This window comes from Humulus lupulus, chromosome 6, assembly GCF_963169125.1.
Source record: "Humulus lupulus chromosome 6, drHumLupu1.1, whole genome shotgun sequence".
NCBI classification, from domain to species: domain Eukaryota; kingdom Viridiplantae; phylum Streptophyta; class Magnoliopsida; order Rosales; family Cannabaceae; genus Humulus; species Humulus lupulus.
In genome coordinates this window covers 4,756,536-4,828,624 of record NC_084798.1, presented here as the reverse complement: position 1 = coordinate 4,828,624, position 72,089 = coordinate 4,756,536, and the positions used below count along the sequence as shown (strand labels likewise).

Sequence of the window (72,089 nt, the reverse complement as noted above, 5' to 3'; positions counted from 1 at the left end):
ATTTCTGTATATTATATATCTCAAAATATGTTAGACACAAACTAATGGTAATAATGGGAAGTGTTTAAAGTATGTTGTTGAGTACATTTTGAATCTGTTCAATGATTTTATTTTGTTTCTGATTATTTTTCGGATCTGTTATTCGATCCTATTGTATGATTACATTTTTTCTTTTGTGCAAGTGTTTGATCTGATGTAGCATTTAGTTCTAGGGATCTTGTCTAATATATGTATTTATTTTTTGAACTTATTTTATTGCAATCAAAGAACAGCTTAAGCTCTATTTTTTCTGTGAATCTTTGAAATCTCATTAGTTGTTTTTTATGCAATCAATTTATATGGACTTTGTATGCTGACCTATTCTTCTTAATCTTTTATTTGTTTAGGATTATTTAAGAGCCCATTTCGCTATTATTTAGGAGCTCTGTTTTGGAGAATGATTTATGATTTATTTTAAAGAGTGTTATTAGTTGGTATGTTGAGTTTAACTGTTAGAAATGTATACTCTTAATTTTCGGTGATAAATAAAGTGTCTAGAATAGCTTAAAACTTGTGGGACACACTTAAAATAAATAAGTTTAAATTTTTTTTAAAACTTCTATAGTGTTTGTTAAAAATAATTTTTAATAATTAAGTTGAAATACTTCTTTTGTGTGTGTCATGCTATAAATAAAAATTTAAGAAAATAGTGGATAACCACAGTAGCAACTTATTCAAGTCGGATTGCTACACATTGTGAGTTGTGTTCAACTTATCCCAGGCAGTCGTGAGAGGTTGCTGGAAATGATGTCCCAACAGAGATCCATAGAGCACTGCCATCACAATCAGAAGGGTTTACTGCAACCACCTCTTACTGTCTTAGAGGGTAAGTTTCTCTTTCTTATTTCCTTTTTTCCCTTGGGAGATTGCTACCATTTTTTAGTTAATAAAAAATTAAGTATAATTTTAATTAGCCTCCTCCTTTGGAAATAAGAAGAATTGGGTCCCAAATTTTTGTTCATGGATATCCACTGCCTGATATTTCTTGGCCTATAAAAATTAATGATCATCACTTTCAGATACAGATACAGATTTTGGTTCATGATCATCACTTTCATTAACCATGTTGAATGCCACATTGCAAGAAAATGTTTCATCAATACTTTCCATCTCATTTTTCCTATTTTTGGTAATGTGTCGTTTATGTAATTTTGGTGTGGTTTTTTTGTCCGACAATTAGTGTCGTTTTATGACACTGTTGTTTGTGCTTTTTGTTTAGAAAATTACATTATATATTCAAAATTTATAATTTAATTTACAGTTTATAATTTTTGTCAGTTACGAAATAAATCCCACACTGCTAACAAAGTTGTCTTCTTTTGGTATGTATCTATGCTTCTTTTTCTCACTTGATATCATTGCTGTCCACCAAGTATATGCTGAAATGTCTGTTAAGTAAGATACTGGGCTCTAACACTTTAATTCAGTTTTATTTTTTATTTTTTTATTTCATGAATGGATTGGTTTGACACATTACAGTAGCGCCTCTTATATTTTTTTGGTTTTCATATCATTGCTGCTTTGGCTACGGCACTTTACACAAATTTCAGCTTTAATATAAGGTAACAGAGTCTGTTAGTTCTTCAGCTGCTCTTGCTGGGGTTCTTTCTTTTTTCTTGTAAGGAATTTTCTGAAATTACAACTTCACTGGTTTGTTTGGTTTGACCATAATGGAATAAGAAAGTATGAGATAAAATATATAGTTCGAGGAAGGAAGGGAGGGAGAAATTTACAACTTTACCGGTTTGGTTTGATCAGCTCAGTAGTCATAGCAATAATGGGGCTTTTCATATCATTACTGGTTTCACTTATTTTCTTTTCACTTGTTATAAGGGAACTATCTGTTAGTTCTTCAACTGCTCTTGTTGGTGTTGTTTCTTTTTCTTGTGTGTAAGTTGCCAAAATTACAACTTTGCTAGTTTGGTTTGAAATATCATTTTTAAGTGGTTATCTCATAATAATTTTTCAAAATCCTAAATAGAGTTTTCATTTTTTTTTTTGCAGATTTCATCTTGTTTTTTGAGGGGGATTTTATCTTAATAAGAGATGATGATAATTAGGAGACAAATGGGTTATCGCATCACTGCACTCTTCCCTGCATATGCGCACAAGTTTAAAGCTTATTCAAGTTCCATTTCTGTTTGTGGGTTTGCTCGCTCTTGTTTAGCCAATCCAAATGAGGTGGCTATATTTTTGGGAAGGAATAATGAATTCCCGCTTGAGATGAAGTCTTTCTCGACTATGACAGGAACAATATTGGTACAGGCTGGAGACCCAGCTAGGATAAGTGTGGAAATAGAGAATGCACTTGATGAGCATAGACTTGAAGATACGTGGGAATTTTATAAACAACATATGCAGATAGATGGGTTCCCTAGAAAGTCTGTTGTGAATAAACTTCTTGCAGCTTTTGCTGAAAGCCTTGATGTTCTGTGGTTAGAGAAGGCCTTTGGGATGGTAGAACGAATTTTTGAGAAAGGAAAACAGAATTTATTACAGAAAGAGACACTAATTTATCTCTCTATTTCTCTAGCGAAAGTCCAATTGTCGGTTCCTGCATCAACTATTTTGAGAAAGTTGGTGGAAATGGAGCAATTTCCTCCCGTTTCTGCTTGGTCTGCAACCTTGGCATATATGTGTCAAACTGGTCCTGGGGCTTATCTTGCAGCTGAGTTGATTCTTGAGATTGGTTATCTTTTTCAAGATAGTAGGATTGATCCACGGAAAAAGAGTAACGCACCTTTGCTGGCTATGAAGCCTAATACTACTGCTTTCAACATTGCTTTGGCCGGGTGCCTCTTGTTTGGAACACATAGGAAAGCAGAGCAGCTCATTGACATGATGCCTCGAGTTGGTGTGAAACTTGACTCTGACTTACTGATAGTCATGGCACATATATACGAGAGAAATGGACGAAGAGAAGAGCTTAGGAAACTCCAACGGTACATAAATGATGCACACAACCTAAGTGATGTTCAATTGCGACAGTTCTATAATTGTTTGCTTACATGCCATTTGAAATTGGGTGATCTTGGTTCTGCATCAAACATGGTTTTAGAAATGCTTCGGAAAGCAAAAGTAGCTAGGTCCTCTTTTGCTGCTGCATCGATAGTAATTGATGCTGTTGGAAATGAAGGCAAATCCTCTTGTGTTCTTGGTTCCAGGTTGACTTCGAGCCATGAAGAATCTAGAGGTTTGGAATATGATAGACCAATTAAAATCTCCCTGGTATCTTATGAGGAGTATTTAAGAGATCAGAACTTTGTGAAACTCGATACTGAAGCAAAGGAGGTGCTGAATACCATGTTAGCTAAGCTGCAAACTCAAGTTGAACTGTTAACATCTGAACGAGGTATCATCCAACCAACTGAGGAAATTTTGGTGAAATTAGTGAAAGCATTTCTAGAAGCAGGAAAGATTAAAGATTTGGCAGAGTTTCTCATCAAGGTAGAGAGAGAAGATTCTCCAGTTTCCAATGATGATTCAATGATAGTTCATGTCATAAGTTCATGCATATCGCTTGGTTGGTTAGACCAAGCACATGACCTTTTAGATGAGATGGTATTGGCTGGTGTCAGCATTGCTTCTTCTGTATATTCTTCTCTCTTAAAAGCATATTGTCAAGCAAACCGAGTAGGAGACGTTGCAGCACTTCTTCGCGATGCTCGTAGGGCAGGAATCCAACTAGATTCTAGCTCTTATCAGGCATTGCTTCAGTACAAGGTGATGCAAGAAGATACACAAGGAGCCCTCCATCTATTCAAAGAGATGAAAGTAGCAGAGATATCGAAAACTGGTCATCAAGAATTCGAGAAGTTGGTCAAGGGATGTGAAGAGGGAAATGAAGCCAAGTTAATGGGAAAACTTTTGCACGAAATCAAGGAAGGGCAAAGAGTGGATTCTGGAGTTCATGATTGGAACAATGTAATCCACTTTTTCTCTAAGAAAAGATTGATGCAAGATGCCGAGAAAGCTCTGAAGAAAATGAGGAGTCTTGGTCATACACCAAATGCTCAGACATTCCATTCCATGGTAACTGCGTATGCAGCTATTGGGGGAAACTATATAGAAGTGACAGAACTATGGGGGGAGATGAAATCTCTTGCTTCTGCAACCCCAATGAAGTTTGATCAGGAACTCTTGGATTCTGTGCTTTACACATTTGTGAGGGGTGGGTTTTTCAGCCGAGCAAATGAAGTGGTGGAGATGATGGAGAGAGGTAAAATGTTTGTGGACAAGTACAAATACCGGACTCTTTTCTTGAAGTACCACAAAACACTTTACAGGGGCAAAACTCCCAAATTCCAAACTGAAGGCCAACACAGAAAGAGGGAGGAAGCATTAATTTTTAAGAGGTGGGTGGGATTGAATTGATAATATTTTGGCACCCTACTCTTATAAGCTCTTGTCCAATGCGACTTCATGCAATAGAAAGATGTTTTGGTCCGTCCAGAAAATGGCTGTAAAGATTGATTACTTCTTGGAAGATATTAAATGAAATGACCAAATTGGACTCGTTTATACTCTTACCCTATGACTAAGCTTTTGGCTGAAGTTGAGCAAGAGGAATGGCTGCTCTCTAGAAGACTGTTACATGTCTCCACCAGAATTTCAGAAAAATGAACCTCTTTTTGGATCTCACCTTGGCCAATTCCAGAGCCTTCCGTGGCCTAAGAATTTAGAACATTGTTTTGTTTTTTGGTTTTTTCCCCTCAAATTTCTTGTTTTCTAATTTAATTTCTTTGTTACAAAGAAAAATCATGTAAAGCAAGCCTTCAAATAATTTATACAAGCAATAAACATGGGCTTTAAAAGCTATTTTGATTGAAAATAGTTTTGCAGGATTTTGAATCAGCTGTCTAGTTTTGAGTTGATTTGTATCGAAATCCTCATGGTTTCAAGTTGAAAAATTGGCATATTGGTTTTACAGAATCCAGATTTTGAACTTGTTGTCCAGACTGAATAAGGTTGTAATCTTTAGGCAGTGACCAGGCTCTCGAATTCCTGAGTATATCAATACATATTTTGCTGTTTCTGGTACTTGTCTATGTGATTGAGCTAAATGTGATGTTGGCAATTGGTTAATGAACTTTCTTTTTCCATCACACAAGGCTTCAATTCTTGCACAGAATATTTGGCTAAGAGTAATAAAGGTCACAAGATGAGATGATCATTATGTATCTTACCTTATACTACAACCACATCTTTGTTAATATTATTCTGACACACACTTCTCAATATTAGTATTTTGCCTTATGAATATATTATATAAATTTAATTTTGAGAAATGCTTACTGCTTAACCAACAACAAGTAGTCTTGTTTTTTTAGTTTAAAACTCATAAAGTAGCTTGGTTGATACAAAAAGGAATGAACCCAAAACAACCATGTTAGGTTTTCACATAGCTGACCAAACATTATTGTTAGCATTTCATATATAGAATGCCATGGCCTGAGGACTTGGCACCATATCATGAAAAGTCTTATTCCTAGCATTCAATGGATAGAAGATGTCGTTCCTCAAATAATCCACAGGGGCTTTAATCAGCCACAAATAAGCTCTCTTGACAGAATAACAGTCATGAAAAACTTAAATGAGGCCCCTGTTGCATCGTAATAATCACAGATACTATGCAAATCATCAAAATATTTATGAGTCATCAGGAGGCTCCAGTATTCACAACTTTTACCATCTTTGGTTTTGAAATGAAACTCACATCCAACATTCACAATTTGCAGCAATGAAAACTCGACATCTATTGAAGATCCAAATAGCTATAATAACCACATGTATCCTTAGCTATAATTACTATTTAATGTGCCAAGGAATTCTCTACTTTTCATTTTAAATTTGATTCCTGTTTAATGCTCTGTTTTTTTTTATAGGGTTTATACATTTTTAGATTATGTGTTTTACTTTATTATTTGTTTGGACTCTGTGTTTTTGACAAATTATTTTTTGAATCTTGTGTTTTGTAAAATTGTTCAAATAGTCCCCTAAATCTGATTTTGTTGAACAAAAAATTTAATATAACAACACAATTCTTAGGTAGAATGATTGTATTTTTATTTAGAGTTGTTAGTTTGATGAATTATTTGTCATTTTAGTTAAAAAAAACTTTGGTCAAAATTGGCTTTAGGGTTTTATTTGAACTATATTTTAGAAAACACAGGGTCCAAAACATAATTTGTCAAAACACAGAATCCAAACAGGTAATGAGACAAAACACATGGTCTAAAAATGTATTAACCCTTTTTTAAATGAAACTGTTAGTTTTTTTTTTTTTTTGCAATGCTCAATAATTAGTAAGTATTAATTATCTAGTATTTTGTTATTATCTATGATTTGTGCTAGAATATGTTTTGTTTAATTAAGATATATCCCTCCCTCATCATATATGGTGTTTAATTAACAAGCTATTAATATATCAAGAAATTTCTCAAGACTTTCTACTTTAAATATTGATTAATGTACACAAAGAATGTGGTAATTTAATCGTACGAAGATAAAACAAAAACACAAAATGTGTTGAGAGATTATTTTAAAAGTTATTAATTTGACTTTTTCTCCACACGTGTCTTCCACGTTTAGACTATATGCACGAAGACTTGATTGGTTGACTTAGAAAACTGGTGAACTAATTAATAATTGATTGAAATATGTTAGTGCGTGGAAAGTGGTATAGTAGAATAGGGTTGATGGTGAGAAGCATGAGCTTTTATCTCAAAATTAATTGTTGAATGCATCCACATATTTTCTATGTGAGATATTTTTCTCTAACATAATATTATCATTTATATCATATATTTTAAATCTCATATTATTCTTTACTTGATTATAATTAATTACTGATTCTCATATAATTATATTCTTTAAGTAAGTATTGTTCCAAAAATTGTTTCTCTTACCATCATTATCATATTCTTTACTTAATTATAATAAGATCTTATGTTTGAAATACACTTATTTGAAATACAAAATACAAATACAGGCAAAGCTATTTTATGAATTATCAAATAAAGAATTTGAACATATAAAGAAGACATCAAACCAAACCAAAGTATCAAAATAACACGCAATATGAATAGGGTTAAAAAAAGAAGTAAAATGTACGTTTTGTTTATAGAATTTTTTAAAAGTCATGAGAACAGTTTCTTTTGTATATTTAACTTAGTTGATTCTTCAGCGTTAAAATTACACTAATAATGAAAAATGAAAAAGTAGAATTGATGCTTTCAAATTAATACATGTTTTTTCTACCATCGTGACTTTTTTTATTTTCACACATCATTTTCATATAAAAAAAATTAAAATTGTTAAGAAAAATACATTAGGATATATTTGGTTCATGGTTAAGAAAATAAAAATTAATTTTTGTCAAATATATATATATAATTTAACCTGAAGAGTATTTTTTTCAACAAATTGTTTATTCATTCTATTCAATTATCAACCAAACATAGAAATACTTATTTAGCTATTGATTTCATAACTCCAATAAAACAACATATATAATCACTTTATTATTTCTATTCTATTTCATTTTCATTACTCCAAAAAATTATGAAATTGATAAACTACATCTTGTCACATCATAAAGTAGATATAGAACCAATCAACGCGTTATGACTAATATTTTTAACTTTACAATTAAGAAATTTCCTATTAATATTCTTTAACACAAATTGAAATGGGTAGCTAGTGACCAAAAGAAAGAAAAAAAAAGTCCTAATAAACTAATAAACAAAATTCTAGCTATATTATAATAATAGCGACAAACCAGTAATAATTAGTAAAAATTTAATAATCATTATTACATCACTTCTATATAAAAAGTGTAGATAATAGAAATTCTTGATTTTAACGGTTTGTTTTGTTAATTTTAATAGAATATTCTAAAAATATTTAATAGAATATACATTTAAAATTGATTAAAAATAAATATTATTAATTATATTAATACAAATTTAATTATTATAATATAAATTCAAATTCAAATGATAAAAATATTATTATAATAATAATATATAATACAAGACTATATTTATTAATTATATTAATATAAATTTAAATATTATTATAATAATATATAATACATAATTTTAATTTTTATTACAAAAATTATCATTTATAATTAAAAAAAGGTATTATTATATATATATATATATTTTAAAAGAATATAAATAATATTTTGGTTTAATTTTTCATTTAATATGTTTATATCATTCTTGTATATATAGTATTATTTATTTATTTGAAATTTATATAATAATGATACTAATTTAATAAAAAATTAATAAATTCTATAAATAAAAATAAGCAAATGTGATACATTTGCTTGTATCTAGTATATATAATAAAGATAAATGTAATTTTGTATTCTCCTCTATTTTTTATCTCCATATTATTATTATTTTTATTAAATAAATCCCTCAAAAATATTTACAATTTCTTTTGACAACTTTCAAAAATAAAATTTAGTACATAATTCCCCATTAATAAATAATTTAGTTTTTAATTTTTTTCCACCTTTATAATTAATTATTTTCAAATAACTTAGAGTATTTTTGACACTATATACCAATTACAAAAATACTTTACAGCAACTAAATGGAAAATTTATTTTATTTTTCGATAAAAAGTATCTTATTAGAATTAAAACAATTAGTAAATTCACAATATTATTATTTTTTTACTTGTAAAAAATTAAAGTATATAAACAAAAAAAATGATAATCTAATTAATATATAAGTGCAATATTAGATTTTTCTAATGTATATTTAAAAATATATATGAATTATCAAATAAATAATTTGAACATATGAAAAAGACATAAGTACCAAATAACACGTCATGCGTTTAAAAAAAATATATACTTTGTAGAATCTTTTAAAAGTCACGAGAGAATCTTTTAAAAGTCACGAGAAAAGTCTCTTTTGCACACTTGACTTAGTTGACTCACCAACGTTAATATTACGCTAATAATGAATAATGAAAGAATAAATTTAACGTCTTTAAATTAATAGCTGTTTTGGCTCTCATCAAGACTTTTCTATTTTCACATATCGTTGTCGTGTAAATAAAACTTAGAAAAAAGACAAAAAAATGAAAACACACATCATATTATGTTTGGTTCATTGTATATGTTATACCCAGATTTCGAGCCATGTTAAATGTGATCTCGAAAGCTGGATTCGCAGCAAATGAACTCGTAAAGTCTGAAGTATGTTCCAAAGACAAGATATCGAGCCTGCAAGGCTGAGACGACTTCGAATATGGTGGCCTCGAAATCTACACGATCTTGAAGGGTAGCTCCCGAGACACATCTATCCTCAGGGATGACCTCGGATCAGGGGTTCCGAGCCTGACGCGCATACGATCTCGAAAGCCATGTGACCTCGGGAGATGTCACTAGCTCGGACATTGATGAGAGACCTGGGAGAATAAGGCCTTGGAGATATATGACAATAACCTTGAACATCTACAAGTGTTGCCCATAAAAGACGTGGACTACATTTATTACTGTAAATCCCCTAAAATCATGGGATATTATTTGATTAGTTATACGCCCCCTGGTCTTCAGGGGACGTTTCCTTTGATATCAGATTACAGGCATTTAAAGCCATTTAATTTATTTGCACAAAAAGAGTAACTACCCAAAATATGTGGGATAGTATTCTGCATCCTTCTCTATAAATAGAGAGATTATGCACCATTGTAAATGACCGAATTTCTGAATCTTGGGAGAAATCTCTAAAGAATTCATGCTTGAAGAATTTTCAGAGATCATCTTGAGTTTAATAACAAAGACTCGTGGACTAGGCAGATTTAACTGCTGAACCACGTAAAAAATCGTGTTTTGTATTATCATATTTTGATTGGCCATTACTAGTTATTGTTTACGTGCTCTTCTTTCACTGTTGACGAAAAACGGCGTCAACAGTATAATGGATAATATTAGAATAATTGATTTAAGAAAAAAAACTGTCATTCCTATATGTTTTGTTCAAAATTACAAATGGAATAATCTTTCCAATGGAAAATTCATTGGCAAGTTTTAAGGAATTGATATTCTTTTCTAATTTGGGTGGAATAGCATCACCATTTCAATGCCAATTCAAAAAAGTGTTAATTTTTGTCAAATATATGTAATTTAACTTACTTTTTGTTAACAAATTATTTATTCCATTCCATTCAATTATCAACCAACCAACACGGTATGACTAATTTTTTTAACTTTACAATTAAGAAATTTCCTATAAATATTTTTTAACATAATTAAGTTAATTTAGAAAATTATATAAACAGTATAATAATAAATTAAAAAAAAATTGAAATGGCTAGCTAGTGACCTCAAACATAAAAGAAAAAGCCCTAATAAATTAGTAAACAAAATTCTAGCTATTTTCTAATAATAGCCACAAATTAGCAAAATTTTTGTGGTCACTATTTTCTCTTCTATTGGAGACTATTTTTCTGGAGTGTCAACATCATAATAACCTAACAAAAAATCTTCCAAAAAATAAATAAATAAAAAAACTTGACAAAAAAATTCCAGACCATAATTAAAAATGAAAGGTCACATAAAAATAAAATATATATCTTCAAATTATAATTAATAAAAAAGGAGCTCTTGTCAATGTCATCGTGACTTTTCAAATAAGACATTAAAATTTAGTACAATAATGAAAAGTGATAAATATCATACCAAAGATCAAGTCTTTTTTTTCTTCTAATTTAGAGTTAATGGCTTGACCTTGACTTAAGGTTTTTTTTTTGGATTAAATATGAAGATAATTGAATCTCAGAGTTAATTACTGTAACAAAAAGAGAAAAGTATTATTTATTAAGGACTATCATTACAATATAATAAGGGTTTGTATTCATAATATATAATATTATATTTTAACATAATTATAGTTTTTCCAGTCTTCTATTTATATAGTGAATGGAGTGAGCTTGAGATATTTATTATTTATTAATATATCTACTCCAAATAAATATATTGGTAGCATTATTTATTTATTGAGTTTGTGTGTCATTATTTACAAGTTATTTTATGTTTGTACATTCAAATAGCTATAATTACCACATGTATCCTTAGCTATAATTATTATTTAATGTGCAAGGAATTCTCTACTTTTTATTTTAAATTTGATTCCTGTTTAATGCTCAGTTTTTTTTAAAGGCTTTATACTTTTTTAGACTATGCATTTTACTTTATTACTCTGTTTCGATCTTGTGCTTTGACAAATTATTTTTTGGACCCTGTGTTTTGTAAAATGGTTCAAATAGACCCCTAAATTTGATTTTGATTAACAAAAAATTTAATATAACAACACAGTTCTTAGGCAGAATGACTGTATTTTTGTTCTGAGTTATTAGTTAGATGAATTATTTGTGATTTTAGTTAAAAAAAAAGCTTTGATCAAAATCGGCTTTAGGAATCTATTTGAACTATTTTAGAAAACACAGGGTCCAAAACATAATTTGTCAAAACACAGAGTCCAAACAAGTAATGAGACAAAATACATGGTCTAAAAAGGTATCAACCCTCTTTTAAATGAAACTGTTAGTTTTTTTTTTTTTTTGCAATGCTCAATAATTAGTAAGTATTAATTATCTAGTATTTTGTTATTATCTATGATTTGTGCTGGAATATGTTTTGTTTATTAAGATATATCCCTCCCTCATCATATATTGTGTTTAATTAACAAGCTATTAATATATCAAGAAATTTCTCAAGACTTTCTACTTTAAATATTGATTAATGTACATGAGGAATGTGGTAATTTAATCGTACGAAGATAAAACAAAAACACAAAATGTGTTGAGAGATTATTTTACAAGTTATTAATTTGTCTTTTTCTCCACACGTGTCTTCCACGTTTAAACTATATGCACAAAGACTTGATTGGTTGACTTAAAAAGCTAGTGCACTAATTAATAATTGATTGAAATATGTTAGTGCGTGGAAAGTGGTATAGTAGAATAGGGTTGATGGTGAGAAGCATGGGGTTTTATTTCAAAATTAATTAGTGATGAGTAGAGTAATCATGTTTTTATGTATTGTTGAATGTACCCACACATTTTCTATGTGAGATATTTTTCTCAAACAGAAAATTATCATTTATATCATATATTTTAAATCTCGTATTATTCTTTACTTGATTATAATTAATCACTGATTCTCATATAATTATATTTTTTAAATAAGTATTGTTCCAAAAATTGTTTCACTTACTATCATTATTATATTCTTTACTTAATTATAATAAGATCTTATGTTTGAAATACACTTATTTGAAATACAAAATACAAATACAGGCAAAGCTATTTTATGAATTATCAAATAAAGAATTTGAACATATAAAGAAGATATCAAACCAAACCAAAGTTCCAAATAACACACTATATGAATAGGGTTAAAAAAAAGAAGTAAAATATACGCTTTGTTTAGAGAATTTTTTAAAAGTCATGAGAACAGTCTCTTTTGCATACTTAACTTAGTTGATTATTCAACGTTAAAATTACGCTAATAATGGAAAATGAAAAAGTAGAATTGATATTTTCAAATTAATAGATGTTTTCTCTATCATCGTGACTTTTTTATTTTCACACATTATTTTCATATAAAAAAATTAAAATTGTTAAGAAAAAAAATAGAAAAATACATTAGGATATGTTTGGTTCATGGTTAAGAAAATAAAAATTAATTTTTGTCAAATATATATATATAATTTAACCTGAAGAGTATTTTTTTCAACAAATTGTTTATTCATTCTATTCAATTATCAACCAAACATAGAAATACATATTTAGCTATTGATTTCATAACTCCGATAAAACAACATATATAATCACTTTATTACTTTTATTCTATTTCATTTTCATTACTCCAAAAAATTATGAAATTGATAAACTACATTTTGTCACATCATAAACTAGATATAGAACCAATCAACACGTTAAGACTAATTTTTTTAACTTTACAATTAAGAAATTTCTTATTAATATTCTTTAACACAAATTGAAATGGGTAGCTAGTGACCAAAAGAAAGAAAAAAAAAGTCCTAATAAACTAAAAAACAAAATTCTAGCTATATTATAATAATAGCGACAAACAAGTAATAATTAGCAAAAATTTAATGGCCATTATTACATCACTTCTATATAAAAAGTATAGATAACAGAAATTCTTAGTTTTAACTGTTTGTTTTGTTAATTTTAATAGAATATTCTAAATATTTAATGAAATATACATTTAAAATTAATTAAAAATAAATATTTATTAATTATATTAATACAAATTTAATTATTATAATATAAATTCAAATTCAAATGATATAAAATATTATTATTATAATAATATATAATACAAGACTATATTTATTAATTATATTAATATAAATTTAAATTCAAATATTATAAAATATTATTATGATAATAATAATTAATACTTATATTAATATAAATTTAAATATTATTATAATAATATATAATACATAATTTTAATTTTTATTAAAAAAATTATCATTTATAATTAAAAAAGTTATTATATTATATATATATTTTAAAAGAACATAAATAATATTTTGGTTTAATTTTTCATTTAATATGTTTATATCATTATTTTATATATAATAATTTTATATAATAATGATACAAATTTAATAAAAAATTAATAAATTCTATAAATAAAAATAAGCAAATGATACATTTGCTTGTATCTAGTATATATAATAAAAATAAATGTAATTTTATATTCTCCTCTATTTTTTTATCTCCGTATTATTATTATTTTTATTAAATAAATTCCTTATAAATATTTACAATTTCTTTTGACTACTTTCAAAAATAAAATTTAGTACATAATTCCCCATTAATAAATAATTTAGTTTTTAATTTTGTTCCACCTTCATAATTAATTATTTTCAAATAACTTAAAGTATTTTTGACACTATATACCAATTACAAAAAAATACTTTACAGCAACTAAATGGAAAATTTATTTTATTTTTCGATAAAAGTATCTTATTAGAATTAAAAAAATTAGTAAATTCACAATATTGTTTTTTTTTACTTGTAAAAATTAAAGTATATAAACAAAAAAAATGATAAGTGCAATAGTAGATTTTTCTAATGTATATTTAAAAATATATATGAATTATCAAATAAATAATTTGAACATATGAAAAAGACATCAAACTAAAGTTCCAAATAACACGTTATGGGTTTAAAAAAATATATATACTTTGTTTGTAGAATCTTTTAAAAGTCACGAGAAAAATCTCTTTTGCACACTTGACTTAGTTGACTCACCAACGTTAATATTACGCTAATAATGAATAATGAAAGAATAAAATTAACGCCTTTAAATTAATAGCTGTTTTGACTCTCATCAAGACTTTTCTATTTTCACACATCGTTGTCATGTAAAGAAAACTTAGAAAAAAGACAAAAAAATGAAAACACACATTATATTATGTTTGGTTCATGGTATAATGGATAATATTAGAATAATTGATTTAAGAAAAAAAAACTGTCATTCTTGTATGTTTAGTTGAAAATTACAAATGGAAATAATCTTTCCAATGGAAAATTCATTGACAAGTTTCAAGGAATTGATATTCTTTTCTAATTTGGGTGGAATAACATCACCATTTCAATGCCAATTATAAAAAGTGTTAATTTTTGTCAAATATATGTAATTTAACTTACTTTTGTTAACAAATTATTTATTCCATTCCATTCAATTATCAACCAACCAACACATTAATTATGACTAATTTTTTTAACTTTACAAATAAGAAATTTCCTATAAATATTTTTTAACATAATTAAGTTGATTTAGAAAATTATATAAATAGCATAATAATAAATTAAAAAAATTGAAATGGCTAGCTAGTGACCTCAAACATAAAAGAAAAAGCCCTAATAAATTAGTAAACAAAATTCTAGCTATTTTCTAATAATAGCCACAAATCAGTAATAATTAGCAAAATTTTTGTGGTCACTATTTTCTCTTCTATTGAAGACTGTCTTTTCTGAAGTGTCAACATCATAATAACCTAATAAAAAATCTTCCAAAAAATATAAAAAATAAAAAAACTTGACAAAAAAATTCCAGACCATAATTAAAAATGAAAGGCCATAAAAATAAAATATATATCTTCAAATTATAATTAATAAAAAAGGAGCTCTTGTCAATGTTATCGTGACTTTTCAAATGAGATATTAAAATTTCATAAGTAATAGAAAGTGATACATCAGACCAAAGAATAAGCATTTTTTTTTTCTTTCTAATTTAGATATAATGCAAAGCTATTTTATGAATTATCAAATAAAGAATTTGAACATATAAAGAAGACATCAAACCAAACCAAAGTACCAAATAACACACTATACGAATAGGGTTAAAAAAAAGAAGTAAAATGTACGCTTTGTTTATAGAATTTTTTAAAAGTCATGAGAACAATCTATTTTGCATATTTAATTTAGTTGATTCTTCAGCGTTAAAATTATACTAATAATAAAAAATGAAAAAGTAGAATTGATGTTTTCAAATTAATAAATGTTTTCTCTATCATCGTGACTTTTTTATTTTCACACATCATTTTCATATAAAAAAAATAAAATTGTTAAGAAAAAAAAAGAAAAATACATTAGGAAATGTTTGGTTCATGGTTAAGAAAATAAAAATTAATTTTTGTCAAATATATATATATAATTTAACCTGAAGAGTATTTTTTTCAACAAATATCAACCAAACATAGAAATACTTATTTAGCTATTGATTTCATAACTCCAATAAAACAACATATATAATCACTTTATTATTTTTATTCTATTTCATTTTCATTACTCCAAAAAATTATGAAATTGATAAGCTACATCTTGTCACATCATAAACTAGATATAGAACCAATCAACACGTTCTAACTAATTTTTTTAACTTTACAATTAAGAAATTTCCTATTAATATTCTTTAACACAAATTGAAATGGTTAGCTAGTGACCAAAAGAAAGAAAAAAAAAGTCCTAATAAACTAATAAACAAAATTCTAGCTATATTATAATAATAGCGACAAACCATTAATAATTAGCAAAAATTTAATGGTTATTATTGCATCACTTCTATATAAAAAGTATAGATAATAGAAATTCTTGATTTTAACGGTTTGTTTTGTTAATTTTAATAGAATATTCTAAATATTTAATGGAATATACATTTAAAATTGATTAAAAATAAATATTTATTAATTATATTAATACAAATTTAATTATTATAATATAAATTCAAATTCAAATGATATAAAATATTATCATTATAATAATATATAATACAAGATTATATTAATATAAATTTAAATATTATTATGATAATAATAATTAATAATTATATTAATATAAATTTAAATATTATTATAATAATATATAATACATAATTTTTATTTTTATTAAAAAAATTATCATTTATAATTAAAAAAGTTATTATATTATATATATATTTTAAAAGAACATAAATTATATTGGAAATTTCTTTGGTAGGGCCTTCAAAAAGAGCCCTACCGTAGGGCTTTTTTGTGTTTTTCAACCTTTGAACAGTTTTCGGCACGATTTTTTTTATGATCGTGTATAATGTAGTTATTTAGAGCATCCTGTAAATTTTTAGAAAATTCTGAATAATTTACAGTACCGAAAACTAAGTTCAAATATGTTATTTTCCACGCGCATAAAAAAATTAGTCATGCGTGCAATAATCTGTTTTCGGCATTGTAAATTATTCGGAATTTTCTGAAAATTTGCAGGATGCTCTAAATAACTATAATATACATGGTCATAAAAAAAATCGCGCCGAAAACTATTCACGGGTTGAGAACACAAAAGAGCCCTACGGTAGGGCTCTTTTTGAAGGCCCTACCATATAATTATCCAATAATATTTTGGTTTAATTTTTCATTTAATATGTTTATATCATTCTTTAATATATAGTATTATTTATTTATTTGAAATTTATATAATAATGATACAAATTTAATAAAAAATTAATAAATTCTATAAACAAAAATAAGCAAATGTGATACATTTGCTTGTATCTAATATATATAATAAAGATAAATGTAATTTTGTATTCTCCTCTATTTTTTATCTCCATATTATTATTATTTTTATTAAATAAATCCCTCATAAATATTTACAATTTCTTTTGACAACTTTCAAAAATAAAATTTAGTACATAGTTCCCCATTAATAAATAATTTAGTTAATACTTTTTTTCCACCTTTATAATTAATTATTTTCAAATAACTTAGAGTATTTTTGACACTATATACCAATTAAAAAAATACTTTACAGCAACTAAATGGAAAATTTATTTTATTTTTCGATTAAAAGTATCTTATTAGAATTAAAACAATTAGTAAATTCACAATATTGTTTTTTTTTTACTTGTAAAAATTAAAGTATATAAACAAAAAAAATGATAATCTAATTAATATATAAGTGCAATATTAGATTTTTCTAATGTATATTTAAAAATATATATGAATTATCAAATAAATAATTTGAACATATGAAAAAGACATAAGTACCAAATAATACGTTATGGGTTTAAAAAAAAAATATACTTTGTAGAATCTTTTAAAAGTCACGAGAAAAGTCTCTTTTGCACACTTGACTTAGTTGACTCACCAACGTTAATATTACGCTAATAATGAATAATGAAAGAATAAAATTAACGTCTTTAAATTAATAGCTGTTTTGGCTCTCATCAAGACTTTTCTATTTTCACATATCGTTGTCATGTAAATAAAACTTAGAAAAAAGACAAAAAAATGAAAACACACATCATATTATGTTTGGTTCATGGTATAATGGATAATATTAGAATAATTGATTTAAGCAAAAAAACTGTCATTCCTATATGTTTTGTTCAAAATTACAAATGGAATAATCTTTCCAATGGAAAATTCATTGGCAAGTTTTAAGGAATTGATATTCTTTTCTAATTTGGGTGGAATAACATCATCATTTCAATGCCAATTCAAAAAAGTGTTAATTTTTGTCAAATATATGTAATTTAACTTACTGTTGTTAACAAATTATTTAGTCCATTCCATTCAATTATCAACCAACCAACACGTTATGACTAATTTTTTTAACTTTACAATTAAGAAATTTCCTATAAATATTTTTTAACATAATTAAGTTAATTTAGAAAATTATATAAACAGTATAATAATAAATTTAAAAAAAAATTGAAATGGCTAGCTAGTGACCTCAAACATAAAAGAAAAAGCCCTAATAAATTAGTAAACAAAATTCTAGCTATTTTCTAATAATAGCCACAAATAAGTAATAATTAGCAAAATTTTTGTGGTCACTATTTTCTCTTCTATTGGAGACTATTTTTCTGGAGTGTCAACATCATAATAACCTAACAAAAAATCTTCCAAAAAATAAATAAATAAAAAAACTTGACAAAAAAATTTCAGACCATAATGAGGACATTAAAATTATATGTGGTTGGAATATATATGTGGTTCATATAAAGAGGACATTAAAATTATGAAATTTCCTACAAATATACTTTCAATGGATTGAATGTGCTTTAGCACATGTCACTTTATAAAGTGATATAAAACCAGCCAACTCGTTATGAATAATGAGTTGACTTAAAAAAAAATTTAATTCAACCATAATTATTAATATAAAAGTCTATTTTCTGAATTTGATTGATTCTACACGCTACTCTAGAGTCCATGCTTGGGTGACTTACAAAATGGGGTGTTGAACTAATAAAATTGAATCTCAAATTTAACTCTAGAATTCAGGTCTTGCAAGTCAGGTCCAGAATTCAGCACTTTGCCTAATTTTCCAATTCCAAGTTATTGCAGATACAATCAGTCCATGATATTGAAAAGTCTATTTTGTACACCTAGATTTGTCTAAATGAATCTCATACAATTTCCTAGAAAGTGATACATAAATAGAGTACTGTGTTGCCTATAAGAATATGCAAACCACAAATTTCCTTACAACTTTTTACGCTTTAAATCATAATGATGAAAATAGTGGGGCTTATGCTCTTGATTGGCCTTGCAAATGTGGCGAGTTCAGAGAGTAATCAACCTCAGTGCATACACAAAGAGAAAGAGGCTCTCCTCAGCTTTAAGCAAACTCTAAATGACTCTAACCATGTTCTCTCCTCTTGGACCGATAACAGCACAAGTCAAAACTGTTGTGCTTGGAGTTACATCACTTGTGACAACCAGACCAATCATGTCGTCGCTATTGATCTTTCTTATCAAAGTCTAAACGGAATCGGTGGCCATGGTGAGTTTGGGTCGTCTTTGGCTGAACTGAAGCATTTGAACCACTTGCAGCTCGTTGGCATGAACATTATTCGAATTCCAAAGTTTGTTTTCTCTTTAAAAGAGCTTACATATCTCGATCTTAGCGACAATCCAATCAGTGGACTTATTCCACCACACTTTGGAAATCTCACCAAATTGGAGTTTCTTAGTCTTTCAAGCACTTCTAAAATGACTGTTGATAATCTTGAATGGCTCTCCCAACTCACTTCTTTGAGGACCTTTCACCTATCAAATTGTCTATTTCCCAAGGTAGATACTTCCTCTCTTTCCCATACAAATTATTCCTTCAAATTTCTTGAATCACTTCATCTCATTGGGAATTATATACATCCTACAACAATTACTTGGTTATTAAATTCCAGTTTTCTTCTTAATGATCTTTCCCTGGTATATAACATCATAAATGGTCCTTTTCCAAATTCCTTTAAACACGCAAAATCTCTTGAAAATGTTGATTTGTCAGGGAACCAAATTGAAAGTGAAGTGCCAGAATCCTTAGGCAACCTTACCAAATTAAAATCCTTGGATTTGTCTCATAACAATCTTAGTGGAACATTTCATGATCTTCTAGAAAACTTGGCAGGTTCCACCAAGAATTCTTTGGAGAGATTAGACTTGAGTTTTAACCAACTTGGTGAGTTAAATCTTGAGGACTTTGAAAACACATTCCCATCTTTGATATATTTATATCTTGATAATAATCAGTTGGAGGGTTCTTTCCCTAACCGTTTAAAGATATTTCCTTGTCTTCAAATGTTGAGTTTGGATAACAACAAAATCACAGGGCTATTGCCTGATCTTTCATCAATGCCAAATTTGACATATGTCACTGTATCCAACAATAAGTTGGATGGTACTTCGAGTGAAAGTATTGGCAAGCTTAATTATCTTGAAACTTTAAACATTTCTTCCAACTCTCTTTCTGGGATTATCTCTGAAGTGAACCTACAGTGTCCCAAATTAAAAACTCTAGATTTATCATATAATCCAGCTATGAGATTGAAATTCAACTCCAATTGGATACCTTCATTTCAGCTTACTTTCATTGGAATGAATTCTTGCAAGTTAGGTCCCTATTTTCCTAGTTGGCTCCAAACTCAAACACATGTCTCCTATCTAGACATTTCCAACTCTAATATTTCAGGTCCTGTTCCTTCTTGGTTCACAAATATTACTTCCAACTTGAATTATTTAAATATGTCCATAAATCTACTTAATAGCACCTTGCCAAATATTCCATCAATAGAACACTTTAGAGTGTTGAAAAATTCTCCATATTTACACGATGGCAATAATTCATATGTGAGATCCTCTTCATCAAATTATAGTGGGAAAATAGGTAATTTTATAGTTGACTTAAGTTTCAACAAATTCCAAGGTTCTGTCCCACCTTCTTTGTCATCTACAGCAACTGAATTGTATCTCTCCAATAATAAATTCACCGACTTGCAGTCTTTTCTATGTGAATCAAAAGATGAGTACAGGCGAATAGTAATTATTGATCTTTCTCATAATAAATTATTTGGAAATATTTCAGATTGCTGGGATAGTTTCCACCATTTGTATATTCTAAATTTAGAATACAATAAGTTGTTTGGAGAGATTCCGAGCTCAATTCAAACGAATACCATTGAAACTCTACAATTAGGACACAATAACTTCTCAGGAAGTTTGCCTTCCTCATTGGAAAATTGCACTTCACTTCGAGTTCTAGATTTGCCGAGTAATAGTTTGGAAGGACCAATACCATCATGGATTGGAGAGAAACTAAACAAGTTGGTTTTTCTTAGTTTGAAGTCAAATAAATTTAATGGAAGTATACCATTGAATCTTTGTCATCTTACTCAAATCCAAATATTGGATTTTTCCTTGAATGATTTATCAGGAGCCATTCCTCATTGCATTAAAAATTTCACTGCAAAGGCTCAAGCGGATAAATATTTGAATTCTACCCTTACTTCAGACATCGACTATCGCAGAGGAACTTTTGGGTTGGATGTTGTGTCATACCATGACAATATTTTGTATATGAATTATGCAACACTAACTTGGAAAGGAGTAGAGCACAGATATGATAAGTTGTTGGGATTGCTGAGAATTATTGACTTATCATGTAACAAATTGAATGGAGAGATTCCTGCTGAATTGACTGATCTTTCTCAATTGGTTCAACTGTATCTATCAAGGAATAATTTACGTGGGGGGATTCCAATAAATATTGGAAAATTGACTAAGCTACTAGTGCTTGATTTGTCCCACAACAAAATACATGGCCAAATTCCCATAAGCTTGGCTGAAATAGATTTCTTGAGTTACATGGATTTGTCGGACAATAGGCTGTCAGGAAAAATCCCTACTGGTACTCAGCTACAAAGCTTTGATCCTTCCGTATATGCAATGAATCTTGGGCTGTGTGGGCTTCCTCTGTCAAAGACATGCCAACGAGATGACAATAATGAAGGAGATGATGATGATGAAGAAGATGGTGGAGAGTTATGGATTGACTTGCCATGGTTTTACATGGGAATTGGAGTTGGATTCGCTATTGGATTTTGTGGCGTTTGTGGGAACCTATTGATAAATGCTTCATGGAGAATGTCCTATTATCGGATGATGCATAGATTTGGAGACTTGCTTTATGTGATGATCATTGTAAAGTGGAATTTGTTGAAGAGAAAACTAGCTCGGCACTAACTAGTAAGTTTTAATTCTCTTTGTTTTAATCTATCAATGTGTGTTATTTTGCTAAAATGACACTTGGACAAGACTAGAATGTAATTAATTTGTGTATTATTTTTCACTTGCAGAGAGGACATAATCAACAAGCACACATCTCTCTTTGTGAAGGCAAGTAAGTGATTTTTTTGTTCATATTTCATTGCTTTGGAATGATCATATATAATAAGTAATAGTATTTATGATCAAATTTGATGTGGTCTAGGGTTTTGTTGCAAGGGACAGTAACATCAGAACACCCAATTTGGATGGAATCTACAAAACGACATCTGTCTATCTATCTGATGTTCACCCAGCTGTGTTGGATAACCATATATATATATATATATGTTGTTGTTTACTTTGTCATTACTATTTGTTTGTAGTTGTTATTTGTGAGCCTCTGTTTGTGAGACACCATATTATACTATTGTTTCACTATTTTAGTTTCTGAATATATATATTCAAGTTTATGTGTTTGTTCTATTATTACCAAGTACTCAATCACAATCAACATTTTAATTAAAATAAAATAAAAAAAGAAGAAGAAAGTTGATGTAAAGGAGCATATTCGCAATCGGCTATGTCACATATAATGTAGTATAATCAGATTGCTCACAATGCCAAATTCTGTTTTAATTTTCTTAATTTTTATAGTTGTTTTCTTTTTAGTTTTATTTATATATTTAATTGATTGAAGGTGATGTATTTAATTTCCACAACCGACCAATGAATGCTATATATTTTGTTTTTATTAATATTAGTATTATTTTTACTTTTATTGAAATTAAAAAAATTCAGTTGACTAGTAGACAAAACCAAACATGTATGTTTTTTTTTTTCTACACTTTATTCCATACCTTTTGACTTTTGAATTCATGCATATGTAATTAAAATCTTTTTTTTTCTTTGCTATTAAGATCAAATATACCAAAAAAAAAAATCAAATATACCAAAAAATTATGTTTTTTTTTTATATATACAGCTTTTTCCAAAATTCTTTTTCTCTTCTTCTTTTATGATCTACATCAAGAAGACATTAAATTTAAGAAATTTTCTACAAATTTACATTTTTTGATGTGACGCTAAATTAAAGTAACCAAACAACACGTTAATTAAAGTAGTAGACATTTTCTATTTTCTATACGCTATAAGACTCAATGGGTTGACTTAGAAAGCTCATGTACTAATTCAATCTAGTAATCTCATTACTTTATTTCTTTCTTGGTTATTATTTGATATATTATATTGTCGTCTATACGTAGTAGAATGAACGTAATTGGATTATTTTAATATATTAATTCTGTTAGAACATCGAATATGAGTTTAGAAGTAGAATGTGATGCATGGTAAGAAGTATATGGTTCAATCTCAAAACTAATTGGTGATGAGTGAAGTGACTCATTCTCTTATGTATTATTGAATGTACTCACAAATTTTCCATGTGAGATATTTTCTCTAATATCCCCCCTCAAGATGGTGGCTATTGTTGTTCACCAATCTTGGACGGCTCGATCACAAGTGACTATTTGACTATTTTTAGCTCACTATCCCCGAATCACAAGTGACTCTTTTGGCTCTTTTTGGACCACTATCCCCGAATAACTAGGGACTATTTTGGCTCTTTTTGGAATGTGTTTTGGATTTTGGATCGGATACATATTCGTTAGAGTTTTCTTTAGCTCATGATACCATGTTAGAAGTAGAATGAGGTGCATGGTAAAAAGCATAAGGTTTCATCTCAAAACCAATTGGTGATAAGTAGAGTAACTCATGCCCTTATGTATTGTTTAATGTACTCACACACTTTCTATGTAGAATATTTTTTCTAACAAATTCTCAGTTGAAATAATTGTTTAATATGAGCTTTGTTTTTGGGACCGACAGAGGGATCTGCTGCTGATTCCTCATTGATCGATCAGTAGGAGATTATGAGTAAAGTACTTGGGGAGAGGTATGACTTTCAAAGAGGAGTAGGTTACAGCAAAGGCAAAGGAAAAAAATAAGCTTCGAGCTCCACAAGTCAAAGTCAGTCCCAAGCCCAACCTGCTCATACGCCTTAAGAAGACATGGCTACTATGACGGAGATGATGAAGTCAATGCGTGAAGAGATCCGGATGTTGAGATCTCAACAAGGTCCATCTGGTAATCCTCAGCATACCAGTTCAAAAATTGAGTCGCGGTTTGACAGCCTTCTGCAACAGTATTTACCATCACAACCTGAAGGTGGTATATCTTCTCAAAGTCCACCTCCTTGGTCGATGCCACAACAACAACAAAATTTTCACCCACCTCAATAAAATTCTCCTAACATGTATGGAGGTACATCACAACAATTTCAGTACATGTATGGACGCTCCTCCTAGTCCCCTCCTTTTTATTACCCTAACGTCCCTGCATGATCTCAGATGTCACATCCTAGACGTCGTGACTTTGGGGATTCATCGCAGCAGCAGCAACCGCAACAAATATATGCTCAATTTGTGAGTTCGTCGCAGGTGCAGAGGTATGGTCAGTTTGAGAGTTTATTGCATCAGTCTCCCTAGGCGCGACCACATACTCAACAATTTGGATCATCTTCGCAGCACCACTCTCCACAAGCATATTACCCTCCACCACCAGCACCACAATTTGCTTCACCACCATTGTCGCGCCTCAACATTGTTGATCAAGATATTGACCTGAATGTTAATGAATTTTTACACCTAGTTAGCCCGATCCAAACAATAATAATTAGTTTACGTTTTTAATTAAATTAAGACAAATGAAATTTTATTATGCTTATTTTTTAATTAGTTTATATGTAATTAAAATAAGACAATTGATATTTTTATTATGTTAATTTTATGATTGATATTATGTAATTAAAATAAGACAATTGATATTTGTTGTGTTTGCTCATTTAATTGAGATAATATTTTGGTATATTATATATTTAATATTTAATTTATTTATTGATGAGGTTGTATATTTTATATGAGAAGTTATATATATATATATATATATATATATATATAAAATAAGGAAAGTGGCTGAATTAGTGGGATTGATTTTTACAATTATGTTTATTTAAATGGTATATATTGTATATAATTTTGTAAATAGTATAAGTGATATTATTATAGTAATTTTTTTACCGTTGTTGTATGTAAGTAAAAATTGCCCAAATAATACTATTCAAATCACTATAAAAACTAATCTATCATTGGGGAAATGAACTTTTATCAGCATAAAAACCGCAGAGAAAAGTTTCTGTATCTCCACACTTACAACTTTACATTGTATTTTTTTAAAACCACAATAACATAGTAATTTTTTAGGCGATTATTAAATATGATATTTGAGAGTTATTCAAACATTTGCCCAACAATTTTTATTTAAAGATGATAAAAAAGCACCAAGAAAGCCTATATTTATAATAGTGTCTACTTGGCCAAAACCATGCCCAGCCCTACCTCGCATGCAAATTATTACATTATTATTATTTTCTGGAAAGGTGAAAATGGGCTATTACATTGCTAATCTCTAATTAATATCCTTTTAAAAAAAAATTCTAATTAATACAATGATTGTTTGTAGAAATTTCATAGAGCTCTCATCGAAATCAACTTTAATTTATAATTAACTAATAATGAAAAGTGGTATACAGGCAGTGACAGAGAGCCACTCTTGGCTAATTGTAGGCTTAAGCCTACACTGAATTTTTAAGAAAATGGTCCCATCACTATGATTATTTTCTTGGATTTCTTTATTCGTTCCCTTGCATAGTTGCTGGATTTTGAAGGCATCTCTAATTGAGTCAATGTTTAGTGTCCTAGATTCCTAGCAAAAGAATCAATAAATACTTTTTAGGCTTGGATATTTGTACTGCCAATGAATTTATATTAATATAATATAAAATAATATAAATTTATATGTGTTATACATATTGCAGATATCTCTTTTATATAAAATAGTGTGGATATAACAGAAATTTTTGTTTGTTTTGTTAACTTTAACGGAATATTCAAAATATTTAATAGAATATATCTTTATTATAAATTGAAATGTTATAAAATATTATTATGATAATAATATATAATTATAATTTTTTTACTAATTAATACAATACTAGATATTTAATACTTATATTAATATAAATTTAAATATTATAAAATATCATTATAATAATAAAATATAATTCATATTCTTAATTTTTATTCAAAAAACTATCATTTATGTTTAAAAAGATTAGCATATTACATGTGTATATTTTTATAAAAAATCATAAACAATATTTTGGTTTAATTTTTCATTTAATATGTTTATGTCATTTTTTTTATATATAATATTATTTATTTATTTGAAATTTATATGACAATGATACAAATTCTATAAAAAAATTTAATAAATTATATAAATAAAACTAAACAAACGTGCAATGTACGTTGCATGTATTTAGTAATACTAATAAGTGATAAGATCAAATGGTGGTTTAACTGGTCTAATCTATTTTTTCTACTCTATGATGATTTAAAAATAGCCTACTATCTAGCTAGTACTCTTATGTTATTAGTTAAAGTATTTGTTTATTATAAATAAAAAATAGAAAATATTCACTTAAAATTCATCAAGTTTCATTCTAAAAATTTCTTAATTTTATATTTAGCCCACACTCAGTAAAATTCCTGGCTTCATCACTGTATACAGGCGATATGCATGTTAGGTTCATTTTAATTATTACCGTCAATAAAAGTGTTTCGTAACTTTCTCTTCAAAACATAACTACACTTTCCATGCATGTTCATATTTATTTTAATTTTTCTTTGACAAAGTTTTCAACTTTATTTAGTAAAGTCAATAAAATTTTCCATATCCTGATCACTGAGATTGACTTTCTCTTTGAATGAAAACCTAACTATTCTTTCCATGCATGATTGTTGAATATGTATTAGTAAATAACTAATATATATATATATATTTATATTAAGAGATGTGAAAAAAGTCTACTTTGTACACTTGACTCCGTTAACAGACAATGGTGAAGGTTGAAAAAATGTCTCCCCGGCCCCTACGTCAAAAGACTTTTGACTTTTGGTCGAAATTTTCTTAATTATTATGCTTTATGATATCAATATATTTAAAATAAGTAATAATTTCCTGAGTAAAATTATTTCTATTCTATTATTATTAAAAAGAAAATCAATAAATATAATGAATAAATTCCATCATACGAACAAGCTCTTAATGTTTTTAGAAATTTCTTAACAATTTCTACTTTAATTGATTCAGGTAGAGCACAAATGTGATAGCATTAATTTGTCTCTATCTTAAGAAATTGGATTTTTCTTGTAACAATCTTGGTGGAACATTACAGAATCTTCTACAAAAGCTATCAGGTTCCACCAAGAATTCATTAGAAATTTTACACTTGAATTCTAACCAACTTAGAGGGTTGATTTCTGATGAATTTGAAAATATTTTTCTATCTTTGAAAGAGTTACATCTTGATAATAATCAGTTGGAAGGTCCTTTTCTTAGTGGTTTAAAAAGATTTCTATTCTTGAAATTTTGGATTTGGACGATAATAAACCGACAGGACTATTGCCTGATCTTTCGTCAATATACCAAATTTAACAAGTTTCAGTGCATCCAACAATAAGTGATACCTAACTATCTTAAGAAGGGCATTTTTAGGAAAGAAATTTAGACTAAAAGAAATTTCGTCCTTTGTACGTTCGGTTGACTTCAAAAACTGTACCACTAAATTTGTCCCATTTATGGATCTCATTGTGGGGAAAATCCCTTTTTCTGATGACTAATTATTCAAGTGAAGAAAAAAAGAGTACTAATTATTCAAGTGATTCTACACGCCATGACTCAATAATATATTGAAGTGAAATGACGTATAATAAGAGTCTTGTTTATTTATGGAGACTACATAATATTATTAATTATTAGGGTATTATTCATTATTACATTCTTAATCAGCTAGAGTTTTATACTATATTGTGATTTTATTTATTAGCATAATTATGTGAGTGAAACTAAGATGCCTTCAATTGAATAATAATACAAATAGGACACGCATGACATTTCTTCTCTACCCATTTGTAATAATAATAATAATAATAATAATAATAATAATAATAATAATAATAATAATAATAATAATAATATATGAGGTTCAACTCTTTGCTTATTCATGCATTGATGTTGGCTATACAAGTTTTGTTTTTTGAACTGTGTAAATATTGATATTTAGTTTAGTTTTTTTTTTTGGGACTCTGTACTTTATGATATTGTGGTTAAAATCTTTGGTTAAATAGTTGATCTTTGTTGCATAATATGATACTATTTTCTGTATTGATTTAGGTTAGGTTAGGTTAGGTATGACATTTTATTTTATTTTCGGTCGTCGTTCATATTCTTTTTTTGAAAAAATTAACTTTGTTAGTTTTATATTATTTTCTATTACAGTATTAATGGATGAGGAACGTAAGTTGTCATTGCTTGAAAAATTAATCGAAAGTCCTAACACGATAATTAACTGTGATATTTTGATATTTTATTATAAATAGAGAGTAGTGGGTAGCCAAGGAATTCATTGCTATACACTCTCTAATCTGTTCTTGATTATATTTGAGAAAATGAAGAGCATGATTGTTGAAGTGGGTTGGCTTATGCTCTTGCTTGCTACCGCTGCAAATGTGGTGATGAGTTCACAGACCAATCAACCTCACTGCGTACCCAAAGACAGACAGGCTCTCCTCACCTTTAAGAAAACTCTAAATGGTACTTACGATGATCTCTCCTCCTGGACCAACAGAAGCACTGACCAAAACTGCTGCAAGTGGGACTACATCACTTGTGACAACCAAACCAATCATGTTATTTCCATTGGTACTGGAGGGACTGAAACAATTGGTGGTGAGCTTGACTCTTCCTTGGCAGAACTGCAACATTTGAATCACTTGGACCTCTATGCGATGAGCATTCGTCGGATTCCCAAGTTTATTGGCTCATTGAAAAATCTTACATATCTTGATCTTGCAGGTAATAATATTAACTCGGTTCCAGATTTTATTGGCTCTTTGAAAGAGCTTACATATCTCAATCTTGCAGGGAATAACATCAGTGTGGTTTCAAATTTTATTGGCTCTTTGAAAGAGCTTACATATGCCAATCTTGCAGGGAATAATATCAGTGTGGTTCCAAAGATTATAAGCTCTTTGAAAGAACTTACATATCTCGATCTTGGAGGGAATAAAATCAATGTGGTTCCAAAGTTTATTGGCTCTTTGAAAGAGCTTACATATCTCGGTCTTGCGGGAAATCCTATCACTGAAATTATTCCTCCACAACTTGGAAATCTCACCAAATTGCAAAGTCTTGATTTTTCAAGCACTTCTCGGATGAGTAATTATGAATGGATCTCTCATCTCACTTCTTTGAAGACTTTAACATTGTCCAAAGTGAATTTCACTGTAGCAGAGTTGCAATCATTCAAAGGGGCACCATTCTTGTCAAGCTTATCCATATCAAATTGTCAGCTTCCCAAGGTAGATATTTCATTTCTTTCCCATACAAATGATTCCTTTCATTTTCTCCAATCTCTTGAGCTAAATGACAATTATATACATCCTTTAGCAATTACATGGTTGTTAAATTCTAGTGTTCACCTTACACGACTTTCCCTCACAGACAACAGCATAAATGGTTCCTTTCCAAATTCCTTTGAACAAACAAAATCACTTCAATTTGTTGATTTGTCATCTAATGTTGTTGGAAGTGGAGTGCCAAAATCCTTAGGAAACCTTACCAATCTTAAGAGTTTGGATTTGAATTCTAACAATCTTGGTGGAACTTTACACGATCTTTTACAAAATCTATCAGGTTCAACCAAGAATTCATTAGAAATTTTACACTTGAGTTCTAACCAACTTGGAGGGATGATTCTTGATGACTTTGAAAATATTTTTCTATTGTTGAAAGAGTTATATCTTGATAATAATCAGTTGGAAGGTCCTTTTCTTAGTGGTTTAAAAAGGTTTCCTAGTCTTGAAAATTTGGATTTGGACAATAACAAGCTGACAGGACTATTGCCTAATCTTTCGTCAATGCCAAATTTGACAAGGTTTAGTGTATCTAACAACATGTTCAATCGTATTTCATGTGAAAGTAATGGGAAGCTTGATTGTCTTGGTACTTTAGATATTTCCTCGAACTCTCTTATTGGCGTTATCTCTGAAGTGAACCTACAGTGTCCCAAATTGGAAACACTAAATTTATCATACAACCAAGATGTGAGATTGAAATTCAACTCCAGTTGGGTCCCCTTATTTCAACTCACTTCCATAACATTAAGGTCTTGTAAATCAGGTCCAGAATTCCCTAGTTGGCTCCAAACCCAAACAAATATCGAGCATCTAGACATTTCCAATAATTCTATTTCTGGTCCTGTTCCTTCTTGGTTCACAAATATAACTTCCAGCTTGAATTACTTAAATATGTCCAAAAATAATCTTAGCAGCACCTTGCCTAATTTTCCAGTACAATCATCATATAAGACAACAGTTGACTTAAGTTTCAACCAATTCCAAGGTTCTGTCCCACCGTCTCTTTCCATCAATGCAACACGTTTGTTTCTCTCCAACAATGCATTTACCGAGTTTAGGTATTTTCTATGTGAAGCCAAAGAGGAGAGCAAGAAAGCAAAATTGATTGACCTTTCCCATAATTATTTATCTGGAAACCTGCTTGATTGTTGGGCGAGTTTCCCAAATTTGTTTGTTTTAAATCTAGGATATAATATGTTGTCTGGCCATATTCCAAGCTCAGTTAATATGACAAATATTGCTTCTCTGCAATTGAATCATAATAACTTCTCTGGAACTTTGCCTTCCTCATTGAAAAATAACACTTCACTTAAAGTTCTAGATTTGGCGAATAATACTTTGGAGGGGACAATACCACCATGGATTGGAGAAAAACACAATTTGGTTTTGCTTAGTTTGAGGTCAAATAAATTTTATGGAAGTATACCATTGAATCTTTGTCATCTTACTAAAATCCAAATATTAGATTTATCTGTGAATGATTTATCAGGAGCCATCCCTTCTTGCATTCAAAATTTCACAGCAATGATTCAAATAATGGATGATCAAGAAACCACCCTCTCCACGTTTATAGGATCCACTTATGTGAACAGAAATTTAGAATTTTATGAAAATATTAATATTGTCTCAATCACTTGGAAAGGAAAAGAACACGAATGTGAGAAGAATTTGGGATTATTAAGAATTATTGACTTATCAAGTAACAAATTGAATGGAGAGATTCCAATTGAAGTGACCGATCTTTCTCAATTGATTCAACTAAATCTATCAAGGAATAATTTGAGTGGAAGAATTCCTAAAGTGATTGGGAGCTTGACGAATCTACAAGTGCTTGATTTGTCCCACAACAAATTATATGGTCCAATTCCCACAAGCTTGGCTAAAGTATCTTTTTTGAGTTACTTGGATCTGTCAAATAATCCATTGTCAGGAAGAATCCCTATTGGTACTCAATTACAAATCTTTAATGCTTCTATATATTCCATGAATCTTGGACTATGCGGACCTCCTCTATCAAGTTCATGCCCGGGAGATGAGACATTCCATGATCATTCACATTCAACTTATTATGGCAATGAAGGTGATGATGAAAATGGTGGAGAATGGTTTGACCTACCGTGGTTTTACAAAGGAACTGGAGCTGGATTTGTTATCGGGTTTTGTGGCATTTGTGGAAATTTGATGATCAATACTTCTTGGAGGCTTTCTTATTTTAAGGTGATGCATAACATAAGAGATTGGCTTTATGTGATGATCATCATTAAATGGGCTTTGTTGCGGAGAAAACTATCCTTGCACTAATTAGTAAGTAATTTTCTTATTTGCATCTTTAAATGAGCTGTGTGGGCTTCCTCTGTCAAAGACATGCCAACGAGATGACAATGATGAAGGAGATGATTATGACGAAGATGGTGGAGAATTATGGATTGACTTGCCATGGTTTTACATGGGAATTGGAGTTGGATTCGCTATTGGATTTTGTGGCGTTTGGGGGAACCTATTGATAAACACTTCATGGAGAATGTCCTATTTTCGGATGATGCATAGATTTGGCGACTTGCTTTATGTGATGATCATTGTAAAGTGGAATTTGTTGAAGAGAAAACTAGCTCGGCACTAACTAGTAAGTTTTAATTCTCTTTGTTTGAATCTATCAATGTGTATTGTTTTGCTAATGACACTTGGACAAGACTAGAATGTAATTAATTTGGGTATTATTTTTCGTTTGCAGAGAGGACATAATCAACAAGCACACATCTCTCTTTGTGAAGGCAAGTAAGTGATTTTTTTGTTCATATTTCATTGCTTTGGAATGATCATATATAATAAGTACTAGTATTTATGATCAAATTTGATGTGGTCTAGGGTTTTGTTGCAAGGGACAGTAACACCAGAACACAAATTTGGATGGAATCTTCAAAACGACATCGTCCATAGGTCTTCTGTCTATCTATCTGATGTTCACTCAGCTGTATTGGATAACCATATATATATATATATATATGTTGTTGTTTACTTTGTCATTACTATTTGTTTGTAGTTGTTATTTTTGAGCCTCTCTTTGTGAGACACCATATTACTATTGTTTCTCTATTTTAGTTTCTGAATATATATATATTCAAATTTCTGTTTTTGTTCTATTATTACCAAGTACTCAATCACAATCAACATTTTAATTAAAATAAAATAAAAAAAAACAGAAGAAAGTTGATGTAATGGAACATATTCGCAATCTGCTATGTCACATATAATGTAGTATAATCAGATTGCTCACAGAATGCCAAATTCTGTTTTAATTTTCTTAATTTTTATATAACTATAAGAAAATGAATATTTTGCTACGAAATTAACCAACCAACACGTTATGAAAAGATAGAGAGTTGAACCAAAAAATGTTGGACATGAAGTAAATAATAAGTTTCCTTTTCCACACTTGATTCTATACGCTAAAGGGATGGACCCATCGTATTACATTTTACTTTCATGGCTGGTGAACTCTCAAATATTCTTTGATCATTTTACCAGGAAGAATTCCTACTGGTACTCAATTACAAACCTTTAATAATGCTTCTATATATTCCATGAATCCTGGACTTTGCGGACCTCCTCTATCAAGTTCATGCCCGGGAGATGAGACATCCCGTGATCATTTACATTCAACTTATTATGGCAATGAAGGTGATGATGAAAATGGTGGAGAGTGGTTTGACCTACCTTGGTTTTACAAAGGAACTGGAGCTGGATTTGTTATCGGATTTTGTGGCATTTGTGGAAATTTGATGATCAATACTTCTTGGAGACTTTCTTATTTTAAGGTGATGCATAACATAGGAGATTGGCTTTATGTGATGATCATCGTTAATTGGGCTTTGTTGCGGAGAAAACTATCCTTGCACTAATTAGTAAGTAATTTTCTTATTTGCAACTTTCTATTATATAATTTTTTTTCCTAAAGTTCAATTAAATTGCAAGTTTATTTTTTATATAATGCATGTAAGGGAAAATATCAGCTTTGCTAATGACACTTGTACAAGACTAGGCTATAAGATGAAAAGTTCTTAAACCCAATTTATTTAATATACATATATATATATATATTTATATATTATTTGGATATTATTACAACTCTGATGTGGTAGTGTCTCACTAAGGTTTGCTCTTGGCTTTTGCTGCAAGGGACAGTAACCAGAGCACAAGTTTGATGAAATGGAAGCTTGGAGTTGGGATTGATAATGTTGAATTTCAATGCCATTCAGTTGTGGTGGTGGCCATCATCGTCGTCATTTCTACAACTTATCAATTTCTCCATGTTATATCTGAAGTTCCAGCTTTGGTTTTGTTTTATTAGTTTCTGTTTGATGTTGTTATTGCTTGCTTTGTAAGGTCTTTAGTACGTGTTTTTGTTGTGGTTTCGTTGGACTCTGTTTTTGTTGGAAAACCTATTGCAATAAATATAAACTTTTTTCTCTTGGTATGTCAAAAATGAGATTATTTATCAAACACCACAACTAGCCATATCAATATATAAACTAAAGCAAAACAAGCAATAGAAAACACAAATCAAGAATTTTCCATGGAAACATAATGTGGGGACTGTAGTCCGCTTAAATCATCCACTATCACCAAAAGTTCAATAATGAGATTACAATGTTCTTATCTAATATAACATTAACATCAAGATACAATATTGGATCAACAATATACATACTCATCATCTATAAAGATGGATACAACATGAAAGAAGTTTGGGTCTCACCAAATAGTTATAGTGGGAGAGCACCTGAGAGAGGACAAACACTAAATTGGAACTGGTAGATTTGTAGACCACCTTACAATTATTCATCACCCAAATTTTGAGCTAAAATTGATGCTATCAACAACTCAATCTTTGGGCCAAGGCCAGCTTCTCTTTTTCACGCTGGCTTCTCTCACTCTCTAGCCCAGCTTTTTTTTAATCAATTGCAGCTCATGAGCTGCTTCTCTTAATTGGGCCAAGGCCCAACAAAGGGACGGGCCCAACAAAATTTGAGATGCCATACTTTTGTTTCTCTTTGTTGTTTCTCAATATATTATTTGAGTTTCTATTTTCAAATGTCTTTTCTACAAAGAAAAAATAAAAAAGCAATTAGTCTCTACTGACTTTTTCTGCTTTGGGTGTAATACAAAATTCTTCAATTTCAACCAAATAATAAACAAAACAAAGTAACACCACTCGTCAGTAATTGAATCATAGATGGCATTAAAAAAAAAACAAAATAAAAGACAATATCTGTAGAGTCCAAGAACTTTACTTAGCTAATTATTTAGTAGTATTATAGTATGTTTAGTGTTATCATTGTTACTTTGGATTTTTGGTTCAGACCGGGAGTTATTTGGACACTCATAGTAGTACTTATAGATTTTCTAAGTTTAACCTATAGTTTAAGAATATTAAGTATAACCTAAGGTTTGATTAATGTGACTGATATTAAGGATTATATTATTATATTATAAGGTTTAGACATCAACCAATAGGATTTTAAGCACATGTTTTGAATGGTAATTAAGGATTAAGTATTTTTTAGGATTAAATTAAATAAGGGTAAAAGTTTGAATGTATAGGGTCAGTCAGCAGCTTTGAGCACGTTGAGGGCTTAGTCAAGGCTGTTTACTCCATTCAAACTCAGCTAAAAATGTGTAAATTCGTGTTTAAATATTCAACGTATGCCGATATATCGCAGCTATAGGGGGCGATATGTCGCAGCACGTAGATACGGAAAACACGAATCGATGCACGGTCGCCTCGGGAACAAAGGTCCAGGCGATATATCGCCTATAGGGGGCGATATATCGCCTCCACCAGCATGAATTCAAATACATTTGAATTCTTTTCCCTTCAGCCATTCAAACTCCTTCAACAGTCCAGCATCTTCTGAACGAGTCTTCAGCCTCTGCTGAACGATTATTCAAATGATTTTCACCTAAAAAGCCATTATTTTTATTCAAGTAAAATCAAGATATTTTCATTCCCAAACTCTATAAATAGGACCTAGTACCCAGCCATTATTCACCATTTGCTCTAAGTTCAGAGGCTGCTAGTGTTAAGTGAGTGTGAGAGTGTAAACACTTGGTTTGGGGAAAAACTATAAGCTTAAACATCATAAGCTTATCAAACACTTTGGGAAGTGAGTTCTATAGTATTTCGGTGAAGGTTAGATTGATCTTGCAATCTTTGAGGTAAACCCAAAACTCTAGTTCTTTTCTGTATTTTTATGTTATTTCCTTTCTCAAAACCTTCTACTCAGTCCCCTAACCTTATTCTTATTTTGGTTAGGGAATCCAAGCTTTTAAGCATATAAGTCGGTAAGTATGTTTTCTATGGTTTAGTCTTTCCATCTCTTTCATTTCATCTCCTTTCTTTAGACTTACTCTTTCTTATGGTTTTAGGAGTGTTCCAACATCCCAACTCAGTCCATAATCTCGGTAACTTTGGTAAGGAAAATAGGCTAGAATCAACATGTTATGTGATTATGTTATCTATATGTTTTATGTTATTAAAAGTGTTATGATATATGTGTATGTTTGTAGGCTTGGGCATATGACCCATATGACTAACAAGACCCCAAATGGGTTATGGGCATATGACCTACTTAGCTAGTAGGACCCCATTAACCCCGTGGGCATATGCTTGTTTAGCCTATGGGACCCCAAGTAATAATGGCCATTATAATAAGTGTATGTTATATGTGTTATGTTAAGTCTTTATGTTTTCTTAAGAAATTATGTATGTGACTTTGTGTTAGATTTTCCTTACTGGGCATTAGGCTCACTCCTTTCTGTTTATGTGCAGGAAAATAAGTTTAGAGGCGGAAAGATTCGTGACGCTTGGAGAATGTGTATCGATGATGAATGGAGTCAAGGGGTCGAGCGTTATTCGATTCGAGGATATAGTCTCCTTTTATGTTTTTATGGTTTTTATGTGTATTTTCCGCATTATTATGTAATGTCTTTTATTTTAAATCATGTTTTGTTTTAAAAACAATGGGATCCCATAATCCTTCTTAGTATTCTGTTTCTTTGTAAATAACTCTTATTTTTCAAGTTACTCAATAAATTATGGTATGATTGTAAAAATGTAAGTTTTATGTATAGTTTTGATAATGGTCCAATTAGTCTAGATTAGTGGGTCATTACAATATCCAATTAGCAAATTACTCAATTAACACAAAAGATCAATAACAAACCCACCTCATTAATCATAGCAATAGTGAAATAATAAAGTTACTATGTACTTAAATAGGTAATACTACAATTTAATGCTTTAACGTCACTTTTTATGTTAGATTGCCATTGTTTTTTGGGATTTTTTTACATACAACTTCTATCCAGAGACATTTTCTTTTGATAAAGAAAAGAGAAATTTGCGGCAAAAATCATTAAGTAGTTCAAAAATCATTAGACAAGACTTGCCTTAGTGGTTGATCTGTTAATACATGGATAGGATGTGCCTGAAAGTAAGGGCGGAGCTTTCGAGATGAGTGGATCAGACTGAGGGAGAGCTTCTCCATCAGTGGATACCTTGACTCTGCCCCCAGTAATCTTTTACTGATATAGTAGACGGGTTTCTGTATTCTCTCTTCCTCTCGGACGAGCACCGCGCTTATCGCGTTTTCGGTAGTTGAGAGGTACAGGAACAGTACTTCTCTCGTCTCAGGCTTTGATAGGATGGGCGGTTCGGCTAGGTGCTTTTTGAGCTCCTGAAAGGCTAGCTCGCACTCATCTGTCCATTCGAACTTCTTACTTCCTTTCAATAAGTTGAAGAATGGGAGACCGCGGTCTGTTGACTTCGAGATGAACCTGCTCAGAGCTGCCATCCTGCCAGTCAGGCTTTGAACATCTTTATGCTTCCGAGGTGAAGGCATATCGATGAGGGCCTTTATCTTGTCGGGATTAGCCTCGATCCCACGAGAATTGACAATGAAACCCAGAAATTTTCCTGAAGACACCCCAAAAGTGCACTTCTGAGGATTCAACTTCATGTTGTACTTTCTGAGCACGCCAAAGCACTCTTCGAGGTCATCAACATGGTTCTTGTTAAGTTGAGACTTTACAAGCATGTCGTCAACATAAACTTCCATGTTGTTCCCTATTTGCTCTGAGAACATCATGTTTACGAGCCGCTGGTACGTGGCTCCGGCATTCTTGAGTCCGAATGGCATGACATTGTAGCAGTAGAGCCCTTTGTCTGTAATGAAGCTCGTATGCTCTTGGTCGGGGGCATGCATGGGAATCTGGTTATATCCAGAATAGGCATCCATGAACGACATCAGACCATGCCCTGCCGTGGCATCTACGAGCTGATCAATTCTCGGCAGGGGAAAACAGTCTTTCGGGCAGGCCTTGTTGAGGTCCGAGTAGTCGATGCACGTCCTCCATGTCCCATTGGGTTTCGGGACCAACACTGGATTGGCCACCCAATCAGGGTAAAAAGCGTCCCTTATAAAATTATTTGCTTTCAGCCTGTCCACCTCCTCCTTTAGTGCTTTCTTTCTGTCTTCATCCAGCTGCCTCCGCTTTTGCTGCTTCGGGGGAAAGCTTTTGTCTATATTCAATGCGTGGCTCGCTACATTAGGGATTATTCCCACCATGTCAGAGTGTGACCACGCGAAGACATCCTGGTTTTTCTTCAGAAAGCAAATTAATTGCTATTTTGATTCGTCTTGGAGGTGTTTCCCGACCTTCACCTTCTTTGAGGGATCAGATTCATCGAGCTGAACCTCTTCGAGCTCCTCCAAAGGTTGGAGGTCAACCTTCTCTTCAATCCTTGGATCGATCTCCTCATCAATTTCTAAGACTGTCCCATCTTTATTCTGTATGACAACGAGTGCTTGCGCGTTTGTTTGTTTCTTTCCCCTTAAGGAAATGCTGTAGCACTCCCTTCCTGCCAATTGATCTCCCTTCAATGTTCCGACTCCACTTGGAGTTGGGAACTTAAGGGCTAGATGCCTTACAGATGAAACTACCCCCAGCTCGACCAGGGCGAGTCTCCCGAGCAATACATTGTAGGCAGAAGGTAACTCTACTACCACGAACTCCATCTTCTTGGTCACCGAGACTGGATAGTCTCCCAAGGTCCCAGGGAGTTCAATGGACCCCATACAGGCGGTTCCTTCTCCAGAAAAGCCGTACAAAGTGGTTGCACAAGCCTTCAGGTCGCGAAGGGAGAGTCCCATTTTTTCTAGAGTTGCTTTATAAAGAATGTTAACTGAGCTCCCATTGTCTATGAGAACTCGGCGCACTCTTTTGTTGGCAAGCTGTAGGGTGATGACGAGTGGATCATGATGAGGGAACTGGACATGAGAGGCATCCTCCTCGGTGAAGGTTATAGGCTGAGTCTCAACCCTTTGGCTTTTTGGTGCCCTTGGTTCGGGTTCATGTGGAGACCCGTCCCCTGTCTTCAGCTCATTCACATATCGTTTTTGAGCATTTCTGCCCCCTCCTGCGAGATGAGGACCTCCCGAGATGGTTATTACGTCCTCTCCATCTATCGGCGGAGGCCTGTCTTCATCCCGAGATCGGGAGTTATTATTCTGTGCTGCCGGAAGCGCGGCTACTCTCTGGCTGGCAGTAGCCTGTCCAGTATTCTGGTTTTTGACATACTGCCGGAAATAACCTCTCGAGATCAACCCTTCGATCTCGTCCTTCAGCTGTCGGCACTCATCAGTTGTGTGGCCGGTGTCCCTATGAAATCGACAATACTTGCTGGAGTCCCTCTTGGACTTTTGATTCCTCATAGGGTCTGGACGCCTGAAGGGGACCTGGTTTTCATTAGCCGGGTATATGTTTTCCCGAGACTCGTTGAGCTCGGTGTGCACTTTATATACGGAGAAATACCTTTCTCCTTTTTTCTTCTTTCCTCCATCAACCTCGGGATTATTTCCCTCGCTCTTTTTCCTCTTGGAGGGATTCTCCGAGGTAGGCTGTGTAGCTGCTGGGTCAACCGAGGTTGAGGCGGAGTTAATGTTTATCATTGTAGTTTCGGTCTGCGAGGTCGCCTTGAGTGTTGACCTCGCCTCCTCTACATTGACAAATCTCTGCGCCCGTCTGTTAAACTCGGTTATCGACCTCACCGGTTTCCCTTGCATGTCATCCCAAAGGGCACTCCCGGGTAAAACACCAGCTCGGATGGCCATCAAATGCCCACTGTCATCCACGTCTCGAGCTCGGGCGACCTCTAGATTAAATCTTGTCAGGTAGCTCTTCAGTGTTTCGCCTGGTTGTTGTCGGACGTTAGTCAAAGTGGATGCTTCGGGTCTGACTCCCATCATAGCCCGGAACTGCTTCTTGAAGTCTCTAGACAATTGATCCCACGAAGTTATAGAATGTCTCTTGTACTTCTCGAACCAACTCTTGGCAGGTCCGGCCAATGATGTCGGAAACAACATACATCTGAGCTCGTAACCCACGTTACTAGCTCTCATGATAGTGTTGAATGTACTCAGATGGCTGCATGGGTCGGTTTTTCCTTCAAACGCTGGGACGTGAGGAATCCGGAACCCTTGGGGGCACTGAGTGTTAGAAATATTGGGAGCAAACGGCTCGAGCTCCTCATCAAAGTCCTCATATCGACCGTTCCCTCGTTCATTCTTCAAAAGCCTAAAGGCTTTTTCGAGCTGATCGATCCTTTCTTGTACTGGGTCCTTAGGCGATGTTTGGAATTGATAGTCATTAATCGCGATCTCAGGCTCGCGTCTCCGTGAGGGATCTCTACGCCCATTCAGATGATTCCTAAGATCCGGATTTGTCTGATCTCCCTTTCCCCTGCTCTGATTCAGATGATTGCGCAGGTCGGGATGGCTCTTGTGATTTCCAGTATTTTTACGACCCTGGTCGTGTTTACTGACAGACCTAGTTTCTCCAGACTCATCACTGGTGAAAGTCATCGATCGGTCATTTCATGGTGGATCCTTTCTACGTCGCCTTGTCTCTGCAGTGCGAGATCGGGACGTCTGACTTCTCTCGGATGGCGCGCCTTTCCGCCCCTGGAACGTCTCCCTGTCTCCTTGTCTTTCCCCTGTACGCCCTTGATCCTGATCTCGACCAGGTTGAGCGTTCCTGCGGGGAGGTGAAGGATATCTTATGGGAGACGGAGGAAACCGTATAGGTGACGGTGGTTGCCGTCCTTGCCTCGGCCTGGAGGGTCCAGAATTTGCCCGAGATGGGCCAGTTGCGTTCGGTGCACTACCAGGAACCTGAGTCCGAGCCTCGGCAGGAGCTCGGTTATTCTCAGTTCCTGCAGGCACTTCCACAGGTGGATTAGGCGGGACCCGAGCTCGGGTACTCCTTTGAGGCCTAGAAGGAGCAGATGGCTCTGTTGGTGCTGGAGGTTGGGCTGGCCTCCTTGTGGTAGCATTTTTTCGTGGACGCCCACGGGGCCTCCGGGGAGGAACGTGCACGTCCTTTGGAGGAGGGACTTGGTCTTTGCGCGGAAGCGGGGGCTGAGCCACCTGCGCCTCCGCGGCTATCCTAGTCAGCTCCTCGTTACGTTTGTTGGCATCTGCCAGCAGTTGTTTCAGCTGCCAATTCTCCAATTCTACAATAGGGACATAACGCTCAGGGTTATAATACATGTCCTCATCCCTTGGTTGTGGAGGTGGTCCCCAGGAATCAGAGGACCCACTCCTTTCTTCAGCGTCCGGATTCTCCATTGGTTGTTTTCCAGGACGCCTTGGGTAATTTTCTTCAGGAGTGTTCTGATTGTTTGCAGCCATGAATCTCTCTGGGATGGATGCTTGAGGCTCTCAATGAAAGCACCAAACTGTTGACGCCGTTTTTCGTCAACAGATAAAAGAAGAGAGCACGTAAACAATTAAGACAATGGCTAAAAGAAACAAACGAATCAGACACACGGTTTTTACGTGGTTCAGCAGTTAAATCTGCCTAGTCCACGAGTCTCTGTTATTAAACTCAAGATTATCTCTGAAAATTCTTTCAGCATGAATTCTTCAGAGTTTTCTTTCAAGGATCAGAATTTTTCCTTTACAATGGTGCATGCCTTCTCTATTTATAGAGAAGGATGCAGAATACTATCCCACATATTTTGGGTAGTTACTCTTTTGTGAATAAAAATAAATGGCCTTAAATGCCAATAATCAGATATAAGAGGAAACGTTCCCCAAAGATCAGGAAACGCATAACTGACTAAATAATATCCCACGATTCTTGGGGATTTACATCAATAAATGAGGATTACATCCCATATTTACAATACTTGTAGATATTCAAGGTGATCATAGCGTATCTCCAAGGCTTCAGCATCCCAGGTTTCACGTCATTGTGCGAGCCGCTGACATCTCCCGAGCTAACATTGCTTTCGAGATAGCATATCGAGCTTGAGATCCCTGCTCCGAAGTTGTTCCTGAAGATGAGGGGCTCTCAGAGCTATCTTTCGAGATCGAGATCATTTCGAGGTCACTACACTCGAGGTCATGTATCATACTTTGCAGGCTCGACTTACAATCGTAGAACGTACCCTAACCCTCACGAGACCATTTAATGCGAACTCAGCTTTCGAGGTCATATTTACTATGGCTCGAAATCTGGGTATAACATACAGCAACTAAATGGAAAATTTATTTTATTTTTCAATAAAAATATCTTATTAGAATTAAAACAATTAGTAAATTCACAATATTGTTTTTTTTTACTTGTAAAAATTAAAGTATATAAACAAAAAAAAAATGATAAGTGCAATATTAGATTTTTCTAATGTATATTTAAAAATATATATGAATTATCAAATAAATAATTTGAACATATGAAAAAGACATCAAACTAAAGTTCCAAATAACACGTTATGGGTTTAAAAAAAAAATATACTTTGTTTGTAGAATCTTTTAAAAGTCACGAGAAAAATCTCTTTTGCACACTTGACTTAGTTGACTCTCCAATGTTAATATTACGCTAATAATGAATAATGAAAGAATAAAATTAATGTCTTTAAATTAATAGCTGTTTTGACTCTCATCAAGACTTTTCTATTTTTACACATCGTTGTCATGTAAAGAAAACTTAGAAAAAAGACAAAAAAATGAAAACAAACATTATATTATGTTTGGTTCATGGTATAATGGATAATATTAGAATAATTGATTTAAGAAAAAAAAACTGTCATTCCTGTATGTTTGGTTCAAAATTACAAACGGAAATAATCTTTCGAATGGAAAATTCATTGACAAGTTTTAAGGAATTGATATTCTTTTCTAATTTGGGTGGAATAACATCACCATTTCAATGCCAATTATAAAAAGTGTTCATTTTTGTCAAATATATGTAATTTAACTTACTTTTGTTAACAAATTATTTATTCCATTCCATTCAATTATCAACCAACCAACACATTAATTATGACTAATTTTTTTAACTTTACAATTAAGAAATTTCCTATAAATATTTTTTAACATAATTAAGTTGATTTAGAAAATTATATAAACAGTATAATAATAAATTAAAAAAATTGAAATGGCTAGCTAGCGACCTCAAACATAAAAGAAAAGGCCCTAATAAATTAGTAAACAAAATTCTAGCTATTTTCTAATAATAGCCACAAATCAGTAATAATTAGCAAAATTTTTGTGGTCACTATTTTCTCTTCTATTGAAGACTATCTTTTCTGAAGTGTCAACATCATAATAACCTAATAAAAAATCTTCCAAAAAAAATAAAAAATAAAAAAACTTGACAAAAAAATTCCAAACTATAATTAAAAATGAAAGGCCATAAAAATAAAATATATATCTTCAAATTATAATTAATAAAAAATGAGCTCTTGTCAATGTTATCGTGACTTTTCAAATGAGACATTAAAATTTCATAAGTAATAGAAAGTGATATATCAGACCAAAGAATAAGCATTTTTTTTTTCTTTCTAATTTAGATATAATGCAAAGCTATTTTATGAATTATCAAATAAAGAATTTGAACACATAAAGAAGACATCAAACCAAACCAAAGTACTAAATAACACACTATACGAATAGGGTTAAAAAAAAGAAGTAAAATGTACACTTTGTTTATAGAATTTTTTAAAAGTCATGAGAACAGTCTATTTTGCATATTTAACTTAGTTGATTCTTCAGCGTTAAAATTATACTAATAATGAAAAATGAAAAAGTAGAATTGATGTTTTCAAATTAATAGATGTTTTCTCTATCATCGTGACTTTTTTATTTTCACACATCATTTTCATATAAAAAAAATTAAAATTGTTAAGAAAAAAAAAAGAAAAATACATTAGGATATGTTTGGTTCATAGTTAAGAAAATAAAAATTAATTTTTGTCAAATATATATATATATATAATTTAACCTGAAGAGTATTTTTTTCAACAAATATCAACCAAACATAGAAATACTTATTTAGCTATTGATTTCATAACTCCAATAAAACAACATATATAATCACTTTATTATTTTTATTCTATTTCATTTTCATTACTCCAAAAAATTATGAAATTGATAAACTACATATTGTCACATCATAAAGTAGATATAGAACCAATCAACACGTTCCGACTAATTTTTTTAACTTTACAATTAAGAAATTTCCTATTAATATTCTTTAACACAAATTTAAATGGCTAGATAGTGACCAAAAGAAAGAAAAAAAAGTTCTAATAAACTAATAAACAAAATTCTAGCTATATTATAATAATAGCGACAAACCATTAATAATTAGCAAAAATTTAATGGTTATTATTGCATCACTTCTATATAAAAAGTATAGATAATAGAAATTCTTGATTTTAAGGGTTTGTTTTGTTAATTTTAATAGAATATTCTAAATATTTAATGGAATATATATTTAAAATTGATTAAAAATAAATATTTATTAATTATATTAATACAAATTTAACTATTATAATATAAATTTAAATTCAAATGATATAAAATATTATTATTATTATAATATATAATACAAGATTATATTTATTAATTATATTAATATAAATTTAAATTTAAATATTATTATGATAATAATAATTAATAATTATATTAATATAAATTTAAATATTATTATAATAATATATAATACATAATTTTAATTTTTATTAAAAAATTTATCATTTATAATTAAAAAAGTTATTATATTATATATATATATATATTTTAAAAGAACATAAATAATATTGGAAATTTCTTTGATAGGGTCTTCAAAAAGAGCCCTATCGTAGGGCTCTTTTGTGTTTCTCAACCTTTGAACAGTTTTCGGCGCGATTTTTTTTATGACCGTGTATAATGTAGTTATTTAGAGCATCCTGTAAATTTTTAGAAAATTCTGAATAATTTACAGTACCGAAAAATAAGTTCAAATATGCTATTTTCCACGCGCATAAAAAAATTAGTCATGCGTGCAATAATCTGTTTTCGGCATTGTAAATTATTCGGAATTTTCTGAAAATTTGCAGGATGCTCTAAATAACTATAATATACATGGTCATAAAAAAAATCGCGCCGAAAACTATTCACGGGTTGAGAACACAAAAGAGTCCTACGGTAGGGCTCTTTTTGAAGGCCCTACCATAGAATTATCCAATAATATTTTGGTTTAATTTTTCATTTAATATGTTTATATTATTCTTTTATATATATTATTATTTATTTATTTGAAATTTATATAATAATGATACAAATTTAATAAAAAATTAATAAATTCTATAAATAAAAATAAGCAAATGTGATACATTTGCTTGTATCTAGTATATATAATAAAGATAAATGTAATTTTGTATTCTCCTCTATTTTTTATCTCCATATTATTATTATTTTTATTAAATAAATCCCTCATAAATATTTACAATTTCTTTTGACAACTTTCAAAAATAAAATTTAGTACATAGTTCCCCATTAATAAATAATTTAGTTTTTAATTTTTTTCCACCTTTATAATTAATTATTTTCAAATAACTTAGAGTATTTTTGACACTATATACCAATTAAAAAAAATACTTTACAGCAACTAAATGGAAAATTTATTTTATTTTTCGATAAAAAGTATCTTATTAGAATTAAAACAATTAGTAAATTCACAATATTGTTTTTTTTTTACTTGTAAAAATTAAAGTATATAAACAAAAAAATGATAATCTAATTAATATATAAGTGCAATATTAGATTTTTCTAATGTATATTTAAAAATATATATGAATTATCAAATAAATAATTTGAACATATGAAAAAGACATAAGTACCAAATAACACGTTATGGGTTTAAAAAAAATATATACTTTGTAGAATCTTTTAAAAGTCACGAGAAAAGTCTCTTTTGCACACTTGACTTAGTTGACTCACCAACGTTAATATTACGCTAATAATGAATAATGAAAGAATAAAATTAACGTCTTTAAATTAATAGCTGTTTTGACTCTCATCAAGACTTTTCTATTTTTACATATCGTTGTCATGTAAATAAAACTTAGAAAAAAGACAAAAAAATGAAAGCACACATCATATTATGTTTGGTTCATGGTATAATGGATAATATTAGAATAATTGATTTAAGGAAAAAATCTGTCATTCCTATATGTTTTGTTCAAAATTACAAATGGAATAATCTTTCCAATGGAAAATTCATTGGCAAGTTTTAAGGAATTAATATTCTTTTCTAATTTGGGTGGAATAACATTACCATTTCAATGCCAATTCAAAAAAGTGTTAATTTTTGTCAAATATATGTAATTTAACTTACTTTTGTTAACATATTATTTATTCCATTCCATTCAATTGTCAACCAACCAACACGTTATGACTAATTTTTTTAACTTTACAATTAAGAAATTTCCTATAAATATTTTTTAACATAATTAAGCTAATTTAGAAAATTATATAAACAGTATAATAATATATTTTAAAAAAAATTGAAATGGCTAGCTAGTGACCTCAAACATAAAAGAAAAAGCCCTAATAAATTAGTAAACAAAATTCTAGCTATTTTCTAATAATAGCCACAAATCAGTAATAATTAGCAAAATTTTTGTGGTTAGTATTTTCTCCTTTTTTTGGAGACTATCTTTTATGGAGTGTCAACATCATAATAACCTAATAAAAAATCTTCCAAAAAAAATAAATAAAAATACTTGACAAAAAAATTCCAGACCATAATTAAAAATAAAAGGCCATAAGAATAAAATATAAATCTTCAAATTATATTTAATAAAAAATGAGCTCTTGTCAAATGTCATCGACTTTTCAAATAAGACATTAAAATTTAGTACAGTGATAGAAAGTGATATATTAGACCAAAGAACAAGTCATTTTTTTCTTCTAATTTAGAGTTAATGTCTTGACCTTGACTTAAACCTTTTTTTTGGATTAAATATGAAGATAATTAAACTCAGAGTTAATTACTGTAACAAAAGATAAAAGTATTATTTACTAATATTATTACAATATAATAAGGGTTATACATAAATATTTTGTAGAAAGTAGTTGTACAATAAAATATCACGAATACTTAAATTGTAAGTAAACTATATATTATAATCATATTCATAAAACTAAATAATGATAACAATATACATAAATTATGAAAATAAATTTCGAAGAAAAAATATTTAATAAAACTATCAAAGTTATTATTTAATTTATAATAATTAGTGAATTTTTAAATAAAAATAGCATTAATTATTTGAAAAAAATAGTTAAGAAAGATTTATAGTAGAGACAAAAAAAAAATTTATCTGTTTCTTTGTTTTTATAAAAAGAAGTGCGGGAGAAAAAAAAATTCAAAGAGATATTGAACAAAAATGTAAATAGTAGAATTGATATGGTCATTCCACTCGTTTTTAAATGGAAGGTCAATTAAAACACATGAAAAAATAATGTTCCAACATAATCACTTTTCCATTGGAACTTTATGAACCAAACAAAAGAATGGCAAAAAGATTCTTTCGTTTCCATTCCTTTCTAAACCATTTCTATCAACCGAACATTCACTAAGTGTGCCAAGTTTAGGATACATATTTAAATTTGGTTTTTAAATAAAAACAATAATCGTCCTAAAAAATTTAAACAAAAATAAAATATTAAAATTATTTAGTTTATGTATAACTAGTACCAAACATATTTAATTTTTAATACAAACTAACATTAAAACATATTTATACAAATGACTCTTTGAACAAAATATTAACTTGATTTTTTTTTATAACAATAACATATTAATTTGTTTTTTTTTTCAACAACAAAATATTAACTTGATTAATACACCAAATAATTATTATAAATAATAATATTTTATAAAATAACAAAAAATTATCGATTTAATAATATAATAATATTAAGTTCAGATTAATAAAGAAAATTATCATAAACATGTAGTTGGAAGATTCATACATTTTTAAATAGTCAAATGCAACTCCAAATCAAGATTATCAACCTTAAAAACCTATACATTATCAAAAATATAATAAATCCAAAATAATAAGCAAAAAAAAATATAAAAATCATACGAACAAATATTTAACGATCCATACATATTTCAAAGCTCAAAAACGTGTTTGGATGTTGAAAATCCATTCAAAAACCCAAAACAATGAGTATTTTTGACCACCATGTTAGAATTAATATGAAAGTAGACATATGAACAATTCTATATACATGTAGGCGGAATTAATATATGAATGAACATATGCAAAAAAGAATCGAATATTGTATACCTCCAGCCATTGCTATTGATAACCTCGATCTAGCTTTAGATCTACAAAAGAAAAGAACAGAAATTAGAACGAGTACACGGGCTTCCAAGCTCTCACTAACTCTTTTAGATGGAGTTACTGAAAGTCAGAATGAGTAGCGAGCTTGGGGACCGGTACTCTATATTTATAGAGTGAGACCTACCATCAGAGTCTCTGCCACAGATTGAGATATTTCCTCAATCAATTGGGATATGAAAAATCGGGTAACAACAAATCAGGTAACAAACAATGTTGACCATTAATTAGAATATTTTGTCAATAAATTAAATATTGAATATATTAAATCAATTAGTTGATTTTATATACCAAATAAATAATATTCTAACATTCTCCCACTTGGTCAGCATTTAAATTAATGTATTACTTAAGCCCGACGATCATCCCTGTTAGATAATAAACACATGAATCATGGCGATAGGTCCTCTTTTTATGACGAGTATTATCTTCCATGTATTACAATATATTTATTACATAACAATGTAATTTATGTGGCTATGTACTTAAACGAATAAACCTTATGTTTATTCAGGTCCTATGAAAGTAAAATTTTCTCAAATAAAATTAAGATGCGCATAAATATGAGAAAATATCAAAAATATGAGTTTAATTGATAATAACTTCAGTTTGTACAATAAATTTACATAAGGGAACCAAGTCCCATGTTCACTACATGATCCTTGAATTTATGAGGTGGCAAGCCTTTCGTCAAAGGATCAGCAATCATCAATTCAGTGCTAATGTGTTGAATGACCACTTTATTTTCTTTAACACGTTCTCTCACGGCTAAGTACTTGATGTCGATGTGCTTGCTTCGACTACCACTCTTGTTGTTCTTAGCCATGAATACAGCAGCTGAATTGTCGCAGAACATTCTCAATGGCCTAGATATTGAATCTACAACTCTAAGGCCTGAAATGAAACTCTTTAGCCATACACCATGCGATGTAGCCTCAAAACACGAAACGAACTCGGCTTCCATAGTAGAAGTAGCAGTCAAGGCCTGTTTGTTACTCCTCCATGATATAGCTCCACCGGCAAACATAAACACGTAACCAGAAGTTGATTTACGTGAATCAGTACAACCAGCAAAGTCTGAATCTGAGTAGCCAACTACTTCCAGTTTGTCGGTTCGTCTGAACATGAGTTTGTAATCCTTAGTACCCTGAAGATACCTCATAACTTTCTTTGCAGCTTTCCAGTGGTCTAATCCCGGGTTACTCTGAAATCTTCCTAGCATTCCGACAGCAAAGGCAATGTCGGGTCGTGTGCACACCTGAGCATACATCAAGCTTCCAACAGCAGAAGCATATGGGATGTTCTTCATTTCTTCCTTTTCAAAATCATTCTTTGGACACTGGCTCAAATTTAATTTATCACCCTTAACGATAGGAGCAACACTTGGTGAACAATCTTTCATCCGAAATCTCTCTAAAACTTTGTTAATGTAGGTTTCTTGAGATAGACCTAAGATACCTTTGAATCTATCTCGATGGATCTTAATGCCAATGACATAAGACGCATCACCCATATCCTTCATCTCAAAGTTCTTTGAGAGAAATTGCTTCACCTCATGTAGCATGCCCTTATCATTGGTTGCAAGAAGAATATCGTCCACATATAAAACAAGAAAACAAATCTTACTCCCACTGACCTTCTGGTATATACATTGATCCATGACATTCTCTTCAAATCCAAAAGAAGAGATGACATCATGGAATTTTAAATACCATTGGCGGGACGCTTGTTTTAAACCATAGATGGACTTCTTAAGCTTGCACACCAAATGCTCACCATTACTAGAGGAGAATCCTTCTGGTTGTTTCATGTATACCTCCTCCTCTAGGTCACCATTTAGGAAGGCAGTTTTCACATCCATCTGCTGTAGCTCTAAATCGAAATGAGCAACTAATGCCAGGATAACTCTGAGGGAATCTTTCTTAGATACCGGAGAAAAGGTCTCCGTGTAGTCAATTCCTTCTTTTTGAGTGAATCCTTTAGCAACGAGTCTCGCTTTGTGTCTCTCAATGTTGCCTAATGAGTCTTTCTTTGTTTTGAAGACCCATTTACACCCAATAGCCCTCGCCCCATTAGGCAACTCAACAAGATCCCAGACTCCGTTGCTTTTCATAGAATTCATTTCTTCATTCATGGCATTGTACCACAGTTCCGATTCTTTGCTATTCATAGCTTGTGAAAACGTTTCTGGATCATTTTCGGCTCCAATATTGTAGTCAGATTCTTGCAAATACACAATGTAGTCACTAGGTATCGCCGATTTTATTATCCTAGTGGATCTTCTTAAGGCTACACCAGCAGGCTCTTGAGGAGCGGGTGGTTCAGCTTGTTGTTCAACAATTATAGGCAACTCTTGAACAACTCGATCCATTTGAACTTCATCATTGACTTGTGGATCTTCAAAAATTGGCTGTGGTGGTTCAACATCCATTTGGACTGCAGGGGTGTTATCGACCACAATCAATCTTGCTCTTGAGGTGGAGGGTTCTAAAGGATCTTTCTCAGAACCTAAGTCCTTGGATTGATCACTCCCACTAATCAAGGCATTTTCAAGAAATTTTGCATTCCTTGATTCCACAATCCTAGTGCTATGAGATGGACAATAAAACTTGTAACCTTTAGACCTTTCAGCCTAACCAATAAAGTATCCACTTATGGTCCTTGGGTCCAGTTTCTTTTCTTATGGATTGTATACCCTAACTTCAGATGGGCATCCCCAAATGCGTACATGTTGTAAACTTGGTTTCCAACCTTTCCATAATTCAAAAGGAGTTTTGGAGACTGCCTTGGTTGGAACTCGATTTAATATGTACACGGATGTCTTTAGAGTTTCAGTCCACAAGGATTTAGGAAGTTTAGGGTTGCTGCTAAGCATACTTCGCACCATGTCCATCAATGTTCGGTTTCTCCTTTCTGCAACACCATTTTGCTCGGGTGTACCGGGCATGGTATATTGGGCAACAATCCCATTTTCTTGAAGAAACTTTGCAAAAGGACCAGGTGCTTGTCCATCTTCAGTGTATCTACCATAATATTCTCCACCTCTATCTGATCTCACTATCTTAATTTGCTTGTTGCATTGTTTCTCTACTTCAGCTTTAAATATCTTAAAGACATCTAACGCTTCGCTTTTGTTATGAAGTAAATAGATATACATGTAGCGTGAGTAATCATCTATGAAAGAGATGAAGTATTTCTGACCATATGAGTCCATGTCTGGACTACATATATCAGTATGTATGATTTCTAATAGGTCAGAACTCCTATGGACACCACTTTTCTTAGACTTGGAGGTATGCTTTCCCTTAATGCAATCCACACAAGTATCAAAATCAGTAAAATCTAAGGTATTGAGTACCCCATCATTTACTAACCTTCTAATTCTATCAATAGAGATATGTCCCAATCTCCGGTGCCATAATGTAGAGGAATTCTCATTCATGACACATCTTTTATTGCCAGCGTGAACGTGCACAGTATTATAAGCGGTATTGTTTTGTAAATTAAGGCAGTAAAGACCATCAGACAAATTACCATTTCCAACACATTCAGATTTATTATATAAATTAAAAGATTTGTCTGAAAATGTAAAGGAAAAACCAAAAGGTACAAGTCTTGAAACGGAAATCAAGTTTCTAGAGAAACTTGGTACATAAAATGTCTTTTCTAACTTTAAAACAAAACCGCTACTTAAAACTAAATGGCACGTTCCTATAGCCTCCACATGTGAGCCCATCTTGTTTCCAGATAAGATGCTTTGCTCACTTCCCACTGGCTTCCTTAGGTTTTGTAAACCCTGCAAGGAATTTGAAATGTGAATTGTCGATCCAGAATCAATCCACCATGTGTTAATATTAACATTAGCCATATTAGATTCATAACATACGAATGAAATTGGATTACCTTTGTCGTCCATCCATTTCTTGAACTTGGCGCATTCCTTTTTCGCATGTCCTTTCTTTTTGCAGAAGAAACATTTGATGGAATCCTTCTTTATATCGCCTTAGGGAGGCACTTTATTTTCCCCCTTGTCCTTCTTGGATGGTTTGCGTTTCTTGCCTTGGGTGGCCATGTGAGCACTTTCACCTTGTTCCTGCAAGAGCCTTGCTTCTTCTTGAGCACACATGGTTATCAGTTCATTGATAGTCCATTTGTCCTTATGTGTGTTGTAGGAAATTTTGAAAGGCCCATATTGAGGTGGAAGATGGTTAAGGATGTAGTGGACCAGGAAGGTTTCAGGAATGACTACATCGAGTTTCTTCAGTTGAGCAGAAATGTCCCTCATCTTTGAAATATGTTCTCTAACTCCTTTGACACCGGTGAGTTTTGTGGATGAGAACTGGTGGATGAGGTTGTTGTAAAGTGGTTTGTCCGAAGTGTCGAACTGCTCATCGATCAGTTTGATCAAGTCTTTGACTTTCTCAGGTTGCTCCACCGATCCACGCATTCCCAGAGGGATCTTGGACATGATGAACATGATGCTGAGGCGATTGGACCGCTCCCATTTCTCATATAGTGCGATCTGAGCAGCAGTGCTAGTCGCAGTGATTGCAGCAGGTTCGTCCTTCCTTATTGCGTAGTCCATGTCGGCGCAGTCTAAATGAAGAAGAACTCGTTCCTTCCAGATTTTGAAATTATCACCCCTAAGCTCAGGAATTTCGGTAAGGATTTCAGCAAAACTAGAGGATGATGAAGAAGCTGCATGAATAGGATTACAAACTTAGATTTAGAAGATTGAGGCTTAATGAAGTCATGTTTTACCAATGTATAACATGCTGAAGATTGAAATTTTATTAAACAAAAATTGCCTGTGGGCTAAATTTTTAATTTAATAAAATTGGATGTAAATGATGATAGATTATTCAAACGAATTATTTGGGATAAAGTAAGGTTTGAAACTTCTATCTTTATTAAACTTTATGATAAAACTATTAAATTAATTATCATAACTCCTGTGGGTAAATTAAGAAAATTAATTTAATATATTATCCTAATTAATTATATAAATATAATAAAATCCATGTGGGGTAAAATTGTTATATTTATATAATCAATCACAATTTTGTCCATTATGTGATCCTTTCAAATTAATATATAATTTTATATAATTAAAGATGCTGTGGCTACTCCCTAATTATGTAAAATTATATGGTTCACTAGACATTATGTTTTAGGCTCTAGGAAGACCTAAGAACAATTTCGTTATAACATAATAGGCAATCACAGAGAGTAGTGCTCCTAGTGTGGTCGTCCGAAGATCATTAAAAACCGTTCTAGATTGAGCATTTGTCTCAGTTTCATGCGTTCTTATGTCAACCACAAAATTGTTTATGAATTATTCATAATTTTATTCACCCTAAATGTTTTATGAATATTTTATGAATAATTTATGGAGATTAATGTGCTAAATATTATTCAACCTATCTTAATGTTTTGAATATAATCTAAATATATCTAGCACAATAATGAAATATATATAATGTATTTAAAATTATAAAGGCATACATATAAAATTAAAGATAATTATACTCAAAATAAATTTTGCATGAATAAGAACAAAATAATCATACAAATTAGTATAATTAATTATATGTACGAAAATACAATAATTCCATATATATACTTAATGGTAGAAAAAATCATGCTTAATAAGACAATAACATCATTTACTGATTTCGTGAATTAATAAAATAATTGCACAAACTTAATTGTAAAAATTTCTTACATTCTTAAAATAGCACAATTATTTAATATTGCATGAATAAAAGAAATATACCATACACCAAAATCAAGTAAGTGCACATTTTAATTAATTTCCAAATATATAATTTACCAAAATTATATGTTTTAATTAAATTGGCAAGATAAAATTTATTGTCCAAATTGGTTCGAAATTCATGTCTAAAGAGATTCATGACGTTAGATTGATTAAACAACAACAAAAAATCGAAATTTAATATCAAAATTGTTTTTGGCCATAACCGGGTACATGAAGGTTGCAAAACTGATTTTGGATTCTCAAAACTTGATTTGGAAACATAGATCATTAGAAAAAATAATCTGAAGGATTTCTAATGGTACTTATGTGGAAAATTAGTTTTGAAACAAAAAATCAAAAAATATGAGACATTAAAACTCTCTATCAAAATAAAAATAAAAATAAAAATTATGAATATGGCCTTCAAACAATATATAAAACTATATACACGAATATATAATATATGTGTATAGATGAAGACATAGGCACATCTATAAATCATAAAAAAATATATGTATATAATTTGTTTATATTGCCAAAATATGTTAGATATAACATATATGTAAACACAAAACAATACAAACACAATAAAATTACCAAAAGAAATTTTGTTAAATGTAGGCCAACCAAAACCGAAGATATATGTATATATATATGAATATGAATATGAAGGCATATATAAATCAAATAAATATACTTGCAGATAAAATTAGCAAGGCAGAGATGTAGACTGGCGACTGATACCAAATGTTAGAATTAATATGAAAGTAGACATATGAACAATTCTATATACATGTAGGCGGAATTAATATATGAATGAACATATGCAAAAAAGAATCGAATATTGTATACCTCCAGCCATTGCTATTGATAACCTCGATCTAGCTTTAGATCTACAAAAGAAAAGAACAGAAATTAGAACGAGTACAATATATAAATATATATTTAATATTACAGGGAGACTGCCACTATATACCCTGGGATTGCTGAAGAGCTCAACTCCTATTTGGTAAAAAGTTCTCAGCTAATAATCTCTTTTTTTTTTAACTGTTTCTCTACTTATCCCAACGACACAAATATATTTATAAATTATATCTATAAATGGGCACAGTAGTATATATAAATACACAACACATTAATTGGATTTATATAATTCAAAATAGAAAATAAATTACCTTGAAATAATTCTCTTTTATTTCTCTAGCTATCATCCCATTTATTATTCATAACATTTATAAAAGTTTTGTTGTTTGGTTAAAGGATTTATATTATAGCTAATTCTTTTGCTATATACTGATGATTTGAATAAGAGAAAACTATACATATGGAGAGCAATTCTACTGCAGTTTCTAAAGATGAGAAGGGCACAAGCTACATCTTAGAGCTTCACAATGCGGTAAAGTCCGGAGACAAAGACAAGATAGTCGAGCTCTTAAGCTCAAATCGTTCAATAGCGTTCGAGACCAATAAACATGGTGATACGCCACTGCATGTTGCTGCAAGGTTAGGGAATTTTGAAGCGGTAAAACTCCTTGTACATCAAAAGTACTGCGGAGAAAGAAAAAGCCAAGACTTATTAGTCGACTGTGAAACTGGAGAGGTGAAAGACATATTAAAATGGACAAATAACGAGAAATGCACGGCGTTCCATGAAGCTGTGAAGAGGGGTTACTCGGAAATTATTACATTTTTAATTGGAAAAGATTCAAGTTTAGTATATTTGACTACTAAAGATGGAGAATCACCGCTGTTCTTGGCTATCGATAGAGCGCTTTATGGAATTGCCGATTGCATTTTGCGTGTAGTTGATTATGAGAAAGGGCTGTCTCAGAATATTGTTAGTTGGTCAGGGAGGAATGGTTTGACTGTTATGCATGCAGCTGTAATCCGTAGTCATGGTCGTAAGCTACCCACCCTAACTCTGAGCTAATTATACAATTAAACTAATTAAGTTTATTTAAGTACGTGCTTTAAATTAATATCGTTATAATTTATGATTAGGATACTCCAAAAAAATAAAAATAAATGAACTGTTTATATATATATTTATTTGAAAATTTGTCATATAATCACTATAGTTATATAAATATTCTTCCATCGGAGTTTCATTTTGAATCTTACTGGTTGGGTTTTTCACCGTTTTTTACTCGTGAATAATTTTCGGTACGATTTATTTTTATGAATGTGTAAAATTGTAGTTGTTTTTAGCATCCTGCAAATTTTCTGAAAATTCTGAATAGTTTACAGTACCGAAAACTAGGTTCAAACATGTTGCTTTTCACGTGTATATAAAAAATTAGTCACGCGTGCAATAACATATTTAAACTTAGTTTTGGGTACTGTAAGCTATTCAGAACTTTCTAAAAATCGTATTGATATTCTAAATAGCTACAATAATATACACAGTCATAAAAAAATCGCACCGAAAACTATTCAAAAGTCGATAACACTAAAAGCTCCACCGGTAGGACTTAAAGTGAAACACTAAAACATAATTATCATATATATATATATATATATATATGTACAAACACATTAATTATTTGTGCTTTCAGGCTACGTTGAGAAGCTGTTAGAAAAATATGATGGCGATCTTTTAGAAATGAAAGATGTTCATGGATGGACTCCTCTTCACTATGCGGCACACTTTGGCGATGTGGAAGTGGTGAAAAGGTTTTTGCAGAAAAAAGCAACCCTTGCTTTGATTCAAGACAATGAAGGCATGTCCCCTCTTCATATTTCAGCAAGGAATGGTTCTTTTGGAGTAGTAAAATCATTAATAGCTGAATCCGGAAAATATTCGTACAACATTTGTGAGTTATTGGACAACAACGACCGAACGACTCTACATGTTGCTGTGGAGAGTAGAAATATATCCTTGGTAATCAGAATGCTACATTTCAAGGAGTTTAATGATATTTTACATTGGAAAGACAAAGATGGAAATACTTGCTTCCATCTCGCTGTGTTAACTCGAAGTGGAATAATGACATCAGCATTTTTATTTTCTCTTCGAGTACTTGACCAAGTCGCTATCTTAAATAGGAGTGGAACAATGACATCATCATTTTTATTATCTCGTCGAGTACTTGACAAATTCGCTCTTAATAGTAAGGGAATGACGGCCACTGATATTGTGCGAGATGAAAACTTCAACCGGGTAAGATTTTATCTTCCACTATATAATGACTATATTTATATAAAGTGTTGCTATATATTTTACATTTAAGGTGCAAGTGTCACCTTATGATTAATTAGTGATATTTAATATTAGTTACTAAATTAAAATGTATGAAATTTGTTATTGAATTTGCACTAATATTGGTATGCTATTTAATGGTGTTGGACACACATACTCTTTAATCTCACTAGTATCTAATATAAAATGCATGTTTACTTAGTTTTATTTAGAAAATGTATTAATATATTTTTAATTGTTATTTAAATTTTAATTAAGTAAACAATGTGGTATATATTATAAAAGAAGTAACATAAATATATTATAAAAAATTAAGCTAAAACATTGTTTATAGCCTAAAAAATATGATATTTTTACATATAAAAATATGGTGCATTATAGTTTTAAAGTAAATTATTTAATTTTTTTTATTAGTTTGAAATTTAGTGTTCACAATAATTTAAAATTTAGTAGTTTTTATATATACTAGATAGAAGCAACATGCAAAATATGAACGTTTGCTTAGTTTTATTTATACAATTTATTATTTATTTTTATTAAATTTATATTAATGTCATATAAATTTTGAAATAAATATCCTATTTTAATTAAAAATTTATTTATTTTTGTTTAAGTTTATGTTTGGTCTAGTTTTTGAATTTGAGAGTAACAACATAAGATTATATATTATATGTTTAATGTAATATTTAATATTATACCTGAATTTTAAATTTAAGTTTCTTGCTAGTTTTTTTATAAAAAAATATATATTTTTTCTAATTCACAATAGATTACATTATATGTTTAATGACATTATTCTAATAAGTTAGTTTACGTTTAATTAAATTTCATTTAAGTTATAAAACATATGATTTTATTATCTTTAAATAATTATCATTATAAAATATTTCAAAAATATCATATTTTAATTTGTTTAGTTATTTATTATTTTTAAATAATTATCATTGTAAATATCTCAAAAATATCATATTTTAATTTTTTTAATTATTTATTTTATTTTATTTAAGTTTAAATTTTTACAAACTACTGTTAACTATAAGAATATTCTATTAAATATAAGAATATTTCGTTAAAATTAACATTAAAAAAATAAAAAATCATTAAAACCAATAATTTCCGTTATCTACACACTTATTATATAGAAGGGCTGTTTTGATTTATATATAATATATGGTAATTCTAGTTTTAGAAAAAAAAATATTCAATATAATAAAATATTCAAAAACTCCCAATTAAAACTATTATATATGAATCTGAAAAGTTTATTTGATAAAATTTTAATTATTACATAAAATTTTTAAAGCCAACATTACATAATTATTCAATATAATTTCTCGTTAGAAAAATTAACAACAAAATAATAAATATGTATATTTATGTATTATGTCACTATTACATATATGTATGAATACATAAAATACATTAAATGACAAAATAATTAATTAACAAAAAAAACAAAAGAATAAATTTAAATACATAAATATTTTTCAGTTTTAGTTTTGAAAATATAATTGATAGATTAATTTAAATACTTTAATAAAAAAATTTAAAATATATAATGTGAAATTATTATGGTTTATTTATTATTTTTTATTTTTATTTCTAATTTATTAATCTTATTTAGATGAATTTATTATTGTTTTATTTTTTTTAAATTCATTTACTTTATATACTTAAATAACTTTAAAACTAAGAGAGTTAGAAAACAATAAAAAAAAAAATGTTAAGTCTAACTGAAGCCGACAATTTCTATTAAACTCATCACCTCCTTCTTTGAACAAGACTGTGTATACTTTATTATAAACTCTAGCAGATGATGGATTTGACTAAATTAGTGCTCATGATAAAACAAGGTGGCTGTCTACCGAGTTTGGAAAGTGTTCATGCAAAAAAATCATCCAAAGAGAAACTTGTATTTGAACTTGAACAGGGCCACGATGACAACAAGCAACATATTGGTCGGAAGGTACCTTTCATCAGTGACATAGCGAACGTCAACTTAATTGTGGCGACAATCGTGGCAAGCATCACATTCGCCTCCGTCATCCAAGTTCCCGGCGGATACAACGATCATGGCATAGCCAACTTAAATGGCAATTCTTCGTTCAAACTTTTCTCGGTCTTTAACTCACTGGCTTTCGGTTTCTCAGCTGCTTCAATCTTCATCTCCTTTCTGTCGGTTCTCCACTACCATATTGGCATGGCCATCGAAAGGCTGTCGTATCGACCAATTTTCTTGGGCTTGGCCATTTTGCTAACCCAAGCCTCCCTTGGTTCGTCGGTAATAGCTTATATCATGTCTACAAAAGCAACACTGTTGGACACCACAAGTTCTCCCTGGAAATTTGCTTGCTCTGCCTTCGTCGTACCTGTGGCCTGCACTTTAGTACACTTATATATTTCATATGCGTGGAAATTAATTTAAGGCGTATACCACATACCACATAAGTTGTACCTTAATACTTTCAGTACAACAAGTTTTATGATAAAATTTTTGAATTTTAATGGGCAAAAATAAGTTTGAAGCATTTGAAGTTAAACATATTTGTTTGATTGCCTATATACTTATTTTTGACAGATACTCTTGTTGATTGAAGAACAAAGTAGAGTGACCTATAATGTGTTAGTGTTTAATTATGTGTTTTCAGTTATTAAACATTTCACAACCAACTTAGTTAGCTTATATATAAAAGTGTCATAAATATATAGATGTAACCAATACATAATCAGTGACATACTAAATTTCTAGTCTTCGTCTCTTGCTCTCTGCTAATTTCTTTTATATCTTTCGTATAAAAACTAATTATGTCGTCGTTGTAGGTGTAGGAGTTTAATTAAGTGGAGTTTATTATATAATTTATTACAGTGAGTATATTTTAATGAATCTTATATATATTATTGGACCTAAATTAAAACTAAATTCTTTTTATTATTATATAAAAGTTTTTTGAATTCAATAGTAATATTTTATCGCAATTTTACTGTGTATATAGAAACTTATCTCTACTATTTGAGACTTTTGACAGAATTTCTGCTTATTTATTTAAAAGTCATCTCAGGAAAAAGTTTTTTTTTCTTTTTCTTTTAAGCACTTCTTGGCAAATTTTAATAAAATACACATATGTGTTACATTAATATGGTAGAATTATATTTTGTTAGTAACTCTGGAGTGACGAATCATTCTAAATTAATCAGTGTTAATTTCCTAACAGTAACATATAATTATATAATTCAAATATGTTACTTTGAAGTAATTAGGCCTGTAATTAGTTTTTGTTTTTCATTTCTTATTATTATACCAACTAAACTAGTCCTTATATAATGAGAATTGCTAAGGGTGTCCAACACCATAACCAGGTGGCGTATTATTTTATTTTTTTTGCAATTCAATATCGGGTCCTACACATTTGAATTTAATAAATATTATATAATATCATTAACTAACCATAAGATATCATCTGATGTAGTGTTGAACATCTTAATGTATCAAATAACAACACCCATATATAATAAGTACATATCTATACTTTTTAGTACTATCCAATATTCACCTCTATTATATAATATTTTTTTTTCCTAAAGTTCAATTAAATTGCAATTTTATTTTTTATATAATGCGTGTAAGGGAAAATATCAGCTTTGCTAATGACACTTGTACAAGACTGGGCTATAAGATGAAATTTTCTTAAACCCAATTTATTTAATATACATATATATATTTATATATTATTTGGATATTATCACAACTCTAATGTGGTAGTGTCTCACTAAGGTTTGCTCTTGGCTTTTGTTGCAAGGGACAGTAACCAGAACACAAGTTTGATGAAATGGAAGCTTGGAGCTGGGATTGATAATGTTGTATTTCAATGCCATTCAGTTGCGGTGGTGGCCAATATCGTCGTTATATCTGAAGTTCTAGCTTTGGTTTTGTTTTATTAGTTTCTGTTTGATGTTGTTATTGCTTGCTGTCTTAGGTCTTTAGTATGTGTTTTTGTTGTGTTTTCGTTGGCCTCTGTTTTTGTTGGAAAACCTATTGCAATAAATACAAACTTTTTTCTCTTTGTATGTCAAAAATGAGATTATTTATCAAACATTACAACTAGCAATATCAATATATAAACTAAAGCAAAACAAGCAATAGAAAACACAAATCAAGATTTTTCCAGGGAAACATAATGTGGGAAAACCCACGGGGACCGTAGTCCGCTTAAATCATCCACTATCACCAAAATTTAGTAATGAGATTACAATGTTCTTCTCTACTGTAACTAGAGACTCACAACAACATCAAGATATAATATTGGATCAATAATACACATAGTCATCATCTATAAGGATGGATACACCATGGAAAAAGTTTGGGTCTCACCAAATAATTATGGTGGAACACTAAATTGGAACTCGTAGATTTGTAGAGCACCTTACAACTATTCATCACCCAAATTTTGAGCTAAAATTGCTGATATCAACAACTCAATCTTTGGGCCAAGGCCCGCTTCTCTTTTTCACGCTGGCTTCTCTCACTCTCTAGCCCAGCTTTTTTTTTTTAATCAATTTGCAGCTCATGAGCTGCTTCTCTTAATTGGGCCAAGGCCCAACAAAGGGACGGGCCCAACAATAATTGAGATGCCATACTTTTGTTTCTCAATATATTATTTGAGTTTCTATTTTCAAATGTCTTTTCTACAAAGAAAAAAAAAAGCAATCAGTCTCAACTGACTTTTTCTGCTTTGGGTGTAATACAAAATTCTTCAATTTCAACCAAATAATAAACAAAACAAAGTAACACCACTCGTCAGTAATTGAATCATAGATGGCATTAAAAAAAACAAACAAAATAAAAGACAATATCCAATTAGCAAATTACTCAATTAACACAAAAGATCAATAACAAACCCACCTCATTAATCATAGCAATAGTGAAATAATAAAGTTACTATGTACTTAAATAGATAATACTACAATTTAATGCTTTAACGTCACTTTTTACAGAGACATTTTCTTTTGTTAAAGAAAAGAGAAATTTGTGGTAAAAAATTATTAAGTAGTTCAAAAATTACACTTAAATCACTAAGTATTTTTTTTTTGTGTGGCAAAAGTTAGGAAGTTGTCTCAAAAATTGCATTTAAGTTAAGTAATTTTTTTGGAGACAAAAGTTAGTAAGTTGTCTAAAATATTGCACTTAAGTCACTAAATAATTATTTTTGTTGCAAAAGTCACATTTTACACAAAATTTATCTTAAATTTAATTAATCATAAAATGTGTAAAAAAATATATTCATAACATCAATATAATAAATGAAATCTCTTTTAAAAATAAAAAATGAGTTAAAAATTTCTAATATAAAAATATTATTCAATATTAGTTAAATTAAAATTTTTTAAAATAATATAACTTAAATTGAATTAAAACTTAGTTTATTTAAAATTAAAAAAAATTAGTTTTGTTAACCTTTGTTACAAAAATTAAAAAAAAATAGCAAATAATTTTGCCACAAAAAAACTACTTAGTGACTTAAGTATAATATTTCAAATTACTTACTATCTTTTTCCACCAAAAAATCTATTTAATGATTTAAGTGCAACCTTTTAGCCTACTTATTGACTATTACCGCAAAAAAAACTACTTAGTGACTTAAATGTAACTTTTCAGACTACTTAATTATTTTTGCCGCAAATTTCCCCTATAGCCAAAAAACAGGCCTAGAAGAAATGAAATGGTTTACGAGACCTTTGACCTCAAACTACAATAGCTATTCAATATAAAATAAGCAAAGTTACAAAAAAGTTAACAAAAAACTCAAGAATTTGTTTAACAAAATAAATGAAAAGAATCCTATTAAAATGTATTAATCAAGAGGTTTTACAAGGACATAATTAATTCCACAAGAAAATGCATAGAATAGTTTTTTTTTTTTTTTTAAAAAAGCTTATGCTCTATGTGTGTTAGATAAAAAAAAATGTTCTGCTTGTCCCATGATCAAATTCATTATAGAGGAAATTACATTTTATATGAGATTTTTAGTAGAGTATGCAAAAATATGGCTTTTTTTCAAGAAAAGTTAATTTATGGCTTTTTTTTAAGAATTTTCACTTTTATGGGTTTATTTTCCCATATTTTTGTATAAAAGTTGGTTTATGCCATAGTTTTACTCTTAATCAAATTTGGAAGGGTATATTTGTAATTTGATTATTATTTTTTTTAGGTTATTTATTTTTTTATATTGTTTTTATATTACTAATTTTATATTAAATTTTTCTTTGGTTGTTTTGCACATTTTTTTTTGTAATATGAACTGTTTTTAAAATTATTATTTATTTATTATAAACATGTTTTTTTAAGATTTTACGTTTTTTTTTTTCAAATCTTGGACAGGGTAACCAGTTACTTGATTGATCTTAAAAAAAAATCCTAGAGCTAGGTCAAATAACATGCACCAGGAGGAGTAACCAGTTATTTTGAGATGAGTAACTTTCTGCCATAAGAGGGGTAACCAGTTACCTAAGAGGGGTGACGAGTTAATCATATTAAATATGAAAAGAAATATCAAATTTGAAGGAAAAAAATGGAAGAACACTTCATTTAAAAAGGAAGAAAAAGTAACTATGATTTTAGTAACATAAGTAACTAGTTATCATAAAGAAATCATAAATATACACACACCAGAACGTAAAAGTAACCAGTTACCCTTAGAAATATACACACAAAGAATGTGAAGGTAACCAGTTACCCATTCACGTTTTCATATTTTTATTAGTTTTCTTTCCAAATTTTGGTATTCCTATAAGTGTTACAGTAAAAAGAAAATGCTGAAAAAATTGATTTGAATTTTTTTTATATATAGTGGAAAAACTATAAAAAAAATTACAATAATAAAAGATAATAAATAAAAAAAATAGTAGAATAATTATGTAATGTTAAAATATATGTGTGAAAAAAAAAAAGAAAAAAAAAGAAATAGAATGAGAAAAGAATAAGTACAAAAATGAAAAAAAAAACAAAAGAAATGATGAATGAAAAAAAAATAGATGAATAAATAAGAATGAAAAGAAGAAGAAAAATAATGAAAAAATGAAAAGAAAAAAAAAAAATATGAATGAAAAAATTGGTAGAAAAAAAAAATGGAAGAAGAAAAAAAATGAAAAAAAAAATCTCATATGTGTGAAAAAAGAAAAAAAATGGAAGGAGAAAATAATAAATACAAAAATAAAGAAAAAATAGAATGAAAAAAAAAACTGAAAAAATATGCAAAAAAAAAAACAATACAAATGAAAGAAAAAAATAGATAAATGAATAAAAAAGAAAAAAAGAAGAAGAAGAATGAAAAAATGAAAAGAAAAAAAGATGAAGGAAAAAAGTGGTAGAAAAAAAAAAGAAAAAGGAAAAAATGGGAGAAAAAACAAGTAAGAAAAAAAATAATAAAAAATGATGGAAAATAATAAAAAAAATAAAAACAAAATTACATTCAAAATCAAAGAAAACATAAGTATGATAAAAAATGTGACATTTTCATATTTTAGTTAGCTACTAATTGTGTTTTCCATACTTTAATTTTTTCTTTAATAAATTTCACATACAAATTAAGAAAAGTATAACTCCTATATTTTTGCACATTAATAGTATAAAAGTCATATTTTTTAAAAATTTCCTTCATTATAAAGTGTTGGGCCCAAAGTTCTTGAACTAGCCCAAATAGTCTTTTTTGAAAATCCAATTCAAAGCGTTTAAATTAATAAATTCATCATAAAAACGAGTACAACTTTTGCGCGAAAGGTAATGTAAGTTCCTCTCGTGGAAGCAACAAATAATATTATTGTCTATTAATATCATAATTATTAAGAAGAAGACGATTGGAGGCGAGAAAGTTGGTTACATATTATCCCATCATATGCTCCCACTCAATCCAAGGCTCTTCTTTGTATCACTATAAAAAGCCAGTGTTAAAAAAGACAAGGGTCTTCTGATTTTTCTTGCAACATCATTTTTCTCAATTAAACACTCAACTGACTAAGTATTAAAAATTTTTATTGCAGGTAACTCCAGTGCTTTGTTCACTTCAAATATTCAAGATTTCAATCGGAGAAGGAAGCCAAAGTGACTGATGAAAAAAGATCATTTTCTAAAAATACCCAAGTAATAAGTTTTTCGACATCATGACTATGTTTCAATGATTGATTATTTCGTTTTTTAAATACTTACTTATGAGGCACTACGTATACAGTTGTGTTGTTCTAAATAATTAAACATATATTTCTTAAGCAAAAATAGACTAGAAACATATGTTTCTTAAAAAAAGTAAAGGAATAAAAAGAAAAACATCGATTGCTAGAATTCTTGAGCATGATCATATAGGGATTAGAGTAATTTCTTGACAAGGTATCTAGTCATTAAGTAAAAGATAATTGTCTACCTTGCAGCACCCAATTGGTCCACATTATTTAGTTTTTAATTAAAAAATTATTTAAAATTAACAAATATTTTAAAATTTCATTAAAATAAATAATATTGTTAAAAATTAAAAATAGTAAAATTCTGAAACCTAAATTAATTCCACTATAAAATAAATAAACAAAATCTGATTTGGGAATTCATTCATCGTGTATTTCATATTGTTTCACGAACTCATTGTTTCCTTAAGAAAAAAAGAAGAAGAAGAAGAAAAGAACTCATCATTCCCGGCACATTTTCTCCCTCTCATCTTATACATATTGATTTGGGAATAGCTTCCCCTCTCAAAATTATTCTAACATAAATTTAAGATCCATAAACCAATCTACTGACTAGAAGACATAATTTCAACAATATATTTCAGATCCACAAACCCACCATTGATGAGAAAGAAAGAAAAAAGTTCAGTACTTTATACACCATTGGTGTTGTTTAGCAACATACCTAGTACTAGAAGAAGTTCATTTTGACCGTGCGACTTGAGCACGAAGAAGAAAGAAGCTGCCTTTCCACCATAGATCTCTGCTACCCTCGCCCCCTTTGCTCCTCTGCCCAGCCTTGTGTTAGAGAAAATATCCCACATAGAAAGTGTGTGAATATATTCAACAACTTATAAGAGCATGAGTTACTCCACTCATCACCAATTGGTTTTGAGATGGAACCTCATGCTTCTTATCATGCACCACTGGTCCAAAACAAAAAAAGCCAAAAGAGCCAACAAGTCACTAGCAATCGAGCCGTCAAGATTGGTCCCTCTTGAGGGGATGTTAGATCTTGAGGATTACTCCACTCATCACCAATTGATTTTGAGATGGAACCTCATGCTTCTTATCATGCACTACTTTCCACATTCTAACATGCATTAAATCCACCCTCGATGAGGGAGGAGAACCCTCTCCACCACCTCCTCCAACTGATCCGGAGGTGGCCCAAGAAGACACGGAGACGACTACTACAGGAGTGAATACTTTAGGAAATATAACTTTCAAAAACTTCAATAGTCATTACTTAGAAATATTCCATATTTGTTACCAATTAATTAAGAAAAATAATTCATTTCATAAACATAGATTTTTATAACATTAATTGAAAAATAAAATCAGATCTGCTAGAGGATCTAATAATGACGACTTCTTTTGTTTCGTTGGTAACGAATATGAACTTCTATTGAAACAATTTTCAAGATTCTAGTGACATATAAAGGAACGCAAAAACACACATTTGTTTATTAATTTCATAACATAAACATGAAGCACACAATTGATAACATTATTACATTAAGATAACATGATAAGGTGGCCAGGATATCTTCTTGCACGAAAGTACTACCTCGTGGCCCCCATATTATGAAGGTACTTTTATTTAATACAAATCAGTAACAACACACATATAAAGTGACCAGGTGGTTTCATTAGTGCGATGTTTATACAAAGTTCGCCATTTTTTAGGTATTGAAATCCATCCTGGTTAGAAAGCTAGATCTTCAATCTCATCATGGTCCCACTTGCTCTGAACAAAACAATAAATTGATAAATCAAGTCCAAGATAATTAGTGAAGTCTAACTAAAATCATATAGTTATGTATAGAAAAAATCTTATAACTAAAAACGTACCTGCAGCGACATTGCATAGGGTTAGGTCATCATCATCATCCCCGATAGAATATAAGAAATACCCACCAAGATTTTTCTTAGCATACAGAAGGTGTAGGCATGAACTGGTGCACCAATGCTGATATCATTATCATCAGCCAATATCCATTTCCCTCCGTACAAGGGAATGCCCATAACAAGTTTATACTGTGAAATTCGAGCATTAGTCCAGAGCCTGATCGCGGCTTCACTGCTGTTATTAGGGCCAGGGTTGTTGGGATTGAATTGGGAATGTTGACAAGTGACTGGACAATAGTTGTAGAGAATTATATTGAAAATGTCAATGTATTTGTCAAGTTCTGGAGGGTATTTGATTTCCTGATTCGATGCATTCGGAATATTGGGTTGTGTTAGAGTATATTCTGTTATAGTGGTCAGTGAGTTTGTTATGCCTTAGCTGTATTTTTATCATTCTGTTATTCTTACTGTTACTAACCAAAAATGGTTAGTTAGTTTGTAACTATCGTGGCATTCAGCTATATAAAAAGGCAAAGGCTCTCAATTCTTTCATTGGAGCCATTTTCTCAATCTTTACACTTTCTCTCTCTGCTCAATTTGTTATCTCTTACATGGTATCAGTATCATGGCCGATCCTGCGCCTCACCATCTTCATGATGATCCTCGCCCAAACATAGCTCCAATTGCTCATCACCACAATCCGCAATTTCAGATCAACAATAATCTCATTCCTCTCAACATTCGATTGGATCGCCATAACTACTCCTACTGGAGATCTCTCATTCTCCCCTCTGTTCGTGCTCACGGTCTCGATGGAATACTTCTTGGTACCACACCTCGGCCAGATCAGTTTCTTGATGATGCTCACACTCCAAATCCAGCATTTGAGCATTGGATTCGTTGTGATGCTCTTCTCATGAGTTGGCTCATGAATTCTCTTTCTGAACCTATGCTAGGTCATGTTCTTCACTGTGCTTCCGCCGCCGAACTCTGGACAGTCTTTTCACTTCTGTTTGCCACTCAATCTAAGGCTCGGCAGCTTCAGCTTCGGTTTGCGATCCAGACGACAAAGAAAGGCTCCCTCAGCATCGATGAATACATTCTCAAGATGAAGAATCTTGCTGATTCTCTCTCTGCCGCAGGTCAGAAACTCTCCGATCAAGAACTTGCAATGTATATTCTTGGTGGAGTGGGACCAGAATATGAAACCGTTGTTGTTCTTCTCACTGCACGGGCTGATGCTTTAACGATGCAAGAAGTCCAGTACATGCTTCAAAACCAAGAAATGCGAATTGAGCAGACCACTCCTCAAACATTTGATCAGGTCCATGCTAATCTTGCTCATTTCAATCTCAAATCCAGTAATAATCAAAATCGAATGTCCAATGCTCGAGGTACTAACGTTGGCCGAGGACACTCTAATGGCCGTGGCTTCAACTATGGTGGCTGTGGTACTCAACTGAGTCGTGGCAGAGGCAATCGGCCTATATGCCAAATTTGTGGCAAGATTGGTCATCTTGCACCCAAGTGTTATCATCGCTATGACAGTGACAATCAAGCACTCAGTTCTTCTACTTCAACTGCTGGCCACTCCTCACAAGCTTTTCTCTCAGATTCCAACAACAATTCTGGTGACAATGGTTGGTTTGTTGACAGCGAAGCGACTCATCACATCACCTCCGACAATCAAAATTTGTCCCAGTCCACTGATTACAAAGGAAAGGCCAAGGTCACAGTAGGTAATGGCTCTTCGATTCCAATTTCTCATATTGGTTTCACTAGAATTCCCACTACTAGTAAAAACAGTTCACTTCTTTTAAGCAATGTTTTACATGCTCCTGCCATAACACGGAATCTGTTAAGTATTTCAAGATTTACTACAGATAATAACATTGTGCTGTTTTTTGATGCTCATACATGTCTCGTTTTGGACAAGACTACGGGCCAAGTACTTCTTCGGGGCTCTCCTAAGAATGGTCTATATCATCTTGATCTGTCTCAGGCCGCTTATAACAGTCACAGATCAAGGACCTCTCCAACATTACCTACTGCTCTGACTTGTGCACAGAACTCCATCAACTCTGCCTACAGTGAAGCTCAGGCATGGCATCATAGATTAGGCCACCCCTCTTTACAAATCTTGCGTACTGTATTGTCTCAAATAAAGTGTAGCACCAAATGTACCAATTTACCTTTTTGTCAAGCTTGTCAACTTGGTAAACTTCATAGTATGTCTTTTACTAGTTCAGTTCCAAAAACTAGATTTCCATTTGATCTTGTTCACTCAGATGTATGGGGCCCTTCCTTTTACAGTTCAATAAATGGATATAAGTACTATGTTAGCTTCATTGATGACTTCTCTAAATTCACATGGATTTTTCCCTTAACAACCAAGTCTGAAGTTACTAACATTTTCATTCAGTTCAATACATATGTTGAAAGACAGTTTGGCACTAAAATTAAAGCTTTGCAGACAGACTGGGGTGGTGAGTACAGGCCTCTTCAATCCATTCTCAGCAATCTTGGAATTGTTTTTAGGCACCCTTGCCCACATACTCATCAACAACAAGGCCGAGCAGAGAGAAAGCATCGCCACGTTGTCGATATGGGCCTCACTTTACTAGCTCAAGCTGACATGCCTCTCAAGTTCTGGTGGCATGCTTTTCAATCAGCTGTTTACACCATCAACAGGCTCCCAACACCCGTGCTTCAGCTGAGAACACCTTTTGAGGTACTATTTCATCAAAAACCTGATTACTCATTTCTCAAGGCCTTTGGTTGTGGCTGTTATCCTCTCTTACGCCCTTATCAGCCCCATAAACTTTCCTTTAGGACTGCTCAATGTCTTCTTCTTGGTTACAGTCCTTGTCACAAAGGCTATCAATGTCTACACCCTTCTGGCCGAATATACATTGCTCGAACTGTTAAGTTTGATGAACAATCTTTCCCTTATCAGTCTTTGTTTCCCTCAACTTCTCAGCCTAATAAACCACAAAATACACCTTCCACTACTGCCTATACAGTCCCTGTCATGCCATCAATATCTCCTATTCCCACCTCTTCACCTTTACCATCACCTGCCCCTTTACCTACCCCTCCTGATACAGCCATACCTCAAACTGAAACCACCATAATATCTAGCCTTCATGAACCCCCCTTACCCGTCATTCCAGTATCAAACACACAAACAGCCTTTCCACTCTCAAATATCCCCTCCACCACAAATCAACACCCCATGACCACACGATCAAAGGCTGGTATACACAAACCAAAGGCATTCTCAGCTATCTCTTCAGTAAATTTAGAACCTCAAAACCTCAAAGCAGCTCTTGCAGATTCCTTATGGTTCGATGCAATGAAGTGTGAAATCAAGGCTCTTAGTGACAATAAAACTTGGACATTGGTTCCCCCCTCACAAGATATGAAGATACTTGACTGCAAATGGGTTCATCGGGTGAAGTATAAGGCTGATGGCACTGTCAACAGATACAAATCCAGACTGGTTGCCAAAGGGTTCCAACAAACTCCTGGATTAGACTACTTCGAAACATACAGTCCAGTGATCAAACCCTCTACTATAAGGGTAATGTTCTCTCTTGCCGCCTCTCACAACTGGCCTATCCAACAAATAGACATAAACAACGCCTTTTTAAATGGGGACCTTAAAGAGAGTGTTTTTATGGCTCAACCTCCGGGGTTTAAAGACAGTGAGCATCCCACTTATGTTTGCAAGTTGCACAAGGCTATCTACGGTTTAAAACAGGCTTCGCGGGCATGGTTTGATAAGTTGAAATTTTTTCTTCTCCAATGGGGTTTTCTCAATTCCAAGGCTGATACATCACTGTTCTACATTAACAAAAATGGAAAGCTTACACTTCTTTTGATATATGTAGACGACATACTTTTAACAGGGGAGGATTCTATCTATATCAACCAAGTTATTTCCATTCTTCATCATCAATTTGCTCTCAAGAACCTTGGCCCAGTCCACTACTTTCTCGGGTTCGAAGTCACTAGGAATTCTGGCGGCATGTTCCTCACTCAAGCAAAATATGTTACTGATCTTCTTCACAAGACAAACATGCTTCATGCCTCTCCCACTCCCACTCCAATGTGTCCAAGTCACAAACTGTCTGTTACTGTTGGCGAACCTCTTGATAATCCAACTCTGTACCGAAGTGTTATAGGAGCACTCCAGTATCTCACTCACACAAGGCCTGATATCTCATTCGCTGTTAACAAACTATCTCAGTTTCTCAAGGCTCCCACCATGGATCACTGGTCAGCTTGTAAAAGACTTCTTCGATATTTAGTTGGCACAATCGACCACGGTCTCTACTTCACATCATCTAACAGTCTTAGTCTTGTTGCTTACACTGATGCTGACTGGGCAGGCTCTGTTGATGATCGACGCTCCACTTCCGGCTACTGCATTTACTTAGGAGGTAACTTAATTTCATGGAGCTCACGAAAACAATCTGTTGTCGCCCGTTCCAGCACGGAGTCCGAATATCGAGCAATAGCTCTTGCCACTACTGAACTCATCTGGCTTCAATCTTTGTTTACAGAACTTGGCCTGCCTCTTTCTTCATGT

General features: G+C 31.0%; 5 protein-coding genes across 21 annotated transcripts in view; 4 read left to right on the top strand and 1 right to left on the bottom strand.

Annotated features, from left to right (window-relative positions):
- LOC133781475 (pentatricopeptide repeat-containing protein At1g03100, mitochondrial-like) overlaps positions 1 to 5,079 on the top strand; it is a 7,553-nt gene extending 2,474 nt beyond the window's left edge. For 4 of the 12 annotated variants that reach the window (XM_062220470.1, XM_062220468.1, XM_062220475.1 and 1 more), the window contains 2 exons: positions 761 to 865; positions 2,044 to 5,079. In XM_062220470.1, the coding sequence (XP_062076454.1) occupies positions 2,086 to 4,413 (2,328 nt within the window). In that variant the 5' untranslated portion in view covers positions 761 to 865; positions 2,044 to 2,085 and the 3' untranslated portion in view covers positions 4,414 to 5,079. Of the gene's footprint in view, positions 1 to 682; positions 866 to 2,043 lie in introns of all 12 variants that reach the window. The other 8 variants (XM_062220476.1, XM_062220471.1, XM_062220479.1 and 5 more) reach the window with 4 other exon arrangements.
- A 14,005-nt stretch (positions 5,080 to 19,084) lies between these two features.
- LOC133781466 (receptor-like protein EIX1) lies at positions 19,085 to 22,606 on the top strand. Of its 3 annotated transcripts, none has more exons than XM_062220457.1 (3): positions 19,085 to 22,115; positions 22,226 to 22,265; positions 22,360 to 22,606. In XM_062220457.1, the coding sequence occupies exon 1, from the start codon at positions 19,104 to 19,106 to the stop codon at positions 22,110 to 22,112; it is 3,009 nt and encodes a 1,002-aa protein (XP_062076441.1). In that variant the 5' UTR covers positions 19,085 to 19,103; the 3' UTR covers positions 22,113 to 22,115; positions 22,226 to 22,265; positions 22,360 to 22,606. The 3 variants fall into 3 exon arrangements, with proteins under 3 accessions (XP_062076441.1, XP_062076442.1, XP_062076440.1); XM_062220458.1 differs by having other exon boundaries at positions 22,226 to 22,269; positions 22,380 to 22,606; XM_062220456.1 differs by having other exon boundaries at positions 22,226 to 22,269.
- A 6,134-nt stretch (positions 22,607 to 28,740) lies between these two features.
- On the top strand, positions 28,741 to 61,332 carry LOC133781465 (receptor-like protein EIX1). 4 transcript variants are annotated; one of them, XR_009870122.1, is made up of 4 exons: positions 32,069 to 32,354; positions 32,463 to 32,506; positions 32,597 to 33,633; positions 61,240 to 61,332. XR_009870122.1 is itself a non-coding variant. In XM_062220455.1 (2 exons), the coding sequence occupies exon 1, from the start codon at positions 28,763 to 28,765 to the stop codon at positions 32,030 to 32,032; it is 3,270 nt and encodes a 1,089-aa protein (XP_062076439.1). In that variant the 5' UTR covers positions 28,741 to 28,762; the 3' UTR covers positions 32,033 to 32,035; positions 61,240 to 61,332. The 4 variants fall into 4 exon arrangements, 1 of the variants encoding a protein (XP_062076439.1); XR_009870123.1 differs by lacking the exon at positions 61,240 to 61,332 and adding an exon at positions 33,914 to 34,201 and having other exon boundaries at positions 32,617 to 33,633; XR_009870121.1 differs by lacking the exon at positions 61,240 to 61,332 and adding an exon at positions 33,914 to 34,201.
- On the bottom strand, positions 51,997 to 53,068 carry LOC133783727 (uncharacterized). Its single transcript, XM_062223372.1, has 2 exons — positions 52,383 to 53,068; positions 51,997 to 52,275 (listed from the first exon to the last, which is right to left on the bottom strand). Exon 1 carries the CDS (start codon positions 53,062 to 53,064, stop codon positions 52,483 to 52,485), a length of 582 nt encoding a protein of 193 aa, XP_062079356.1. The 5' UTR covers positions 53,065 to 53,068; the 3' UTR covers positions 51,997 to 52,275; positions 52,383 to 52,482.
- LOC133783677 (uncharacterized) lies at positions 55,562 to 59,861 on the top strand. Its single transcript, XM_062223326.1, has 3 exons — positions 55,562 to 56,138; positions 56,793 to 57,397; positions 59,250 to 59,861. The coding sequence occupies exons 1-3, from the start codon at positions 55,562 to 55,564 to the stop codon at positions 59,859 to 59,861; spliced, it is 1,794 nt and encodes a 597-aa protein (XP_062079310.1).
- Positions 61,333 to 72,089: the final 10,757 nt, after the last annotated feature.

Coding starts and splice junctions, on each gene's coding strand:
- LOC133781466 (XM_062220457.1), top strand. CDS start 19,104: ATGATGAAAATAGTGGGGCTTATGCTCTTGATTGGCCTTGCAAATGTG.
- LOC133781465 (XM_062220455.1), top strand. CDS start 28,763: ATGAAGAGCATGATTGTTGAAGTGGGTTGGCTTATGCTCTTGCTTGCT.
- LOC133783727 (XM_062223372.1), bottom strand. CDS start 53,064: ATGGACTACGCAATAAGGAAGGACGAACCTGCTGCAATCACTGCGACT.
- LOC133783677 (XM_062223326.1), top strand. CDS start 55,562: ATGGAGAGCAATTCTACTGCAGTTTCTAAAGATGAGAAGGGCACAAGC. Junction 56,139..56,792: donor TGTAATCCGTAGTCATGGTC/GTAAGCTACCCA, acceptor TTGTGCTTTCAG/GCTACGTTGAGAAGCTGTTA. Junction 57,398..59,249: donor GAGATGAAAACTTCAACCGG/GTAAGATTTTAT, acceptor AAACTCTAGCAG/ATGATGGATTTGACTAAATT.